Here is a 72089-nt window from a genome sequence, read left to right on the forward strand (position 1 = left end):
AATTCGCGCGAAGCCCGCAAAAATTGGCACTTTTGTGGCGCATGGCTAAAAATGGCCAAATGTGAGGATAATTGGACCCACCTCAACATTGGGGCGATGATTGTGTATATCCCCCCTATCTCCCCGGGTTTTACGCATATGCTGATAAAGGGCGCGCTGTGGAGAGGTGATGCGCACATATATTTTGTCGATCTCTGTCTGCAATCAGCTCAAGAGAGCGAACCACCAATTGCGCCATTGGATAACACAGGAAAATACGCTCGTTTGGATGTAGACCCTCCCTCGGGTCCGTGGAGAACGACTGGTAATGTAGATTACATAGCATTAAAAATCAACCCAATCGGAATCAGCGCTCAATGGACTTTCGCGTTCACTTATAATATAATCTATATTGCTGCATGGTTGACTGTGGTGGGTGTAATTAGTGGCGTCGATTTGTGGATGAAGAGGAATGGGTTTTTGGCATTGAAGAAAATAAGGGGGGGGGGGTTGGCATTTTTTTTCATAGGGCATTACGTAATTATTTATTGTTACATTATCCAGAGATGGAACCGAACCGAGACTGGGGCCAGTCTAGTTTGGATGGCGTTTTGTCACTGCAAAAACGTAATATAGATCAAAAGTTTGGTATCAAATTAAAGCTTATCACGTGTAGAATATTATTCTTTTAACAGAATATATTGGTGACCATCTACTTTTTTTGCTATTTGGCCGCAAAGAAAAAAGGTGCAAATTTAACCCTAAAAAATCACTTAATTTTTGAAACCGGACGTTGTTCAAATTCGCGCCAAAACTTCACCTCTGAAATAAAATATTGGGATTTTTTCTCAGATTCTTTCGGAAGCAAATGAGCTGAAAACGAGCGAATTTTGACAATATCTATAGAAAATAAAGCCGCAACAAGCTGAAATAAGCGGTGGACTATTTTAACCGAATTTCACGCGCGCTCAACATCATTGTAAGTCAAAATCTGTCCAATCACATGAGATCCTGGATATGTGGTCCGATATACCGCCCCAATTGCCAATGAGTGGCTATATTACGAACTTATTGTAGTTTTTAGCCCTCTCTCTAATATCTCTCCCATTCCACCCCCCCTCTCCCTCCCTCTCTCTTCCCCTTCTATCAGTTCCTTTTCCTCTTCCATTCTCTCTCTTTTCACTTTTTTAGGGATCGCCAGGGGTTGTCACCCCCCCATGGCGACGGCCCTGCTCCCTCCCTCCCTCCAATTTAACCCTCCCCAGGGCTCATAATTATATAGGCAAAAAAAAAGAAGATGTTTGTTTGCCCTCAACCGACGTACCGACCCTAGTATTTTGGAATTCAGAAAAAAACGTATTTTAACGTATTTAGGCCTACTGTACAAAAGAATAAGACTAGAATACAGACCTATGATTTTTGGAAAGTCCTGAAAAAGCTTCTTTTTTTTTTTGTTCTTTGTAAATTTTTGCATTCTGAAGATGTAAAATGTATTTTAGAGCTTGTGTTCAACATTGTTTTGTAATAACATTAGGCTACATGATTCATTTTGACACCAAAATTGTCTGATTTTTTAATATTTTGAGCCTTATTTACAAACAGTATTGCAAGTAATTTAAAAATTAATTAATTAATTAATTAATTAATTAATTAATTAAATAATTAATTCATTAATTCATTCATTCATTCATTCTTTCATTCATTCATTCATTCATTCATTCATTCATTCATTCATTCATTCATGTTTTTCCACGAGACTCTTCTGCTTGGTTTTCACTTTTATTCAGTTCTCTGTTTTTATTCACCCGGTATTCACTGCCCTGCACTGTGCCTGCTTTTATTGTTTATGCTGCCATCACCAAATATAGAGAAGGTTTGATTATTTTAATATCGAGGGCGCTATTGCTACCTCGGTTTTATCTGGGCTAGTATCATCAGGCTCACCGTCACTAATCCGGCCTTGGCTTTAATCAAACTTCATCATGTTGGTCAAAATCATACACAAAATAATACACATGAATAATTTTTTTTGGAGGGGAGGGGGGTCGGAACTTCCAAAATGTGGACCGTTTCCCCAAAAAGTCGCTTGTATGCAAAAAAAAAAAAAAAAAAAAAAAAAAATCTCACTCCCAGACCCCACAGTTTTGTCTGTTTTATTGTATTTTTGTTCTCATTCAGACTAGTATAGACAGTACCACCGACTATACAACCCACCATGCATGACAGGCTTGACCAACCATTAACCCGACCCACCATGACACCCAGTAGGCTACCCCAATATTATACAATCCCCCTGAATATGGTTTCTGACTAAATTAACCTCATATTTGCCCATTGAATCCAAACACGATTGTTTGATGGGATCATTTATTAGTTTTTCAAACAAAACATCATGTATAACCAAATTTTAGATTTTTAAAAAATCTGATATCAGCAGATTTTGGAGTGCATTAGCCATTTAGTTTAGATTCGGTCTGTATTTTAAGCTTTTTAAAAATTTATTGATAGCTTTCGTTTTCATGAAAATATGGTTTAAAAAGGAAGTTTTTTCAGCATTTCTCAACTTATCTGTAAAAACATTAATCCAGAACCAACTATCCTCCTGAAACACTAATATAACCCTAACCCTAAACCTAATCGAACCTTTAACCTAAACCTCAACCCCAACCCAACATCTCAATTTTGCTATTTAGTAGTAGGCCTACTCATGGAAATTATTCTCCATTTTATTTGTAGGCCTACGTAACTCGAGGGAGGGAAGGGGGTAAAAAGTTACGTACGCTTTGTACGTAAGTGAAAATGGCGAAAATTATGGACGGTCCCTTAGCCCGGGTCCCTTAGTGAAAAAATACACCACATTTCGCCATAATATATTCTAGAAACGCTTGCTGTTAGAATAAGAAAAATTTTAATTGTAATTATTGCACAGGTCACGGCGACCCTGTGACCTTCCGGAAAAAGCCGAGTAGCAGGTTTTTCAAATAAATATTTTCTGTGTAAAAACTGTACCATCAGATAGGTAATGGAATATATGAATATTAACTGTACATCTATCACAACAATTTTTGATAACAACTTGCGTCACAATTGATCTAGTATAGAAGGTAGATAATTTATTTCAATCTTTATATACGCCATTTTTTTTTTTGGAACTAAGTGAAAATTAATTCTGTAAAAACTGTATTTTTTTAATGTAATTTTCACATTAGACCCGACAAAAGATTACCTGTTTTGTTGTTATGATAATCCAATCTTTTGATTTTGTAAATAAAATTAGGGGTCTAATGTGGATTTAGGATGCAAACTGGTACAATCCAATGCCTTGTCAAAATCATTTGCTTCAAAATGGAGTTCGGATGCACTTCGTAATACAACTTCCCGGGACAACTTCCGCCACTGCGGGAAACCACATGCACAGCAGAGCACATGGCCGATATCAAAATCGATTTTATGTATTGTGTATGTAGGCCTATTCATAGGACCCTCGTATTAATTGTCTCTATGCGCTTGAGAATTCAACAATATAAATAATGGTAGCTTTATTATAATACACATTAATGTTTTAAGCAGATAAAATTCCAAAATATGATGCAGTAATGAAGTTGCGATTTATTAATATTATATGTAGGCCTATAAATTTTCACGATGACCCGGATGACCCTATCAAGTTCTTCGTGGTTGAGCGGTCTAAGGCGCTGGACGTATGGTATACGTGATACTAGCCAAAGCGGTGAGCCGTGAGTTCGAACCCCGCCTCTGCCAAACTTTAAAAGAATTAAAAATAAAATTTTACTTTTTAAAAATTTCATATTGGGGAAATGTGACTGGGAGAATTTATGTATGGCGTGGAGTGGTGTGGTGAAAAAAGGAAAAATCCGGTTTTTCCTTTTTAAAATTTTACTTTTTAAAAATTTCATATTGGGGAAATGTGACTGGGAGAATTTATGTATGGCGTGGAGTGGTGTGGTGAAAAAAGGAAAAATCCGGTTAAATTTCCCGATGGTGCTCCTGTAGAAAAGAGGGATTTACAGCTATACTAATGGCGACGTCCATGGAATTATTTTCGTGATAAATTAAATGCATCAAAATTACACCCGCATGCCCGTAAGTACATCATCAAGCAAGAATTTGGTGAAATTCTACCATAATTAGGCAATAGAATGGATGGAAGTGAGTTATATCAGGTTTTGTCTATGCAATTTAGAAGAAGGTGCGGGATTGGACCTTTAGAAATATTAGCGCAATTTTGGTAGCCTAAATCACAATCACGCTACAATAACACTAATTATCATTACCTATATAATCAAATTAGGCAATTCTTGGCCAAACTGAAACATGCGAGTTGCGTCCATGTAGTGTACTAAGCGTGTACGCAGTGTAAGGCGCGTGTATACTTTCTTCTGTACCGCGCTATATTCGCATGTGTTTATCGCGGACTGACGCGGAGCCACTAGCGTTCAAAGTGTTCCAGTTTGGCCAAGAATTACTTAATTTGATTATAGTACGCTGACGCTAATTTGAAGGTGAAGTCCCAGTGAGAGGGGCGCTAATAGCGCTATTATAGTGTTTTAGCGCTAATAACGCTAATTATCATGATTATCATTACCTAGTACGGTAAACGCTAGTTCCAGTAAGTTAAGTAACTGTAACTCTTCGCACCTAGAGTTACAGTGCACTCTACTCTTATCTTTTCCACAAATAAGAAACATCACAATATGTGGGCTCAGGATGTAGCTGAGGAACTCTCTCAACAGTCTCAAGGACAGTTTGGGCATGCACTGATGATTTTAATCAGTGTCCGGAATAATGCACATATCAAATGCAATCCCGGCCCCTGGGGACCCGGGGATGGCCGGGTCGTGGGCCGTGGATTTTGGGTTTTAAAGTTCAAGTCCCGGGTAAACACCTGGCCAGTCCCGGACCCATCCGGGCAAAACTCTCAGCCACTCCCGGCCCCCGGGCAAATATCCGATGCAAACCGATGCAAACCCCGGTATTCCTCGCCCAAGTTCCCGCCCTGAGCATCGGATATAGTCCTGGATCTTAATATGGTTTTAATATCGCGGCAATCTTGTCATCACACTGGTCATGCGGGCTCAAAATTTGGCAGGTATGTCTTCAATGGACTGCCGAGCTCTGGATATGATGCTGGTGGATTCACACGCTTCAAATATAGGCCTACATGTGTGTTCCATTGCAAATACGTCAGTTACTCACCTTGTTGCGGAACATCTAAAAATAAAAGATATAATATATTAGGTGTAGGCCTACTTGCTTTACTGTTTGAGTATCAATGCACGGCTTCAACGCAACAGTTTACCCATATGCCGATTATGAACACACGTATAGTTAGTTAGAAGGAAACTAGATCCATGTTTCAGATTCGGACTCTAATTATTGAAGTTAAGAGTGTGTCTAACATTCAGAAGTGAAATTTCCACTTTCGGACTGACTAACCGTCTATTATGCCTAGCGACCCTTTTTTCGGACGAGCACACCGTCGAAGGAATTTTACTTTGCATATATCAATGTCGGACCCCAGTCACCCGACTTTCCAACTTAGTCATTTCGTGTATTTTTAATGCTTTACAGTGACAGGGGGAACGGGACAAGAGGGGGATCCCTGTGTGCTATCACTATATTTGATAATTATGCATGCTTGTTTTGAATATTTTATTTATTTATTTATTAAAACTTCTTTTGCCTGGGTTACAAAACTCAGTGTAAACACCGTTTTTCAGTTTGGCCCAGGGGTCAAACTTAAAACATCAACAAATGACCAATACATTAAAATACACTGCATTAAGTAGACCCTACATATCAAATTGCACTATTTAACAAAATTAGGAATACATGAATGGCGGGTCGGAAAATGCAGGGAATAAACCAGGAATACCGTATTGATATAGGGCCGACATGTAGGTCTATACGATTAAAACATCAAAGATATGAAAGAAACAGATCACTACATTTACAGTCTGTCCAGGATACGGGAGTGGCGAATGTTCGATCTTTGCATAAACATTTTAAGCACATAATATTATAGGCCTATATATGAATTTTTTTGATATCAATCCAAAATGCAACATTACTTCAATTATAATTAGGCTATTCTGTAAAGGCCCATACCCCATCCAAATATAGGCATACCCTGTATCTTGTTTAAAATCAATGATGACCATCTATCAAACTTTTGGCGAACAAGTTATTAATATTTTGTTTCACGAGGTTGCGATTTTGGATATTGTTTAAAACACCCTTTCAAAGATTTATGATTTTAATATTGTTAAACGCTCCATCATGAAAATATAATGTAGTTTTGAAAATCTGTATATTAACACAAGACATTGAATTCAATTTTTATATCATACACCAATAAATATTTTTTTTAAAGAAGAAAAATACAGCTCGAGAATTAATAAAGGACATGTGTATACACTACCTATAGTATAGTCCTCTATTAAGTAGTATGGCCATGTGGCATTTGATCGCAGATGTCACAAAAGTATCATGGATTCTTTTATTATCACGGTCAGTTTTGTTTTTAGGGTAGGCCTAATAATTTAAAACTTTCCTCTCGACGGGTGGTTAAAACTTTTAAAAATAACATAAAAAGCAGGCTCTCGTTTGCACATGCATGTCAAGAAGCCAGTGTGGTCTGGTTAAACGTGCTAACTTTAGAGCCCCGCTAAATAGCAGATACATGGCCTACTGCAAAATTTGGAAAGAACAGCCAAGATTTGTTTTTGGAATGGATTTAAATGAACAGTAACATTAATGTGGATTATTAATATACATCCACGGCTCAAGTACGGCCAAGTGATAGGATTCCCCGGCCCGTAAATGCGGGCATCCTTACTAGCAACCCACGGGCATGTTCACGGCCCATTTTACTGGTTGGAAAACCCCGGGTAAGTTACGACATAATCCCGCCCTCGCCCTGGTAAAGTCCCGCCCAATTTCCCGGGGTTTGGCCAACGTCAAGTCCCGCCAACACCCGACTCACCCCGGACACATTTTGAGTCAATCCCGGGTCACATGATGTCAAGTCCCGGACCATCCCCGGGTCCCCAGGGGCCGGGGTTGCATTTGATATGTGCATAAGGAAAATATGGAGGTTTTCCCGAGGACAACTAAAGCAATGACTTCTCCTTGTCCTCAAAACATTTTGGTTGTCCTCAAAATATATATATGTCATGTTTTTGAGTGCAAAGAATCCAAATAGTGGTTGTCCAGGGGATACGTATGGATATAGCTCAATATGGTTGTCCCCAGTGATTTTTGGACAAGAGGACAAGAGGATAAGTGGTTATTTCGAACACTGATTTTAATCCCATTGTACCAGGGTTTGGGCGTGCCTGGATGATTTTAATCCAACTGTACTAGTCTATACTCACAAAGTTGAGGTGATTGATCTACATTGATCTCATCTTTTGGGTGAATTCAAAATTCCCAGGGTTGGCAAAACCTGCAATCTTCATGGGAGTAATTTACTTAGTGCAAAAGTGGTCAAAATATTACTCTGAAAAATGTCTTGATTTCCATGATTTGGATTTATCATATTGAGCAGCATTCTACTTGTGATGTTTCTACACTGTGTAGAGAGGGTCTACAGCATCTCTGAGGTAAAACTGACAAATACAAGGTATATTTCTTGATGCTTGAAGTTTGGATTTCTTAAACGTACAGTGCATTCCTATGTACCACTGCAAGACTTCAGGTCCGGAGATGTCATTATATTTATGATAAAGACTGAAGTCTTGCTGGCAGGACTACGGTAAACGCTACATATGACACTAATAAGCGTGTATTTGCACTAAAACGCTAATGCACATGATTAGCATCAATAGGTACCGCTAGTTGCGCTATTAGCGGAATAAGCACTAAAACGCAACATGACACTAATTAGCGCTAAAACACTACTTAGCGCTAATAGTGGCCAACTGACTGGTACATCTTAAATTTTCTAGCACCAATGAAAAAAGCAATGGTGTAGCGCTAAATGTAAGCATTATAGTAATTATAATTTTGCTTGGTTTTGAACAACGCTAATTAAAAGCGGATAACCACCGGGTAACTCTGCAAAGAATGTATGTTTCTGGGAACCTTTTGGGTAACTCATTTGAAATATTTGAGTTTTTGGGAGATTTCCGGATGTCTACCCGAAAACTTTTGGATAACTTAATTAGGTATCCGCAAGGTATCCGCTAGCGGGCACTTTCAGATAACTCTGGAAAAGGTACCCGAAAGGTTTCTGATGACCACCGAATGGTCATCGGGTGGTCACCAGGAAAGTTTTCTTTTTGCTATGGGAACCACTTGGCAAAAACAGTTTTTGCCGCCAAAATGGCAAAAACTAAAAAAGTGATGAAAAGTTCACTTTTTCATTTCAAACCAAATTAAGTTGCAAAAAATAATTTCCTGAGTATCAAGGCCAGATTTGGTAATTACCGTAACCACTCGGGTATAAGCCCACCCCTCTAGATGGCAGATTTCACTTCAAAAATGGGGTGGGCTTATAACCGAGGAAAAGCTAGTGCTTGAATTTAAAAATAAGAACAATCACCCCCATTTATATATGCTCAATGACTTAATTTCTATTTTCTACAAATGTATGTCAATTTAAAAAAATTATAAGTGTGGAATGTTAATTATCAACTGATATTTTTTATATTTTTTCTTAAATATGAGAGCAAAGCATTGATTTGATTTTGGCACACATCCATGTCGAAAAATTAATTTCCTCATATATATATACATGTGCTATTTATCCCAATTGTTTGAATTTTTAATATACGGTGTGTGAAACCTTTCTTTGACTACCATCAGGTCTTTTAAAAATAAATTTTGCTTAGTTTAAGAGCTAGGCCTACTACCTGTTTTTATGGATTAATTGTTGAAGATCCCACATAAATCAATAATATAGACCTTCTGAAATAAAAAAAAACAACCTACCACCATTTAGCTGAAATACTAATCTTTCTTAGCATGTAAATTACTTCCTTTGACAACGAATGGCACACTTGAGGAAAACGAGCTGAAACATACTATTATGGAAGTGAATTTAGAGGAGTAATATTACAAACCACAATAGCTCTAAGCCATTGTGTGTGTGTCCAAGGCCACACCATTTTTGTATATATATATATACACGGTATAGTGTAATTACGGTTCCTTTTACCATTTGCCCTCCCATGTTAATCCAGATAACAAAATGTTAATTTAAAGTCTCATTGCAAATGAATTTTTACATTTACTTTTCGGATTTGGCTTAGAGGAATGGTGACACATACCATGTTTACAGAAAAAATAAATTAAAATTCTATTCCAGACACCGTCAAAATGTCAAACTTTGCATTTTTGTATTTATATATTAAAGTAATTAACTGCAGTTTCTTTATTCAACATCATAAAAGGTTCATACTTGACAAATCTATGATGAATGAAAAGACTTTCATTAAATATTGAAAAAAAACACCCCAAAATTACTCATGCCTAATTTACATAATAATATCATGAATACATAATTATTAAGTATTTTTTGTTATCAATTGAAAGAACTTTGTATACATTATGTGTGAAAAAAAACCGCACCCTGATATCATGTACGGTTTTCTATTAGCATCAATTTTGCATATTAATTAGCTGAACTTTTCAGCTTTAATTTGTCTGCAGATTGGCCGAAATGGCTAAAATAGTATATTTGGTTAATTAATTATAATTATTTAATGATAGATTTTTAAATTTTGTTTTCTTCGACTAAGTCAGAAAAGATAGGCATTTAACCTGTGATACTTAAATGAACGCTGCTTTTTCAAGCAAGCATCCAAAGAAACCTTCAAAATCTCGAAATGTGCCAATTTTGTGATTATAGCCATTTGTGGCAGATTTGCATTCCATTTATGAGCATCCTAAAATTGACACTACATCACAATGCATTGACCGATTTCAATTCCGTTTTTTGATTTTTGATGCTTTAATAAAGCTTATTCACGTAGAAACATTAAATAACATGTTTTTGCTGCGCTTATTTTTGAGGTGATATGCCTAGTAATATTTATAACGTTTGTTTGTTTGTAATATTAACGTTTCAGAAATTCAGATCCAGCGATATATTATCTGCAGATCTATGGAAATTAAAGTAAAACCAGACTTAATACAGAAGCCACTGAGGATAGTCATCTTGCATTGCTTGATGCTCCACTGAAGGACATCTTTACCTAGTGTTGACACTGGTTCGACTTCGAGATACAACGGTAACTACATGCATCTTTGAATGTGTTTGGGTTATTTTTTTGACAATCTATATTTTGGCCCGTATTTTGGTTCATCTTAAGTTCTCTTTGTAAATACATGCTGCAATAATCTTCAGTTGAAAATGAAACTGTTGCAACCATTTTCTTGTACATTTTGTAAAGCCAAACATTATTCTTTGGACAAGTTGAAAACCCATGTAAACAGACATATGTTGAAATATATACGACCTTATCGATGCAAGGACTCTGTGTTTTGTCAGAAAAGCTTATCTACAAATGGTGAGCTACAAAGACAGTTGAATAACCACAGTAAGCTGTGGTACCATGTGGTTCAAAACTGCTTGAACATCAAAGAGAACACCTTTCAGTGTGAGTATTGCGAGAAATGCTTTGCATGTAGGTACCATCTCAAAGGACACATCAGAACTCACACCAAAGAGAAACCCCATCAGTGTGACTACTGTCAGAAATGTTTTGTACTGAATAGTAATCTTAAAAGACACATCAGAACTCACACCAAAAAGAAACGACATCAGTGTAAGATTTGTCAGAAATGTTTTGCCCTGAATGGAGATCTTAAGAGACATATCAGAACTCACACCAAAGAGAAACCTTATCAATGTGAGCATTGTCAGAAATGTTTTGCCCTGAATGGAGATCTTAAGAGACACATCAGAACTCATACCAAAGAGAAACGCCATCAGTGTAAGATTTGTCAGAAATGTTTTGCACTGAATAGTGATCTTAAAAGACACATTAGAATTCACCCCAAAGAGAAACTTTTTCAGTGTGATCATTGTCAGAAAGGGTTTGCTGACCAAAGTAATTTAAAAGGTCACACCCCGGATCCACTCCAAAGAAAAAACACTATCAGTGTGGACATTGTCAGAAATGTTTTGCATATAATGGTGATCTTATAAACCACATCAGAATTCACACCAAAGAAAAATCGTTTCAATGTGAGTATTGTCAGAAATGCTTTGCACATAGGTGCCATCTCACTAAACACATCAGGACCCACACCAAAGAGAAACCATATCAGTGTGAGTATTGTAAGAAATGTTTTACACAGAATGCAAGTCTTAAATTACACATCAGAATCCACACCAATGAGAAACCCTATAAGTGTGAGATTTGCCAGACATGTTTTGCACAAAAGTTTGACCTCACAAAGCATATCAGAGCTCACACCAAAGAGAAACCCTATCAGTGTGAGATTTGCCAGACATGTTTTTCTCAAAAAGGGGACCTCACAAGGCATATCAGAACTCACACCAAAGAAAAACCCTTTCAGTGTGAGATTTGCCAGAAATGTTTTGCACAGAATAGCATTCTCAAAAGACACATCAGAACTCACACAAAAAAGAAACCCTATCAGTGTGAGTATTGTCAGAGATGCTTTGCACATACGTACAATCTCACCGTACACATCAGAACTCATACCAAAGAGAAATCCTATCAGTGTGAGTATTGTCAGAAATGTTTTGTACAAAAAAGTGAGCTTACAAAACACTTTAAGAATTCACACCAAAGAGAAACCCTATCAGTGTGAGTACTGTAGGAAATGTTTTGTAGTTTCCCCTAGTATCAACAGCAATGGTTGACAGCTTCTTCATCACCCAGTTTGATACGGTGACAAGGAGCCATATACATATGTGATGCGATCAAGCAAAATCAGTCGGAACTCGGAAATATAAAATTTTCAGTTTCTTATAGAATAGTAAGAAAAATTACAAAGCTGCATTTTGCAGAAAACCCCACTGGAAGTGAACAACCAGTTCCAAAGATATGAGCAACTAAAGAGTTGTCAAAACAACAGAAAATAAAAGGAAATATTTCCTTTGTTTGGCTATATCTCAAAATCAATATTTTCGAGTTCGACTGATTTTGCTTGATCGCATCACATATATGCTATCTGCAATCAAGACTTTATGGAAAAATGTTTGACTTTGTGTGTTTGTTATGCACAGTTTACACGAGGACTCTATTGCTGGAAATTTATTTCCAGCAAGGGAAAGTCCTCGTGTATATTGGTAATTTTGCCAGGCAATACCCTTGGACCTCTGACCTTTCATAGTTTCCTCAAAATAGAACCGGGCTATTTTTTCAAGACAGTACTACACTCTCCTGAGAGTTTCTCTGGAATGTTGATGACTTTTGCACACTTTTGTTATGTATTTACCTGGTTATGGTTTTATAGGTCACATAGGGGGACCAGATATAGTTGATTCAGATCATATTGCTGGAAACAAATGTCCCCATGTAAATTGCATCGCCAGGGCAAGTCATCTATCAAAATCAAATTTATGGTTATTATGTAGGCAAGGGTAAAGTCCTCATGTAAATAGGCTTTTAATAACATTTTCAATTTTCATTGTAACACATGTTCAAGAAAATAAAGTATCAATACCATATATGAATAATTATTAAATTTCACATAATCCCCCTATCAGGAAAATAATTATAGGGGGGCAAAGATTTTTGGCAGGCCAGAAGGGGGGGGTCAAGCGATTTTTGGCAGGTCGAAAGGGGGGCAAGCAATTTTTGGCACAGATATTTTGGGTACCGTTTCTACATTACGCCCTAAAAAGGCATAGGAAAACGTTAGGAACACATTCAAATATGCAAAATTTCCTGCTCGCTGCGCTCGCATTATATGATAAAACAATTTAAGGTTTTAAATTCGGGTTCCCCCAAATCTTGCATGTGTAAGGGGGGGCAAAGATTTTTGGCACGTCAAAAGGGGGGAAGGTTTTTGGCACGTCGAAAGGGGGGGCAAAGATTTTTGGAATGGCCAAAGGGGGGAGCAAGCATTTTTGGCAGACCATTTTGAGAATTCACCCCAGGGTACACATAATTATGGCACCACCCTTATAATGAACGGACCCTTAAGTGTATTTTACAAAATGAAACAAATCTACCCCTTGAGCACTACCTGCTGATCTAACATTGCCTCTGATTGGTCAATTACATGATATCTTCACTTTAATCACCTGAATTGTAATCAGAATGGAGCAGGGGGGGGGGGGTACAGGGGTGCAACACACTCCCCCCAAACTTGGAAAAGTATGAAAAAAGTCCCAAAATTTCAGAATTTACGAGCATAGCAAGCAAAAAAATGACAAAAAAGGTCTAAAAAGGCCTGGCTTTTCCTTTGTTCCATTTCAGATATTTTGATCCACCTATATATATCTCCAGTTGGAAACTAAATAACATGTTAGATACAGCTAGATCTAAAGAGATTTCCCCCCAGGGGGGTCTTCGAAAAAATTTTGTACGGGGGTGTGCCACGCAGACTTTCAGATGCTGACTTTCTCTATACCTACTTTTTGTTGTTTTTGCTACCCATCAGTATACCAATTTTCAAGAAAAAGCACCCAAATGTGCCATTATTGGGTGCATTATGTGCACTTTTTCCAAAACCGTGGCACATCCCTGTATACCTTCAACCAGGAAGAACCCCCGGATTCCCTCCAAATGACTAAAAGAGATTGGTGAATTGCCCATTTTTTCTAGACCTGACTATCTGCGTGTTTCTACTGAGGAACGTTTGGCGGGTAATGCGGTTTAGTTTATAGAGTGTTCCCGGTTAATGTGCCCAGTGGAAACAGATAGGTTCAGAGGGATACGGTGTGGACACCCGGCAACCGTGATCCACCTCATGAGGTATACCAATATCAGCAGTACTACTATCAGCAGTAGATAGCTACCGGTACTTCATCAATTATATCTGCAGTAAATAGCTACTTCATCAATACTGATATCATCAGTAGATAGCTACTTCACCAATACTACTACCGTATAATATCAGCAGTAGATAGCTACTAGCTATATGTGACTGGACGCGGCGAATCAGCCGTAAAGTCAGCCCGGTCAATTTTGTTTTATTTCGTGTTTAGAAAATATATACCATAAGCTTTAAAATGGTATATCATTTGACTTCAAACAATATCCAAAAGCGGGGTTATGATTTGTTGAACTCTGTTCTTTCGACAAAATTGTATTTTTTTATCGGTTCTACATGTGTCTCTTTTCCTACATTTCTGGTAATAAATATCCAACAGTCATAATTGGCGGTCATTTCAAATCATCCCCAAGTCAACGAGGTTCAGAAATATCCTCTCATTGTTCATTGTTGATTATACATACCTAGACAAAATACAATGCTTTGTTATCTACCACTTGAACAGGATTTATCCAAAGTAAACAAAGACAAGAACTATTCTATAGAAATAAGTAGAAGCTTATTATCCTCTTCAGCAGTAGTATTATTGATTGATTTAAACAGCGTTTGATAAGATACTTGTCGCAATCTAATTGATACTCCTATGAATACTAACTTCACATACATTTTACACATTAACTCAGAATACAATTTGCCGAGTTTACGGCTGATTCGCCGCGTCCACTCACATATACTTCATCAATATCAATATCGGCAATACTACATATCATCAGATAGCTACTTTGTCAAAACTGATATCATCAGTAGATAACTACTTCGTCAATCCCAATATCAGCAATAGATAGCTACTTCATCAATACTGCTATTATCAGTAGATAGCTACTTCACCATCAGATAATATCAGCAGTATTATCTACTTCAGTAATACCAATATGAGCAGTAGATAGCTACATCACCAACACTATATGAGCAGTAAATACTTGAGCTACTTCACCAATACCAATATGAGCACTGAGCAGTAGATAGCTACTTCATCAATATTGATATCATTAGTAGATAGTCACTTCATCAATACTAATATCATCAGTAGATAGCTACTTCATCAATATTGATATCATCAGTAGATAGCTACTTCACCAATACTAATATCAGCAGTAGATAGCTACTTCATCAATACCAATATCATCAGTAGATAGCTACTTCACCAATACTAATATCAGCAGTAGATAGCTACTTCATCAATACCAATATCAGCAGTAGATAGCTACTTCATCACCCGGCTTCATCAATACCAATATGAGCAGTAGATACAATGTAGCTACTTCATCAATATTGATATCATTAGTAGATAGTCACTTCATCAATACTAATATCATCAGTAGATAGCTACTTCACCAATACTAATATCAGCAGTAGATAGCTACTTCATCAATACCAATATCAGCAGTAGATAGCTACTTCATCACCCGGCTTCATCAATACCAATATGAGCAGTAGATAGCTAGTTCATCAATATTGATATCATTAGTAGATAGCTTCTTCACCGATACTAATATCAGCAGTAGATAGCTACTTCCTCAATACCAATATCAGCAGTAGATAGCTACTTCATCACCCGGCTTCATCAATACCAATATGAGCAGTAGATAGCTACTTCATCAATATTGATATCATTAGTAGATAGTCGCTTCATCAATACTAATATCAGCAGTAGATAGCTACTTCATCAATACCAATATAAGCAGTAGATAGCTACTTCATCAATATTGATATCAGTAGTAGATAGCTACTTCATCAATACTAATATCAGCAGTAGATAGCTACTTCATCAATACCAATATGAGCAGTAGATAGCTACTTCATCAATATTGATATCATTAGTAGATAGCTACTTCACCGATACTAATATCAGCAGTAGATAGCTACTTCATCAATACTGATGTCATCAGTAGATAGTCACTTCATCAATACCAATATCAGCAGTAAATAGCTACTTCATCAATATCAATATCGGCAGTAGATATATCTACTTCATCAATACTGATATCGTCAGTAGATAGGCACTTCGTCAATACCTATATCAGCATTATTATCTACTTCATTAATACCAATATGAGCAATAGATATCTACTCCATCAATACTGGTATCAGCAGTAGATAGGTACTTCACCAATACTATATCAGCCGCGGCAGTAGATAGCTACTTCATCAATACTAATATCATCAGTAGATAGCTACTTCACCAATGCCAATATCAGCAGTAGATAGCTACCGGTACTTCATCAATACTAATAGGTCATATCACCAGATAGCTACTCAATACTGATATCATCAGTAAATAACTACTTCGTCAATACTGATGTCAGCAGTATTATCTACTTCATTATTACCAGTATCAGCAGGAGGCCTAGATAGCTACTTCACAGTGATATCATCAGAGAGCTACTTTGTTACATCAGCAGTATTATCTACTTCACCAATACAGCAGTAGACAGCTTATTTGTCAATACCAATATCAGCAGTAGATACCTACTTCGTCAATACCAATAGGCCCTATCAGTAGTATTAGCTACTTCATTAATATCAATATCAGCAGTGAATATAGCTACTTCATCAGAAGAATATTAAAATTTTGTTACATGGGGCACTAGAAAAACAACCTTCTTGTATTTTCACGTGAATTTGAATGGGATGTTTATTTAGTGGTATGCGCCTATGAGCAAAGGGCCGCTTTTTTTCGTACCACAGGCTGTCCCATAGAGCCACAGAGCCCTGCCACAGAGTACCAAGAGGAGCCCGAAATTGTAATCAATCATTTTGACTACAATTTTCCGCCAATGACGTATCATTTCAACGGCACCAAATCAAATCAAGCGTATTTTGTGCAATTTCAGGTAACGTTTTCAATAACCGTTTGGTTAAACCGAAAGCATGCAATCTTCAAGACAATGAACTAATAAAGAATGTAACATGCAGCATGGCCTTCCCGGTTCCCGTCACACACACACCCTTTCAAATTTCGGACCCGTGCACTTTCTTCCCCCCCCCCCACCCACCCCTAGTTTTGAGGCAAAACTATTTCGCACCCGGCGGTATACGGTCGGTACACACCGACATCGCCCGGTTAATAATTACATTAGTACAGCCAGAGACAATGAAATTAATACACGGGATCGATACACGTAAAGGTGCTATGCACGATTGATATTCAGACGATAAATCTTCTGATACCGGGGTGGAAAATGATGAATATCTCCCGTAAATGATTTCGTATAAAGAAACCAGATCTGGTTCCTTGCACTTGAACATATATGTTCAACATGTATTATCGTCGTTAGGTTGCGCTTTGAAAAACTAGCGTCCGTCTTGAGCTGAAAAAGTGACCAAAATCATCAGATTTTATATTGCGCAGCGTAGACCCTCGTGGAGGTAGTCTCGGGCCAGACTGTATGTGGCTATCACGAACATACAGGATCGATGAGTGTCGGACCGACTGCCCGGACCGACTGACACAAACTGACTGTGTAGGAGACTATTGTAAAGGCAGTTAAAAGCATATGACAATGGCGTATGTATGCTCGCTGACCGTACAGAGGTCAGTCACAGGCTAATGTCATTAGCCTTAGTCGGATGTCCTTCAGCCTATTAATACATGTGTGCAAAACAGGTGGGAACACAATGGCCATTCGTGGCTGTGGATTCACCCTACTATGGCATTTTCTGCCATGAAGATATCGGGGCGATGACACTGTGCGGTAGTTGGTACCCGTGCACTTTCGCCCCCTTTTAAAACCACGGGTGTACCTAGACTCGCTTGCCAGTCATACGCCGTGCCTATATATTTAGGACTGGTTTACGCCATTTTGGATGTCAATGGGAAATACAATCGAAAACGATTTGCACAGGTCAGAAATTTGAAAAAATTCTTTAAAATTTTATCAATGTATATAAGTGATACCCACCTTATTGTGCTGGCTAATTTAAGACTTGGTTGAAACAAAATTAAGGATCGGATGCATTTTAAAAATCATTTTAGTGTCCAAAAATTATCGTCAAAGTTCTGCAGAATTCTGCACCCTTGCGAAGGGTTCAGAATTAAAACCGGGAATAAAAATATCCGATCTTTGCGATCCAAAGGCGGAAATGTACATAATTTTAAGGGTTTCGCCTCAAAACTGGGGGAGAAAATAATGGGGGTGGGGCAAATGCGCTGCCACTGAGTCAGTGCGGCTTATATAGCACCCTTTGAAGAAGAGAAACACACAACGAGAGAGAAAAAGCCTGACTCGGCCGTTGGTGAGTGATACCAATCGACAAATCATTCACAGTCAAGGACAAACATTGTTTACTCCCTATTCCTTATGTTAGTTCATTCATGGAAATCTCAATGGACAGTCTCATGGATTGACTGAGTGTTATCAATAGACACCGCCGTCCTATTACTCATGATCGCATTGATGGGATTATTCATTCATTCGTTCATTCTATTTTTAAAGTTATTAAGTTAAAGTTTAGAAAATCTAAAAAATTATTGTCAATGTGGTAAGGGACTGTGCAACTTGAAGTAATTTTTGGCAAGTCGAAGGGGGGGTAAATCATAAAAGAAATATTTATCATCACAAATTAATTATCCGTAATCAATATTATGTCCATTAATTAAAAAAATTAATACATGGACATTTTCTCTGACAGCATTGTAGGATTTGACAAGAATCAATCTTTCTTGTAGGTTTGATTCCCGGTTTGATTCTTATAACATAATTACTTTTGACGAAAAAAGCATTAATTAATTTTTTTCGTGCTTTTTTTTTTATCATGCTAATTATATGCAAATGAACGAAAACGTGTCAAATTTTGCAACCTTATTAAAGATCAGAGTTTGATCATAAAATGTTGTAAGTGACATCTTTCACTTTAATCTAGATTTTAAATTACCGGTATGTGTAAATCTGTCCGAAATTCAGTTTTGGGCATTTATGCTCTGTTGCACTGTACACAAACCAAAACACTCAATGACATTTTTTTACCCAGTTAACCGACCGGATTGTAGTCCATTTAAACAGAAAAATAACCGTTAATTTACATCTTTACTATAATATTTCAGATACTTTGGTCCCTTATATCGGCAGTTGGAAACTAACAAAATAACCAGGCCTAATACAGAATCAGTGAGGATCGTGGTCTTGTATTTTATGCTGCTCCACTGAAGGACAACAACGGTAACTAGATCTACATCTTTGGGTTCATCTTTAAAGTGTACTTTATAAATACATGTTGCAAGCATCTTCAAATGAAAATGAAACTTTTGCAACCATTTTCTTGTACATTTTGCAGAGCCCAACATTATTCTTTGGACAAATTGAAAACCCATGAAAACAGACATATGTTGAAATATGTACGGAGTTATCGATGTAACAGTGTGTTTAACCAGAAAAGCTTATCAACAAACGGAGGGCTACAAGGATATTTGAGTAGCCACAGTAAGCTATGGTACCATAAAAGCGGCTTGAACATCAAAGAAAAACCACATCAATGTGAATACTGCCAGAAATACTTTGCGCTTAGGTGGTATCTCAAAGTACACATGAGAACCCACACCAAAGAGAAACCTTATCAGTGCGAGTATTGTCAGAAATGTTTTGCACATAGTAACTCTCTTAAAGAACACATCAGAACTCACACCAAAGAGAAACCTTATCAGTGCGAGTATTGTCTGAAATGTTTTGCACATAGTAACTCTCTTAAAGAACACATCAGAACTCACACCAAAGAGAAACCCTATCAGTGCGAGTATTGTCAGAAATGTTTTGCACAGAATAGCAATCTCAAACGACACATCATAACTCACACCAAAGAGAAACCTTATCAGTGTGAGTATTGTCAGAAATGTTTTGCACATAGTAACTCTCTTAAAGAACACACCAGAACCCACACCAAAGAGAAACCTTATCAGTGCGAGTATTGTCAGAAATGTTTTGCACATAGTAACTCTCTTAAAGAACACATCAGAACTCACACCAAAGAGAAACCATATCAGTGCGAGTATTGTCAGAAATGTTTTGCGTATAGTAACAATCTCAAAAGACACATCAGAACTCACACCAAAGAGAAACCCTATCAGTGTGAGTATTGTCAGAAATGTTTTACACGGAATGGATTTTTGAAACGGCATATCAAAACTCACACCAAAGAGAAACCCTATCAGTGTGAGTATTGTCAGAAATGCTTTGCAAGTAGTAGCAATCTCAAAACCCACATCAAAACCCACACCAAAGAGAAACCCTATCAGTGTGAGTATTGTCAGAAATGTTTTGCACAAAGCAACAATCTCCAAGGACACATCAGAACTCACACCAAGGAGAAACCCTGTCAGTGTGAGTATTGTCAGAAATGGTTTACACATAGTAACAATCTGAAAAAACACATCAAAACTCACACCAAAGAGAAACCCCTTTGCACAAAGCAACAATCTCCAAGGACACATCAGAGCTCACACCAATGAAAAACCCTATCAGTGTGAGTATTGTCAAAAATGTTTTACAAATAATAGCAACCTCAAAGAACACATCAAAACTCACACCAAAGAGAAACCCTATCAGTGTGAGTATTGTCAGAAATGTTTTACAAATAATAGCAACCTCGAAGAACACATCAGAACTCACACCAAAGAGAAACCATATCAGTGTGAGTATTGTCAGAAATGTTTTACACGGCATGGATGTCTGAAAAGGCACATCAAAACCCACACCAAAGAGAAACCTTATGAGTGTGAGTAATCTCAAAAGGCAAATTAAAAGTCACTCCAAAGATTGTAAAACCTTTTAGTGTAAGTAGTGTCAGAAATGTTTTGCACATAGGTCCAATCTCAAAAAACACATCGGTACTCAAACCAAAGAGAAGCCTTATCAGTGTGAGTACTGCCAGAAATGTTTTACAACTAGAGGCAATCTCAAAGAACACATCATAATTCACACCAAAGAGAAACCATACCAGTGTGAGTACTATAAGAGATGTTTTACAACTAGCAGCAATTTCAAAAGGCACATTAAAACTCACACCAAAGAGAAACCGTATCAGTGTGAATACTGTAAGAAGTGGAATTTGAATCAAGAACTCATATCACTAGGAAACATTGGTCTGTGAAAAATATGTGTTCGGTTAAAAAATCTGAAAAATCTACAAATTTTTCAACCAACCACGATTTTTTGTGTCCTATACACCCCCCAGCTAGGTATTGTAATCGTTCGGGTTTGTTCTTCCGTTGGAAACAAACAATTGTAATCTACTGGTGTTGGTCTTCCTCTGCCAACAAAGTGAAATTGCACATGTTCTTTTTTTTTACCCTTTGAGTATGAAACCCTGACTTGATGCTATGTAAGAATTATTTGACTGGTGTAGATATGGTTTGGCCTTGCTGAAGCATTGTTTTTCCTAAGGAATGAATGTGTTTGTGAGTTTGTTCCTGGAATTTCTTATTTAACCTGGGACATTCAATCAGTTATAAACGCAGTTAATCACCTGTTCTTCCTCCAAGCCCAGGGAATGTGTGTATGGGAGGATTGATGGCTAATATTATTTTTGATGGGGTCAGTGGGAAGTGAAAGGTTGTTGCAGAAAACTTGGATAATAGTGACAGTGGTTGGTGTAGTAAGCAATAGTTGAAATAATGGCATTTGGACACATCATCAAAGTGAATAACTTTGGCTGAAATCAAAGTCAAAGGTTTCCTTCAAGGTTAAATGTCAATGCAGTGGAAATTATGAGAGTATCGAGATGGGACACCGATGTTAACTATTTTGCTGATGATGAAAGGTGATTACTACAGTATTATTGAGGCATTGACATGTTGACAAGAGTTTTGCCAGCTATTATGATTTGTGTTTCAATTATAGCATTGTTGTAGCCTCATTTATGTGACATGGTTTGATCTCAGTGTGGTAGATCATAGGTAGGTTTAGTGGAAATTTAGTTAATGGGGTTTGAAATCTCATCCCTGGTGAGTGAGGGGGAAGGTATGGGTACACATGGTTTGTTTAATATGTCCTGAAACTGTGGCAGAATATGAGGAACAGTAATGGTATAACTGATATATTGAGCTTTTTAATAGGAATTAGATTTTTTGATATGAACCAGGTGTGTTACAGGCACTCCTTAACAGTAATTGTAGTATAAATCCTGGGTTTAATAACATGTTTGAAAGAATGAACAGTTTACCAACCCGAGGTGTTACAAATTAAACATGACAACAAATAAATACAAATCCCAACCGGCACACAACCCAACTTGAAAAAAAGGTAATGTGCCGGCATGGGAATCCAACCCACGACCTTCCGATCTCTAGACAGACGCCTTATCCATTATGCTACCAGCTCCCACTAATGATCGGTGGTTAAAGCTGGGTCTAATGTTATAGCAGTCATTGTATACAATACACACAAACAGATATTATGCAAGTACACAAGTGAAGGAGATCATTACTTATGCTTAATTGCTTCCCCAGTATATAAGTAAAGTAGGTAATGGGGATACGCATCCTGCACAAGAATAAATAAACACAATGGGGAACGAGAGGAAACTGAATATATTAAATAAGAAAGAATGAACAGTTTACCAACCCAAGGTGTTACAATTAAACATGACAACATTATGTTTACTATTTGAAGTATTTAGGCTCTGGCTTATCTTCTGATTTTGATTTTGCACCCGTTTTTTACAGACTTTGGTGGTATGTTTGGAAACAGGCGATTAATGAGCCAAGCTTTAAAATGTTTAGCATATATTTCACTATGGTTATCTCCGACCTCTTTCTTTGAATTGAGTGTTCTCCAGCCTCTTTCTTTGTAATGAAAGTATCTTTCCGGGGTGTCTTTGGCCCCATTAATAATATTAACTACCAGAGTGCCCTATTTTACATCTCTGTTCAGAAAATATGTCCGTTTACAACCATTATTATAATAACTTAAATACCAGATATAGTACACTCTTTGACTTAAGAAATAAAGAAAGCAATACGCCGTAGAAGTGACGTCATAATCGGATTAACTACCATAGCAATAGATGAATATAATTTTTGAATAGACCGCCCTGCACTACAAGCAGATTGCACTAATCACCTGTGTATTTCATGCCACTCTTTTCAAAGATACTTATCTTACAGGTGCAAGTGAACAGCATTTCATTGACATCTATGATACAATGCATCGGTACCGCATGAACGTTGTTGAGGAAGAAAAAAAAAAAAATTGTATTCATCTATTGCTATGGTAGTTAATCCGATTAACTACGCCACTTCTACAGCGTATAGGGCATGACACCAGTTCATCGACCCATTATGCCTTTAGTGGGTCACTACTGCTCTGATCGAAGACAGTAAATTAAAAAAAGGAACATTTTTGACCAGATTTATGGTCCCCAAGAATTGTCTGGTCAATTTTCCTGTTTATGATTGAAAGAAAAACACCACATTTTATAAACTCCTGTGATATGAAGAACGGGGTCACCAGTGAAATTGGTAGATAGCCACTTCATCAATACCAATATCAGCAGATCAATACCAATATCAGCAGTAGATAGCTACTTCATCAATACCAATATCAGCAGTAGATAGCTACTTCATTAATACCAATATCAGCAGTAGATAGCTACTTCATTAATACCAATATCAGCAGTAGATAGCTACTTCATTAATACCAATATCAGCAGTAGATAGCTACTTCATCAACACCAATATCAGCAGTAGATAGCTACTTCATTAATACCAATATTAGCAGTAGATAGCTACTTCATGAACACCAATATCAGCAGTAGATATAGCTACTTCATCAATACCAATATCAGCAGTAGATATAGCTACTTCATCAATATATATCAGCAGTAGATAGTTGCATCATCAATATCTGCAGTAGATAGCTACTTCATCAATACCAATATCAGCAGTTTAGCTCATATAACAGTAGACTTCAATCAATTTTAATGATGGGTTGTCTTAATTTTAGCTCTTGCTACAATAATACAAAACACTTGGAAATTGAGCAAATGATGTTCCATCTCCACATACCAAGCCTATGACAAGTCCTTACCTTATATCCAGCGGCGGCGCCACAGGGGGGGGCAAGGGTGGCGGCCGCCCCCCCTATTATTTGCAAAAAAAGAGGTAAAAGGGAGGCAAAAGAGAAGAGGGAGGAGAGAGGAAAGGGAAGGGAGAGAAAGAGAGGGGGAAAGAAGAAGAAAAGGAGCCATTGCCATGGTTAGCGAAGGGGGAAGCCCCACCCCTTGCCCCCTGTGGAATGCTGACCGACTCGGTTTTAAAGTTGTTGGTTTTTGTATTTTGGGCCGATTTTCCGCACATTTTCCCCATGAAAGTCACCTGGCCTCTCCTGCCTTTTCTCCCAACTTCTTTGGAAAAATCCTGGCTACGTCACTGTCCTGGCGCGGCAACATAGGCAAGTCTGTGTCATGCCAGCAATTTAATCATTATAAAGTTTACTTTCAGTCTGATATCTGTAACACACAATTTTTACTTTTATCACATTGTATATATATGCTACCTCTCTCAGAAATAGTATCAAAATTATTTAGCAATAATAAGCAATATTGGTTTTATTTAATACGGTATGGGGCATAGCCAGGATTTATGGGGGCTGATTTTGAAAAAGTGGACATGTTTTGGACCTTTTCCTAAAATTGTGGACTCTTTTGACCAAGAAAGCATAAAGAACCTAATTTTTTCGCTCGCTAATGGGCAAAATTTTTGACTTTTTTGACCGAAAAAGCATAAAAAACTGGTTTTTTCCCGCTCGCTACGCTCGCAAATTGAACCGTTTTGGCTTTCGATGATTGGGGAGCGACCACCCCGCCTACGCCCCTGATAATGGCTTTCATTTAAAAATATTTTCCGACTTCCAAACACCCCTATTCATATCATTTTTATCGTGCCTAGGCCTATTCATTGCGTAATGAGGCATCTCATATACAATGCAACTTTAAAACATACACCGCGTTGCGACTTAAACTTTGCATATTAATTAACCGGGACTTTGCAAATACGCTCAAAGAATTGTACTTAATGCCCGATCATTTGTATATATAGGCCTAAGGTCCTTACTCTCATGTCATCCTTAGCCTAAGGATGACATGAGAGAAGAAAAATTTGAAAGGAATAGGGGTAAACATGGTCAAAAGAAAGAAATTTTATTTCAACAAAGGTGAAATTGGACTGGGAAAGCATGGGAAAAAAGTAAGACTCCAAAATTGAACGTATAGGCGTAATTGAGTAGGTCCATGCCTAAAACCTGCGGTCCGCAAGTCGGGCCCGTTAATGAAACCCATAAAAATATGCGGTTGGAAAATAAATCAATAACCAATAAAAGGGTGAAAATGGTGCATCAAATGGCTTCATTTGTACTTCCATTTTGAAAATTTTTCCAAACACCCCCCTGCTCGCGCAAGCGCGAGGGGCGGCGCTGTCGCGCCGCATGAATATTATTCAACATTTTGAAATATCATCGCCCCCCCTATCAAAATACCCTGGCGCCGCCCCTGCTTATATCCTGCATGTTACAGGAGCGGGGCACAGTGTCTTCGACCCTATATCTTCATGGCAGGAATCGCCATGGTAGGTTAAATCCACAGCCACGATTAGCCATTTGGTTCAAACCTTTAAAGCTCTTTTAAACTAATAATTAGTCGAGGGACATAACTAAGGCTACTCACAATAGCCGGGTAATCGATCTTGGTTGTGCGTGATTAAGCTTGTATACCCCATTGAGGTCAATGGTCATCGACTTTATACTGCCTACAGTGAGTGCAGCTGTACTACACGCTGCACGCTGTAGTCCATAACAGGACCAACGCAATATAAAATGGTCAAATTTTGAGTTCAAAGCGCACGGCCAATTTTCAAAGCGCATTCTAGCGACTATCATATCTGTTCAACACGTATTTCCAAGTTTATGAGACCTTAATCTGGTTTCTTGAGAAAAAAATCATGACGGGAGATATTCATCATTTTCTAACCCGGTATCAGAAGATTTTCGTCTGATATCAAAATCGTGCATAGCAATTCACGTGTATCGATCCCGTGTATTCATTTTAGTGTCCTTCTGCACCAAATAATTATTAGCCAGGCGGTGTCGGTGTGCGGGGGTGGGGGTGGGGCAGGGTTAGCGGTGACCTGCTGAGTCCAGGGGTCCAAATTGGCAAATAGGGGTGGGGGTGGTGGTGAAATGCTCACCTCTCGCTTGTCGGTCATGTTAGATTTGTTATTGTGCATTGTAAGAAATAATGGGAATAAACACGTGAATATAAAAGAAGATTGTTTTTCTAGTACCCCATGTAACAATATTTTAATATGTTGATCTCACCAATGTCTTGAATAAAGATAACATTATTCTTTAAACTTGATTTTTGAAGACAGACTTGGGAGATACGAACACCATGAACAGCGCCACCGATTTCAGCCGGCTTTTTTTTACTTTTGGTTTTCTTTATCTTTGGAATCAGCGGCCAACATCTTAAACAGTGTCATTTCTTTTTTTATCGCTAGTAAAATAGGGATCCAAAGAAGTTCGAACTGCATGGGTGAAAAATAAGATACTTTTTGCACTTCATTCAACAGGAGGCGATAAACGGTATCAGGACGACTCGACCTCCGGACTACTCGACCACGGACTACTCGACCACGGACAACTCGACCTCCCTGACAAGTCGACCTCCCTGACAAGTCGACCTCCAGAATCGCCGTGCACTTGGTGCATTCATGAAAAGTGATAAATGCATGCACGAAGTTGTTGTTGTTATTTATCATTATTACTTTGTTGAGTAGCTAACATAATTAGTAGGCCTACATTTAAATGTTTTGTGTGAAATAATATCGTAATATGAATTAATATTCCATATAACAAGACATGATTATCAAGATCATAAGAACTCTGCATAGAGAGATACGGTATGGCAATATTTTTGTATTGACCACTTGATAAGGTGATTAACGCATTGTCACTTACCTACAATAGCAGAATGGTATTATATAAAATCAATGAATGTCAGGTATTTGTTATCAATGAACATGATCAATGGAATCTATAATTTAATAAAGAGTCAGATAAAAAGGAAACTAGTAGTTTTCGTGGAGAGTAAATATCATTAGAAAATTCAGATACAGAATCATGATCAGACCGCGTATTTCTACAGAAAAGTCATGAAATTATGTGAATGTTCTTGTTCTTGTGTACGAATTAAATACAGCTCTTACCACCATGCGGAGCATTTATTAAAACACAATTAATTAAAACTTCTTTATATTGGAATGGATGGATAAATTGTCTTAGGACTATACAAATTTTGACATGAAATAAAAATGATTTCAGTACCAAGAAATAATATTTTAGCAATGTACCAGTATTTTCCATTGGGTTTGATTTAAGCTTCGCTATTAATATTGACTTGCTTATATTATTTATTTATTTATTTATTTATTTATTTATTTATTATAATTTATGCTCTGAAATTGAGCATAACATTTACGGCGCGGCGCGCGGGTCTATAAAATACAGAAGTTCATTAATACATTAGTATTATGTACGTGTTTATTGTCATCATGTATGAGACTTGTGTTAATTTCAATTCGCCTCATCACATGTTTAACATAGGTAAGCATGTGCTTAACATATGTACCTTGGTGGGCAACGGAGTATGTGGGGACTTGAGTTAATTTCACAGGCTTCAACACGTTTAACAGCACGTTGGTGGGCAACGGAGCACTGCACTTGTGTTAATTTTGACACGTTTAACATAATGCACGTTGGTGGGCAATGGAACCCATGCATGCACGCATAGTCTGGGGTACGTTGGTGGGCAACGGAGTATAAGACTTAATTTCTATCGCTTCAACATCAGGCACGTTGGTGGGCAACGTAACCCATGCATAGCATGGCGCGTTGGCATGGGGGGGGGAGGGGACGGAGTACGAGATTTGTGTTTTATTTGACATCGCTTCAATACGTTTAAGATATGAACGGGGATTGTTGATGTTTTATGTTATTACGCTGTTCTACTAAAAATTAATGCACACATTTGGCAGAATGTAGGCCTATTAGGAAAAACGTTTAGTATTTTGATATTTCGTGTTTGTTTTGTTTGTTTATTTCACTATCTACTGAAATAGCATTTTGCGGCGCGACGGCCCTATAAACTTGATATAGAACATTTGAAAAAAGTTGAAAAGGCCTACTTTTAATATTTGATAAATTTGAAAATTTCACAAAAGTTGAAAAAGTTGAATTTCGGATTGAAAAAGACTTCCAATGATTGAAAAAGTGTATAAAGTTGAAAAACTCCCGAATTTTGGCCCCCACTGGTTATGCCACTTCTTTCGGGGAAAATGTTAACAAAATGGGGGCCTTTTGTGGGCAGATGCTAAAACATTCGGTTCCTTTAAGATCCTAAAAAGTTGCGGTCTTTCAGTGGCAGATTCTTAAAAATGGGACCCGTTTCGAGGGAAAATCTAAAAATGAGTTCTTTTGAGGGCAGAATCTAAAACTTAGGTCTTTTGGTTGCATATGTTGAAACATGTTGAAACTTTCAGTTTTTAATGAAATAAAGATATGATATAGGCTACATCATGCCTGCAGGATAAACACGTGAACCCAAAGAGAGAAGAACGAATTCGATGGTGTTGCATGCATTATCCACAACAGTGCGTTAGGTGCTCCGCTGGTACTCCTTTGCTAGAAGGGAAATCCCTGATTGGGGAACTTCTGAAAAATATCATTTGAACGAATGTGACAAAGCATGCCTGTAACAACTTATTTGAATTTGCAAATGGGTGAAACAATTCATTATCAGTTAAGTGTCGATACCTGTGTGCGACATACATGAATAAAGTACTGAAGTAGGGCCTAAACACATGTCTTCCAAATCTAGGTACATTAAACACCCAGATTTGGAAGTTATAGGTTAGGCCTATAGGAAGTGGTCATTTTGTTATAAAAATAGATATGACAAGACAGATTCTTTATAAATTTATTTCAGTTTATTACACAAATTTTACTGATGTATTATAGGGAACACTTGTTTAGCCTGACCCTTTTAAGATTTATCCCATAGGATTAGGATATATCTATCATTAAACTTACTATCAATCAAGTTTATCTACGTTGTTGGCATTTATAGTTATACGTCCGATGATGTTGAACCATCCTTTTAACCAAAAGACTCACTTCCCTTTATTTCTATTTGAATACTTAACGGTAACCATTCCCCTGGGGAGTTGGAAAATGAGGTTCTATCCAAATGAAGTCCCAATCGAAGTCATTTAAACAATGTCAGACAAGGGATACAAATTAATGTTTACCACCTTATTTTGCAACAGATTGATAATGATTTTTTTTTAAATTTCCATGATAATCTATTGACATTTTCATGAACATAATAAAAAGTTTTGGCCAGTGATAAGGGCGGGTGACGGGACATTTTCAATCACCTTTCATTACTCTCATCATGGAAATACAAGAATTTTGAATAGCCTAACTATAATAATATTGAAGAGTTTGTTTCCAAAACTGATTATATCGAATGGCTAGTGTAAAATGTGGTTAATTAATTCCTGTACAGCAGTTGACAAGTTCGAACAACAGATATAAAATAGGGGAATGTTGTATCTATCTATCTATCTGGGTATGCGTATATAAAGGCTCCGTCAGTTTCGATCCAAATGTCGCCAAATTCATACGGGAGATCGATGAATATACGGGAACGTGTTTAAACTTTATTTGGTTGAAAACGGTCAAGAATTGGCTGCAAAAACAGTGAAAATATGGGTAAAAACGGGTTTTTTGTTATGAAAATCGGTTGTCGGCCTACGCGTCACTGCAGCTGGCCGGCATCGCGTCGGCGCCTCGTGCGTAACGCGCACTACGCCAATGGGCGCGTAAACGGCGCAGAGCCACGCGACTGCGAGCCAGACACCAGTGGACATGATAATACGGAAAGAAGGAAAAATAAAGGACAAAAAGGTACATATGGACGGGTCACGGGATTATGGTAACGGGTAAACATAGTGAACACGTCCGCAGACATAGACACGCTATGAGAGGACGTAATAAATACGGGAAAAAGATGTGTGTTGTATAAACAACATGAAGCGGTACTATAAAGAAAAATTAAATTAAAATGAGGACAAAAAAGGTATGAGTAGGCCTAATAGGCCAACGGGTTAAAGTAACTAAATGAAACGGGAACGAAACAAAGAGGGAAAGAAACTAATCAGGAAATGTAAGAAAAAAAGCTAAAATAATGAGAACAGAATCAAATAAATAAATAAATAATATGGAAACGGAAAATCACAAGCTAAGCAGAAGAAACTAAAAAAGAAAATGTAAGAAGAGACAGATTTAGATAAATAAAATGTACCTTTTCAATGATTCTACCTGTTCAGTAATTCTTCCTGTTATAGTGATCGCTCCCATTTACTCATCTAGCGGGGACCCGCGCGAAGCGCGGGTATCCCGCTAGTATTTATAACAATGATTTGAGTAGGAAAGCCGGGAAGGAAAGCCGTCTATTTCTTTTTACAATCATCCAAAGCAGATGATATGGCATAGTAAAATGCAACGTGCTAAATCAATTAGAGAATTCAGTAGGCTGATTAAACTTAAGAAAATTTAAAATTATACAAGAAAAAGTAACAGAAAGCAGCTGTTCAAAGTTGATTTAACCTTTTTTTTTGGAAACAAAATGTCAAGTTCAACTGTCTTCCCTACATAGTCCGGATACGTCGCAAGCACAAGACACGGGTAAACGGCCCGTAATAGACTTGTAATTCCCCAGGCGGTTATATAGTGATGAGAACATACCAGGTTATGCAGTCACGCATCCGAGGGGTCCGGGGACTCAAGCAATCGATCTTACGTCCGGGTCCGTTCTGTCACCTCTGCGTGCTCGGTTGCAGTGCCGTTGATTCAACCCCTGTCTCACCCGGCGCCTTCGGCAGCACTGAAATACCCGCGGTGCCGCCGTGGGTGCCGAATGTACCCCAAAAATCCCGGAGCAAAAATAGTAATATCTCCAAGCTGCTGCTCGCGTTTGTTTCGCTGTGCGCTTGGAGAAATTAGTTAATTATGTTATCATAACTTTATTAAGTACAGAAGGAATTTAACATAATGATAAATACATACTGTAATCAATGTAACTGAAACGTAGATTTCTACATTTACAACTATTATAATCATAAATATCAAGGCCTAAATTTCAGAAATGTAAATTAATTATTGCCCTGTTTCCCTGTTTTGCATTTTTTATGATATGCCTATCATGCGCTATCGTGTCTGTGAGTTTTTAAAATTAATATTAATTTGCTTATTGTGCTCTGATCTGAAGCTGGAAATAATCTGAAATCCAAACTATTCTTGTTATAACTTTTCTTCAACTTGGTATCGATGATTAGAATCTGATTATATTTATAGATTCCATTGATAAATAATAGCACACTAGTTAATGTTTAATACCAAAGAATTCAATATCCTAACCATTCGGCTATTGTTCCTAGTATTATACAATGTGACATTGCGCTAATCACCTTATCAAGTTGACAATACCAAAATATTTCCAAGATATCCCATCCCTTTCCTACGCAGAGCTATTTCAAGCTATTATCTTTTATAATAATTTTATTATTTTAACCTATCGTCAATATAATTCCTCACGCAATGTTGAAATATACCAAATGTTAGATAAACAAGTAAGTAAATAATAATAAAATTAATTAATTAATTGCTAATTAAATAAATGAAATAAATAAATAAATTGCAATAATAGGCCCTAAATTAAACAAACATATCTGGATACGTCGCAAGCACAAAGACACGGCACAAGACACGGGCAAACGGCCCGTAATAGACTCGTAATTCCCCAGGCTGTTATAGTGATGAGAACATACCAGTTTATGCAGACACGCAGCCGAGGGGCCCGGGGACTCAAGTAATCGATCGTACGTCCGGGTACGTTCTGTCAGCGTACTCGGTTGCAGTGCCGTTGATTCAACCCCTGTCTCACCCGGCGCTTTCGGCAGCACTGAAATACCCGCGGTGCAAAACGTGGGTGCCGAATGTACCCCAAAAATCCCGGAGCAAAAATAGTATAATATCTCCAAGCTGCTGCTCGCGTTTGTTTCGCTGTGTGCGCATTTGTCTTGGAGAAATTAGTTAATTATTTTTAACATAACTTTAAGTATAGAAGGAATTTAACATAATAATAAATACATACTGTAATCAATGTATCTGAAACGTAGATTTCTACATTTACAACTATTATAATCATAAATATCAAGGCCTAAATTTCAGAAATATAAATTAATTATTGTCCTGTTTCCCTCTGTTTTTGACTTTTTTATGATATGCCTATCATGCTTGTGAGTTTTTTTAATTAATATTAATTTGCTTATTGTGCTCTGAAGCTGGAAATAATCTGAAATCCAAACTATTCTTCATACTGTTATAACTTTTCAACTTGGTATCGATGATTAGAATCTGATTATACTTAAAGATTCCATTGATAAATAATAGCACACTAGGCCTAGTCAATGATTAATACCAAAGAATTCAATATCCTAGCCATTCGGCTATTGTTCTATTGTACAATGTGACATTGCGCTAATCACCTTATCAAGTTGACAATACCAAAATATTTCCAAGATATCCCATCCCTTTCCTACGCAGAGCTATTTCAAGCTATTATCTTTTATAATAATTTATTATTATAACCTATCGTCAATATACCATAAATAATTCCTCACGCAATGTTGAAATATACTAAATGTTAGATAAACAACTAAGTAAATAATAATAAAAATAATTAATTGCTAATTAACTAAATGAAATAAATAAAATTGCAATAATAAATAAACAAACATAATAATAATAAAACATGACATAATAAATACATAATGCATTAAATACATAAGGGTAACAGCAAGAAAGAGAAAAATAAGCAAAGAAACTAATAAAGTTCTTCATTGTGACTTCTTAACCATTCTAATTATAGTCCCGGCTAATATCACTGTAGTAAAATAATTAACAATAAAACCACAATAATAGTGACATGTATTGAAGTACATTCCATGATCATAATAATAATATTCACTTGATATGCGCAAACAGAACATCAGCCCCATTAGCCAAAAAACAAACAAACAAGACTTCACACATAGGAATAAATAAATAAATAAATAAATAAATAAATAAATAAATAAATAAATAAATAAATAAATAAATAAATAAATAAATAAATAAATAAATAAATCAATCAATCAATCAATCAGATAACATACCAGTTTATAATAACCCGGGAGAGATAAGAAAGAAACAACTTCAAAAATTGAGTGTTTTCACATGTTTTTGTAGGCCCATATACGACTACGTTGGAATTTTGTACCGGGATATATTGTAATAAAAGTCTGGATATAGGCCTAATACTAGTATCACTAAAATAATTGACAATAAAACCATAGGAAATAAACCCATAGTAGGTCTAATCATCACATCATAAATATTAATGACATGGAGCAAGCAAATCTTTAAACATGATGTAATTTAAAATGAAATGCACGATCAGCAAGTCATCCATCGGCGATGAATGCATCAAGTGCACGGTGAATATAAAGCTCGAGTTCTCGGGAAGGTCGACTTGTCCGTGGTCGAGCTGTCACGGAGGTCGAGTTGTCAGAAGTCGAGTAGTCCGGAGGTCGAGTCGTCTGACATTCCGATAAACTGTATTGTATTTCAATAGGACATTTATTTAGTGGTGTGCGTCCATGAGCAAAGGGGCGCTTTTTTTTGTACCACAGGCTGTCCCATAGAGCTACGGACATCAGGCGGACATGAGCAATCCAAAATTGTCAATCATTTTAACATCTCGTAACTACAATTTTCCGCTAGTGATGTATCATTTCAACGGCACCAAGTCAAACCAAGCATATTTTGTGTAATTCCAGGTAACATTTTCAATAACCGTGATGATTAACACGGGAATGCGTGCAATCTTCAAGATCATGAAGAATGAAAATTGCATGTCTTCCCGTGTCAGGAAAAATACTACTGTCTGTTCAATTGGAAACAGGACACCTCGCCCACACGCAACTTCGCCTACACGGCATCTCGCCTACGTGCCATCTCGCCCCCTATGCAATGCAATGCATTGCAATGGCGGTTGTGGATGTATCATGACGATCGATGTGACCGGAGGGGTCGTGTGTTCCTTTGTTGGTAGCAGACTATACGATCAAGGATTCGTTCCAATGAATGCACGGGAATATTCAACAAATTTGTGTGTGTGTGTGTGTGTTTTATAAATTGAGGCCCCTACCGTCCTGTCCCGGTCCCGGGTCCCGTGTAGATTATGTTCGGTTTTAACACACCGTGCTGATGTGATTATAACAATATTTTTTAAATATTTTAATATGTGTATGCATTTTTTCAACATGCATTTTAATCATTTGATAACTTCGTGTTAAAGTGTGTTATACGTGAATTTTATGAAGATAATTAAAAAAAAATATGGCAGTCTTAATTCTTTTAATACCATTGATTGTTAAAACTTTCAGCCTACTTTTAATAACTTGATAACGTGATAAAGTGTTTAAAATAAATTTTGGCCATTTTCAGCGAGCAGGGCCTGTGCTGTGCGTTTCGCCCCTTTTTACACCGCGGGTATTTGCTGCCGACGATTGCTTGACAAGTCCCCTGCGTGACTGCCAGCCAAACCACGGAATGGCCCGGAAATGGAATATAACTGGATACGTTGCGTGCTGCGGTGACAGTGCCATTGATTTACCCATGTCATACCCGGCGATTTCGCGGAAGTCTTTACTTGCCAGCGTGTTGGAGGACGGGTAGTGTGCGCAACAAAGAAATTGTAATTGCGGGCCGTGTTAAAACATGTTTTGTGCTTGTAAGTCCGTACCATGCACACGAAGACGAAGGAAAGCCATTGAATTATGATACAAAATCATAAGGGTAATGAAAGTTGATTCCAAGTTTCCCATCATCGTCATCACTTTTTTACATTATATTAGATTATATTTTCACGAACAATAATTAATTTAATATGTCCGAAATTTAGGCCTTATAAATGTATTTTTATGTTAAATCCTTATGTATTTTACTTTTACAGATATGTTTTCATGAACAAAAGAATCAATTAGGCCCTATTATATGTGTTATTTTATTTTACAAATTATGTTTACTTCATATAAGTTCATACTTTTTAGTGTTAAATTAATTATGGCCAGTATGGCCTAATAATTTATATAATATGGCCAAAAAAGCGCTTGCGAGTTTTGTGTATTTTTATTTAATTAACCGAATCATTCATTTTACCGGCTCAAACTCACTTAAAATAAAGTTAGATATGTTCAAAACTTTTAAAACTTGCAGTCCTATAAAAGATATTAAATCAGAGAAGATCTTCTTTGACATAGCCTAATGAAACAATTAAGGGAAAAATAAATTTTTCAAAGACAAATGCGCACAACTAGCAAAACAAACGCCAGCAGCATGCAGCTTTGAGATATTTTGTGGGAGGCTGTGCAGTGACTTATGCCCCATTTTGCACCGCGTGTTAACGGCGGATATTCATTAGCTACCATACACGAAAACGCCGGGTGTGATTATGTTCAATCAATGGTACCATGATCCAAGCACGCAAAAATGCCAGAATACACCGATGTACCTTCCTTGACAAGGCCGGGCCCATGCGCGCCGCATGGCATACACACAGCATACACACTGATGTACGATCGATTGCTTGACAAGTCCCGGGTCAAGTATGCTCTCAGTTTGATTAAGACCCCGAGAATTATACGGGCCATGTTTTGTGCTTGCGACGTAGGCCTATCGGAGGCACGCGAAGAAGAAAAAGTTGCAAATGTTTGCAAAACTGGTTAATACTAAATACGATTTCGGTAAAATTTTAATTTTGGGTTATTCTTTGTCAAATATTATTAGTATTAACGTGCTCCCTTATAGGCCTACACATCCAAAGACCCATCATTTTCTTATTGTTCTCACGCAAAAGACTAGCTCCCAAGGAATATTTCCTCCCAAGACCATCAAGTTTTAGAATATGGCCCAGAAAGAACTCTTTTTTTTTTTTCTTTTTCTTTTTTTTTTTTTGGGGTCTTCCTCGAAAGGCCTCATTTGTTAGCAACTGCCCTCGAAAGACCTCTTTTTTGGATCCTACACCTATTTATTGCACCTTATGAGCGCGAAAATGGAAAATGTTACTTTTGCGCGCATAAAACTGAATCTGGAATCTGTGTTTTGTTTTCTTTCTCCTATAATTCTATAATGACTTTGGTTTGTTTATTTGTTCTCTCTACGTCCACTCCCGCATACACACCCCACCTAACACTCCCGCTAACACTCCATACACATCCCTTCATGAACACATCTCGAAGAATCAAGCGCGGAAATTGAAAATGTTACTTTTGCGCGCATAAATCCGAATTTGAATTTTTTGTTTTTGTTTGACGGTTGTGTTTGTTAGAAATCAGTAAAGAAATATGATGTGCATTATGTATAATATACAAGAAGGTATACACATGATAAATAAAAGAAAGATAATAATTATAATAATAGAAACAAGGAAGGAATTATTTTAGACAAGTGTTAATTGTGTGTATGCCCAGCCTCAGGCCCGTACGCAGGGGGGTGGGGGGTGCGACCGCACCTCCCAAATTTGCAAAAGTATACAAAAAGTCCCAAAATTACCGAATTTGCGAGCGTAGCAAGCAAAAAAATCAGGTTTTTTAAGGTTTTTTGGTCAAGAAAGGTCCAAATTTGAGGGAAAAGTCCACTTTTCACAAAATCGCCCCCCCTTTTTGGGAAAAAAGCCCCCTTTTCAAGATCAGCACCCCCCCCAAATCCTGCGTACGGGCCTGCCCAGCCTGATCATGCAAACGACATGGATCCGAGTAATCCGAGCTTCCAAATCTGGGTGTTTGATAAGCCTAGATAGGGAAGACCCATTCGTAGACGGTGCGCACATGAACAGGCAAAATTCGGGGCAAAATAATGATTTATATGAAGTTTAAAATGAAATCATGTATGGTATTTGATAGAGAAGACGCGGTGCGCGTGTTAATAGGATGTAGGAAAAATAACGAGTTATATGAAGTTTAAAACGAATCATACCTGTATATAAAGCCAAACAACCTACATCTTCCAAATCTGGGGAAAATAACGAGTTACGTGAAGTTTCAAATTAAATCACAGCTCGTATATCAATAAACACATTTATTGCACAAAATGTTTCCATTTGTTTGAAATTTTTTCCCAGGGTAGCTCCGATGTCTTACAAACATAATGAATTTGATTGCAATGTATGGACATGTTAAAACATTACAATGCCAAAAAATCAGCATGATCAGGGTTGAAACGTATTATGTAAAACGATCGAAGGCCTACACTATATGGTTTTATCTCTTGGCCCCGGCTCTTGACAGTTCAGTTTCGGCACACTAAATTAATACTAGGAGAAACTTAAGAAATAAGGGGAAGGATTCGATTTTGAACTTGTCACCAAGAAATTTAAGAAAGAAGGACTCCGGGAAGGCCCGAATAGACTTTGATCATTGGTCATCAAAAGGCCCTTCCATCATGAGACATGGAGAATGCCAGATGACTCGCCCCAATTACAACTCGCCCCAACGGACAACTCGCCCCAACGGACAACTCGCCCCGGACAACTCGCCCCAATGATAAGTATACGTAGAGACTTTTTCTCTAGCATACGTAAAAAGAAGGTTTTATCACACTGCTACAGGGATAAAACAATGGTATGTCAACAATTATATGAATATCATATTATTGGCAATATTTTGTTATGATTATTGCTGAAAATTCCGGCCAAATTTGACAACTTAGTACATGATAGTGCACGAACGGAAATTCGCAAAACCATGTCAATCGGCATTCAGAAACATCAGCAGAATAGGCCTACACGCACTCAGTAGTAATTAAATGTTTCATAATACTAAAGTAAAATAGAAAACAGTATACCAATTAATATTCTTGGGTACGCCAAGTCCAAAAGTTGTAAAATTAAGCAAAATTGACGCCAGAATTTTGATCACCCGGACGATCACCGTACAGCGAAACCTGTCGAATTCCACTACCATGACACTGGCCAAACTGTCGTCGATCGCGTCGTTCTTTGCATGTTTTTCACTGTTTTAATAGCGTAATTATTTTCGTTTTATAGTGAATGACATTGTGTGGATGTGGAGGATAAAGCCACGAAGGCTTACCTTATATAATTATGCCTTGCCGAGTTAAATCCACCGTAAAGTGGCCTACTCAAGTACGGGTTTAAGCTTTACCATAGTAATTGTAGAAATAAATTTTCCGAAACATCTACCCTAAGCTTTTCCGTTTTATGTACATACATGTGTTTGTTTCTCTCTCTCTCTCTCTCTTGATAGTTGTCTATTAAATGAAAGGAAATATTCTGATGAAGAATAGAGTGAATCATTGGGGTGTTTTTCTTGCAATATCTGTATTCATGATCTAAAAAGTTATCATGGTGATGATTTTCAGTATTTCTGCCTAATTTAGCATCATCAGACATGACATGAAAATTTTTGTTTTATCGTTCCTCTGTAATAGTATCTTGTTGCTTCGAGATATCTTGACTGCGTTCCCTGAAGATATGTCGTTCCCTCATGATAATATCCCCGAATCAATAATATCATGTTTCCTCGAGATGTTCCCTCAATCATAATTAAGACATTCCTTCAAGATTAAATCCGCCAGCATAAAATCTCATTCCCTCGAGATCGGGCTCGAGATATTATCTCATTTCCTCAAGATATCAAGTCATCCCCGGTGTTTCCTCTATAATCATTTAGAGCCTTTGAGATAGTTCTTTACAGGTTGCCGGTGACCACTCGTACAGTATGGCCCCCTTCAAACCCGCAACCTATCAGTCGCACGCCCTATCGATTGAGATATATTAAACAATAATGATATCTCGAGGAACAAGAATATCTTGAGGGCCCATTTGCATCAAGGGAACAAGATGTCTCGAAGGGATACGATCTTGAGGCCTGGATCTTGAGGAAATGAGAAACCAGAGAAACTGGTGGCAACGTCAAGGCGTTGTGCCTGGGACGTGCGTATAGCACCATGTACATGCTAGGGTAGGTGCAGGTAATATGGGACAGCAGGTAATATGGGACACCTGTTTTCATTTTAACAAAAAGTAGCTTAGAGAAGGTAAACACTTTAAGTTGATTTGTTAAGTGTTTAGAGACATCAATTGTGCTTCTAGAAATGCAGTTTTGGAGTCTGTGTATCAAACTCTTGGAAATCAATGCCCAAAAGAGTGAAATTGCCCAAAAAATTATGTCGTTTTTTGGGCCTGATATAAACTCAATGACGTCACATTTTATGATTGTGTATCCAAAAACTCTGGTACTGAGGGGCATTTGTCATTTTTATGATCTTTAGGTGATGGGTTAAGCTTATCAGCAGGTAAAATTCCACTGACAAGTGGCACTTTCCTTTATAAATGATTATTTTCTCTGATTTTCAACTGAATGGGTGCAGGTAATATGGGACACATAGGAAATTGTGTGCATTGTCAATGCGAAAAGCAAAACTATTTAGAAAATTGAATTTTCTTGTAGTAATTTGCATTTAACATTCAAAATCATGTAACAAAAATGTTTTTAGAACAAAAGAGTGATTTTCTGAACTTTTTGATTTTCACCATAGAGATAACACAGTGTCCCATATTACCTGCACATGCAGGTAATATGGGACACTTGACGATGACGTCATTTTGACGTCATAGCGTCCAAACAAACATAAAAACAAGGTAACATTGCCTGTTTTATTAATCTTAAAGGATAGGTTGTTCATCATAACAATCTCTTGTGGGCATATCTTCTTTAGTTTTTATGCAAATAAGCTAAACGTCCTTAATGGTCCCATATTACCTGCAGGTACCCTAGTATATAAAATCACTGCACTTTTTATTCGTAGCTCAAGATATTCTTTCCCGCAAGATATCGCGGGCAAGATATATACATGTATAAAATAATTAAAGGAATTCCAATTGAATGAATGCAGCTTTCAGCAGATGCACTCGACCCAACCGCGATCGTATATCGCGTATTTCAAATTACAACGTGAACGCATGACCTTGGATACAATGTTAACCAATCACGAGTGCGTTGGCATGGTTGATTTCACTTCCGCGTTACTCACGCACAGTCGCACACACTGACGTACATCGCGCAGTGTACGCAAAAAATCGTCACACTATTGAAAGACTCTGCGACTGCGTTCATTCAATTGGAATTCCCACAGTTTCTCATTTCCTTGATACAATTAGTTAATTGTTCCCTTTGATAAATCTCGAGATAATATCTCATTCCTTCGAGATATATCTCATTTCCTAGATAATTAAGCCCGGTAATTAAGGTGGTATAAATTAAGTCGTTCCCTCAAGATTTAATCCCCCAGGATAAAATCTTATTCCTTCAAGTAAATCTATCCCCTTGCATTCCCTCTATATAATCATTTTGTGCCCTCGAGATATCATGTGTCGTATGGTGGGACCCAAAAATAGTGGGAGCCGGGAGTGGGAGGTGTTACATTTTTCTCTCCACTTTCAGATTTAACTAGTTGGTACAGAGCTATTTGTCCAATTGCATCAAGTTTGGGCTCATTATACAGCTTGATTATTCAAATATGTTTCATAATTAGAAATTATCATTTGTTTAATTAGTGAAAAATATTAAAATGTTAACGAGGATAACCTGGAGGATAGCGGTAGAGGATCTCTATGGGAAATGTTGTCTTTTTAATTTTATCATTGCCAAATTCTGTGCTATACATGCAAATCATATCTCAAATCAAAGCTTGTTCATTCATTATTCATATTCAACTATTTAATAGTTTGATCTATTTCGTGTTTACAAGCTGAGTACTGACTGAGAACCGCAAGTAGTCACAAGATCCACAATTTTCCCCTATTCACTACACACAAATGCCAATATTTTCAGTCACAATATGCGTTTTGGCTTTAAATTGTTGTACCGGTATGAGTATTATACACTCTAAGATAGGAAAAGTATACATTTTTGGAAAGCGTTTTACCCCAGGAATCCAAATATGCAGTTAAAATAGTAGGATACACTCTAAAGAAAATGTTTTCAAAAATGTAATCAACATTTACTGCGTAAAGTTACGTACATTTTCACACCCTGCATCACCACATTGCTCAATCATAACATGTAGTAAAAGTATATATACATTTTATAAAGCTCGTAGTGTTGCCTGCCACAAAATTAGATTCAGTAGCAAATGCAATAAATTACCAATTTTCTAGTAAAATAAATTTTTTTCATGATATCACCCCTAGATATTTTTTCTTAAATGTACACACCCTGTATACCAACATCAATTTTGCATTGTTGGATTCTTTGAAACATATGCTTTCCAAAAATGTATAGTTATGTTGGTGTGAGATGTTTATGGGAACAACCCACAAGTTCGATGAAGCCCTTTAAACGAAGGCCCTTTCGTTAGGGAGGGAGGGGGGGTCAAAGAGTTCGATTATGTTTGCAAGTAGTTAAAACATCGGTCAAAGTTGATCTTTGTTTAAGATTTACCGTAATATATATAATTGTCAAATTTGAGTACCGTATTTTCTGAAGTATGATATCAATATCCCGGATTGACATTCAGCAGTTGCTTTTTATGATTTCAAATAAATATAGAGTGCAGTACTCGCAACCTGCAACTTGTAAGTTTATTTTTTTAAGCAGCTGTACTACACTTTTTTATTTGAAAAATTCTGCAAGTCCTAATTTTTTTATGAAAAAAAATATTTTAAAATAACGAAAAGCCACCATGGAACTATGTAATAATTGCACATTAATATAGCCATATAGGCCTACATTATGTTTTCCCATGCGTGAAAAAAATATTTATATTTTAGCTTATTTGTTTAACGACGAATCATGATGTTTAAACAAATGACGTTGTGTATATCATATTCAAGATAATAACATAATTATTATACGGTACCGATCATATCAAAATGTTTATTCTATATCTTACTTTATTACTTCTTATTATTTTCATATACATTTAATAAATAACAAGTATTAAAAATGTTACATGTTTAAACTTGACAAAAGGTCCCTTTACGATAACGAGAAATGGAGTATGAGTGACATCTCTCGGAGATTAAACATGCCGCCTTGTCCTTTCGGCAAGACAGACTTAATTATCCCACCTTTCCCTTTCGGTATAATAAGAGGATTTAAATATCTAATCCGAATAGTTCGCGAATAATTGTACCAAATTAGCCATTATCCCGGGCCATTATATCGATTATAATGCGCGAATTACATTACCTGTTACGCCTACTATATTAACATGGCCTAACCTTCGTCTACCTTGCTGGCAATTCTAAGGCTAATTTTACGTCAGATTTTATTCATTTTTTAAAATCAAATTTTAAGTCGAAAACCTATAAAATTATTCCTTTTTCATAACTTTCCTTTTAATCGAATACTTTTCCGTGAGCTTCATATTGATAACATAACACCCGACAGGTGTATGTAGGCACGTGGCCGCACGCGGACCTGTCAAGCAATCGATCGCCGGTACCGGCCCGGCGTCGGTCCGCAGTGCTACGCCCGCTGCTGCTACGTATGCGTGCTGGCTTGCTCGGTCACCGTGCCATTGATTGAACCTTATCATACCCGGCGCTTTCGCGTAAGTCATTAAAGCATGGCAGCGCCCTACTTGAAAGGCCTAGTGAAATTTGTTATTATATTTCATAAGAAATTATTAAAAATGAACATAAAATAGTCAGATTCAAACATTTCAATACTCTTTCTTGAATTTTACGACTGCAAAATGAGTAGAATCAGTAGAAATTCTCAATTTTTCATTACTATGGGATTAACCGTATTGCCCCGGCGTATTACTATAAGGGGCTGTGCAATATGAGCACGGGGTCGGGGGTGATGTCTATTATTGATAACATATTATACCATGTCCATGAATACTAGTCTACTATAATCAATCAATCAATCTTTATTTCATTCAAAAATACAACTTACTTACTTTTACTTTTATCCACCACTTTTGCCTTTCATAGCGTCGTGGGAAATGCAGCCTACTCAAAAGGTTTATCATGTTTATGCAGGCACGTGGCTGCGCGCGGGTATAGGCTACCTGCCAAGCAATCGATCGCCGGGACTGGCCGGCAATCCGGTCCGTTAGATCTGCTACGTTTGCGTGCTCAGTCACCGTGCCATTGATTGAACTTTGTCATACCCGGCACGGTCGCGTAAGTCATTTCCAAGTCATACAAGCCTGGCAGCATATACGCGGTGCCGAAAACCAACCGTGTAAGATCCGCCCGTATAACGACCGCCTTAGGCTATGTGTTTTATTATTATTATTCTTCTTCTTCTTATTATTATTATTAAACATCGGTAATGCATGAAGTAAACATAATAACAGGGACCTGGGGCCATCTTTATTCATAAAAACATACCCGCGCCTCACCAATTATTTACGGTTTTACTGTATACCGGTAGGCCTAATAAAAAATAAAATAAAATAAATAAATAAATAAATAAATAAATAAATAAATAAATAAATAATAATATAATGATAACAATATTAGGCGTAGGTCTATTATTTATTTATCATTGTTATAATATTATTATTTTAATTTTATCATGTCATCACTTGCACAACTATAATAATAAAACAAAATCAGAAATAATTGTTCCTGCAGTGCACAGCAACCCATCATCAACATCAAGCTACAAATAATTATCAACGCTATAGACCTAACCGGGCAGGCCCTCACGACATAGCCTCTTGTCCTCTGCATCACGGTATGTACGTAATCAATATCTTCCATTGAGTTATCACTGGGGCGAGTTGTCCGTTGGGGCGAGTTGTCCGTTGGGGCGAGTTGTCCGCGGGGCCAGTTGTCTAGCGTTGGGGCGAGTTGGAATTGGGGCGAGTTGTCTGGTTTCCCATGAGACGACCATCTACATGTATATATACATGTTGCGTAGAGAAACGTAACACTTGCAGCTGTAAATGCGTAGGTCTTTTAGTTTTAGCTTTAGTCTTTCACATATCATTTCAGTACACCCATTATAATCATTTTTTTTCTCTTTCCCGTCCAATTATGCTTGTTTTGTACTCCGTCGGTAATCAAATGGTTCAAACTATAAACGAATACCGTATTAGATTGTTAAACCCGGTTTCCTCCTTCAGGCATAAGGCCAAAGTCTTTCTTTCCTTATGTCCTTAATTTTTCTTTATTCAATCCTGTTCTTTCTTGAGGCCCTAGGCCTAATTCTTTTTTCCCTTTTGATACGTTATTGTATTGTCAATGGTCATGTCATATACATAAATAATTCAAACTTTCTGACTTTGGTTTGAGCTGAGACTAAAATACCTAAACCCTTACTTGCATTTGAATCAAATAAATATATTATATAGGATACATGCTAAATACTTGAAGCCAAAGCAATTAAGTATAACGAGTCAGATCATGCTGACGGTGTTTATGCTACATCATTTGCGCAGGTGCTCCTTTGTTAAAAGGGAAATCCCTGATGAGGAACGGTCAAAGAGTAGTTCTCGCCAGTCAAGAAAGATAAACTGTGAAAGTCCACTTCCCGAAAAGGAACTTTCACCAGTTCGTCTTCATGGTCTTTCTTACGCCATGTGAGATACTAGTAGTGATCATATATTCTGAGCTAAGCATAGTTTGGCAACTATAAAGAAAAAAAGGTCCTACTCGTCCAACTGTCAAAAAGCTGAGACGGTTAAATAATAGCATTGCATGAGTACGACATAGAGTAGGCCTACTAGCTTAAACATATAAATCATCATTATCAGTTTGTTTTATAAAGCAAAGTTTCAAATTATACGACATGCATGAATAAAGTACACATGACATAGGCCTACGTATCTTCCAAATCTAGGTTTATCAAACTCCCAGATTTGGAAGTTATACATTTGTATGAAGTGGTCCTTTTTTATTATTATTCATTTTTTGCATTTATATTAAACAGGACAAAACACAAATAACTTGAGAAAAAAAAAGATAAAAAAATAATAAAAAACAACATACACAACACAAATACAAAAGCATCTCTAACATTATAATATATGACTAGTTTATGCACATTTTAAAATTCGTTTTATACTTTGTTTGTCCGTGGGCACACGAGAAAGACAATAATATGTTATATTTATGTAATTACTAATTTTCTTGGTTGTTACATTATTTTCTTACACAAAAACATTCCCATTTCATTTGATTTGCATAAAAAATAGCTTCTTATTTAAATGCTAGTTTTCACTGATAGCTCTTATATATTAGCTCGTACTGATCGCATTATCCCCTTTTAATTTCGAGCCAAACAAATGAGGTAAATTTAAAACGAAGAAAATTGCTATTTCATTCCAGCGCCTACAATCTGTGTATTAGCTCGCCAATCATATTATTATCGGGCGGGAGCTAAAGGAAAATTATGGACCCAAACCATACCGATCAGATAGGGCCTACCGCGAGTCAGACTCAGATGCCAACAACAACCCACCAGGAACCACGGAAATCCATCCAAAAGTGGCAATATAATAAGAAGAAGTTAAGAACACATGCAGTAAAACATAAAATCAGACCAAATAAAAGAGGCGAATAAAAGTAAAACAAAATTGTGACTAAAAATATTTTTTTAAAGTAGAACCACATAACAAAACAATAACATAACACATAACAAAAAGTAGAAAAACAAACATAAAAATAGAACAAAAAGGCCTAAATCCAAAAGAAAGCAAGAAAAGCATACGCAAAAAAAATAAAATAAAGAAAGAAAGAAAGAAAACCATAAAAATGGAAAAACAAAAATAGGACAAAAAAGCCCAACCCCCAAACATGTCAGAAAACAATACCAAATAAACAAAATCAAAAGGAAACAGTACAAAATACAGACAGACATAATATTAATTGATACAGACAAAATAAAACAAACAAAAACGCATAATATACAAAAAAACACAATACGATCGTACCAAATTAGTATGTAGTAGGCTACAAAACATTACAAAATAAAGAAAAGGATAACCAAACCAAAACGAGCCAAAATATAACTAGAAACGTAACAAAAAACAAGCAAAAAGCCATAGACCTATCCCAAACAAAGAAATTATTCACCAAACAAAGAAAAGCATAAACAATACACTAATTAAAGGAAAAAACTAAATTGAAAATAACCGAAAACCCACTCAGACAAACCTCTAATAAATCCAAACGAAGAAAAACAAATAAACATTAAACAACATAACAAATTATAGCAAGAACCAAGAACAACAACAAAGCCAAACACTAAAAAAACATTACGAAATATGAAAGAAGAATATTACAAATTACCCAATAAAGAAAACATGCAAAAGTCCAAAAGACTAAATAAAAAAACGGTACCGTAGGAAACGTAGGCCTATTAAATTTTGATGCACTATACTTTCCTTATTTCGAAAACGCAATACTGAGCTACTATTCTAATTGCCGATATAGCTAAATTAGGTGAGGGGGAAATACAACTATTATACTTCTCAACTTCAAATCACCACAGCACCATCGTCAAATCATCACCTATCGACACCGGGCTATTCTCAAGACTACAACAGGACGTGGTCACTATATTCTCGTCCATTCAATGGGGGCGATTTAATGAATACATCATTGATAGTACGATCTGAATACACACACATCCTGTGCGCATCGATCGTATACATCCACAATGCCATTGCGTTGCATTGCCGCAATAGCTAATTAGGGGGCGAGATGGCACGTAGGCGAAATGGCGTGTAGGCGAAGTGCATTGTGGGCGAAGTGTCCTGTATATATTGTTCAATTAGCTTAGATTCTTGAATTTTTAAGATATTTGAAAAAATAAAAACTTGTGGCAAAAGTCATCAAAGAAAAGTGTGTTAGCACTGCCTTAGACCTATAAACGTGATTTATACTTTTCAAATTCCAAAGTTCAATTTAAAACCCCATTTCTTTTCAATTTTGCCTCATTTTGGTAGTTCGCAACACAAACTTAAATAATGGGTAAAACAGACACATTATTTTAATATCGGTATGACATTTTCATATTGGTGCTGCCCTATCTAAGTTTGCACTGAAGTGCCATCTCAGTTTTGGTGCGCCGATGTGGATCATGTGTTAATGAATTTTTTATTTATTCTGGATAAATAATGGGGTATTAATTACAAGCATAAGAGTTTAGACAAGAAGTACAAGAAGCTGTGTAAATATGACAAACATGCAACTATTTAAGCTACAGGAGCCTTGTAATTTTTAGTACGGTACAATGTTGCACTAGCTTTTTGTATACCGTATATACACTTCATCCCATACCGTTGTGCAGAGCTGCTACGGTATGGGTTCCTCGTACTATCATTTTGGGCAGTAACTTGGGTCTACCGAAAGGGTTTGTGACCTTTTTACAAATCGAGTGGGACGGTCCATTCTCAACTTAGGGCATAGATGAGTACAGATGTAGATAGACCCTATAGAATTTAGCAAAACAATCTGTACACCAATATATCCTGCCATTGCAATTGTTATACCGTTCCGGTTATTGGTTAGGTTCTATAGGTGATGATGGTCCACCGGTTTATGTTGCACCACATATCTGTGGTTGCATGAAATTATATGGCGCGATTACGTTTTATGCATAACATTATTCTGAGGATTATTTTTTCCTAAATAATGACATTAAAATTGGATTTCGTTCTTATTTCATCCGGTTTACAATGTAAATTGAGTTTTGTTTAATACCACCATTCCTTCCCAAGAATATCAGCATTCGCTTGACATTTTCAGATACAGTGACTTTACAAGAATTGCCTAGCTGTAACCTGATTGTTTAAAATAATATTTTCTTGTACAAAAGTTCTTTTGTTTCACATTTTTTTCATTTTGTATTCAACAAACAAGTATAATTTTAACGAAATAACAAATTGAAAATAAATGTGTAGTTTATGCCTATAGGCCTACATCTCAGACCCATTCGCACAATAAATAAATAAAAATAAAATAAATAAATATATAAATTAAAAAATAAATAAATAAATAAATAAATAATATGCAAGGAATGTATTTATATAAGCTGGGCCTATTTTAGAAACCTTAGTTCATAAATAATAATGTTTCAACAGTAGAGTTTCAACACAAATTAGGCATACTGGCAAATATTTTGCTGTTAAGGCCGTATAAAATTAATGTTTTGGTTCTCGTCCCCTCCCTCGTCAATTTCTGGGATTTGTCAGATTTTTTTTGATTTTTTAGATTTTTCAATTATTTTAGACTTTGGAATTATTCATGAATTTTTCATACATATAAATAAGTTTATTAGAGAACAAGGATCACTTCCAAGTCTTTTTGTGGTACTCTAGGGGCTTATCCCTCAGAATCTCACATTTGAAAAAAAAAAGCGCCTCATTGTTTCCTCAAGCACTGTTTGAAAAGACCGAAAACTACTGACAATGCTGATTTTACATTGAAAAAAAAAAAAAAAAAAAAAAAGCACCTCCCTCCCTCATCAATTCATGAAAATCGTCTGGACGAGAACCAAAATATTAATTTTATACGGCCTAACGTGTGTTTTTTTGCTGTGCTGTGACATGCATAGTGTTTGTCACTAGAGTGTGTGGGGAGTCTGTTAAAGCCTGAAACCAGTGAAAAGTTTATAGGGGAACTTAGGTCATTATGGCAGAAATAAATGATGCTTCTATGTTGGAAGATTATAATACACCAGTTAGAGAAACTGCCAGAAGAAGGAAGAGAGGTAAAAAGAGATCAACGAGGTATAAAGCCAGGGTATAAAGTTGAAAGACCTCGAGTTGCTTGCAATCACATAGTGGGACAGCATGCATACATGTTAATGTTAAGCCTTGCGCTTCTGATGTACAAGGTTAGTCTAGTCAATGTATCATATTACGAATGACGTGTTGTAAGCCAGTGCATCGACATCATGGGTAGGCCTATGATGATATGTATATTTAAGTACATGGACTGAGTGAGTTCTGCAAAAATTGTTCACTTTCGGCTACCATTTTTTTTGGCCAAAAATACTTTTTTATGTCTAAGCTTTTTAGCTGTGGGTCTTTAACTTTTGTCACTCATTAATTCAACCCAATTACAACTATAATTAAAAATAAACAAACAAACTGAGTGGACTGAGAGAGTTCCGGAAAAACGCTCTTCACACCAGCCGAAAATCATCTACACTGCAAAATCAAAAACAAAAAACAAAAAACTAAATGACATTTTTTACCTGTTTAACTGACCGGATTGTGGTCCATTTAAACAGACAAATAACCGTTAATTTACATCTTTACTATAATATTTCAGATACTTTGGTCCCTTATATCGGCAGTTGGAAACTAACAAAATAACCAGGCTTAATACAGAATCAGTGAGGATTGTGGTCTTGTATTTTATGCTGCTCCACTGAAGAACAACAACGGCCCGGAACAACGGTAACTAGATCTACATCTTTGGGTTCATCTTTAAAGAGTACTTTCTAAATACATGTTGCAAGCATCTTCAGATGAAAATGAAACTTTTGCAACCATTTTCTTGTACATTTTGCAGAGCCCAACATTATTCTTTGGACAAATTAAAAACCCATGTAAACAGACATATGTTGAAATATGTACGGAGTTATCGATGTAACAGTGTGTTTAATCAGACAAGCCTATCAACAAACGGAGGGCTACAAGGATATTTGAGTAGCCACAGTAAGCTATGGTACCATAAACGTGGCTTGAACATCAAAGAAAAACCATGTCAGTGTGAATACTGCCAGAAACGCTTTGCACGTAGGTTGTTTCTCAAAATAAACATTAGAACTCACACCAAAGAGAAACCTTATCAGTGTGAATATTGTCAAAAATGTTTTGCACAAAATAGCAACCTCAGAAAACACATCATAACCCACACCAAAGAGAATCCTTATCAGTGTGAGTATTGTCAGAAATGTTTAGCACATACGGGGAATCTCAAAGTACACATTAGAACTCACACCAAGGAGAAACCTTACCAGTGTGAGTATTGTCAGGAATGTTTTACGAACTCTAATAATCTTAAAAATCACATCAGAACTCACACCAAAGAGAAACCATATCAGTGTGAGTATTGTCAGAAATGTTTTACACAAAGCACCCATCTCAAAAGACACGTCAGAACTCACACCAAAGAGAAACCCTATCAGTGTGAGTATTGTCAGAAATGCTTTGCGAACTCTGGTAGTCTTAAAGACCACATCAGAACTCACACCAAAGAGAAACCATATCAGTGTGAGTATTGTCAGAAATGTTTTACACGAAGCACCCATCTCAAAAGGCACATATCAGAACCCACACCAAAGAGAAACCTTATCAGTGTGAGTATTGTCAGAAATGTTTTACACAGAGTGGGACTCTTAACAAACACATCAGAACTCACACCAAAGAGAAACCCTATCAGTGTATGTACTGTAAGAAATGCTTTACGCAGAGTGGGACTCTTAACAAACACATCAAAAGTCACCATGGAGAACTCATTTCAGTGTGAAAATTTTTTGAGAAACTAGGAACCGTCTCAACTTCTATAGTTGACCAAATTTGAAAATTATGGGATCCCAAATGATTGTTTTGGGTCTTTGGACACAAAGGCTGATGTGGTTTTAATGTTTAGTCAAATTATGTGCACCAGTTGGACCGTCATAAGACCATATAAAAATCAATTTGATTTATGTCCACCTCAATTTCTGGGATCAGTTGATATATTTTCAATTTTAATATTAAATTTAGGGTTTTAATACTTCATTAAAATGTTATTGTTTATAGTCAAGTGTTTTTGTGGCACGCCAAAGGGGTGTTTTTTGCTCTTCATTTTACGTGAAAAACACTTAATTTTATAAAAATGTGGGGACGGGGTGAAACAAATTTTTATATGGCATAATCTTCAAAATTTGTAAATTATTTAAAAGGGTCCTTCACGATTTTACTGTGCAGTAAGATGCCAGAACTCTGTCATGGGGTATAAACCCTGCTCAGCATTCACAAAGAGAACCATATCAATGTAGCTATAGTCATAATAATGTTTACACAAAAATAATAGTGGAAATAAAAATAATTTTTTTATCCGAAATTGAGAGATAGTGTTTATGTTTGTTTGTTTGTTTGTTTTCTGTCATATTTTAAAATTATCTTTGTAAAGGGGTATGGTAGTTCCTATCATCTAGATCATGTAGATATTTGAAAATAGTCTAAGTTAATGTTAACACATATAAATATCCTTTTCATGACATAAGCCATGTACCCTCTACTTGTACCCCTGTGAATGTCAAGTTCACAACCTGCGTACTTAGTCCGCATTCCAGGCATTCCTAACCAAGCTCTTTACGTGACATAATGCAACACGAGGTTCATTATACCACCGTCACAGCCACCGTGCATTTGGCGGGGCACTTGATTAGGCCCAGCTAGCATGGTAGATGCAGTATTTTATATTTTTATTCTGATAAACAAAGAATAAAACTAAATAAAGTTTTATTTTAAGAGTTTTGAATTAGAAATGTAAAAACAAACAGCAGCCATTTCAAGTCAACAAAATCCAAATGAGGCCTAAATGCAAAAGATTGTTCATTTCACTATGTTGATGACAGAAGATACAGCTTAGTCCACATTCCAGGCATTGCTAACCAAGTTCTTTACGTGACATAATGCAACACGAGGTTCATTATACCACCGTCACAGCCGGGGTCACAGCCACTTGCCATTTGGCGGGGCACTTGAGTAGGCAGGGCACTTGAGTAGGCCCAGCCATTCGCTACTTGCATTGTTCCGCCATTATGCACTATGTGCGGGAGAGCCTCGAACTGGCAGCATACATGAATGGGAATTGAACTAGTCATAACGTTCTGTGTAAGGTTACATAATTCTTCCTTTCATGTATACTGCCAGTTCGAGGCTCTCCCCGCACATAGTGCATAATGGCGGAACCGTGCAAGTAGCGAATAGCATGGTAGATGCAGTATTTTATTCTGATAAACAAAGAATAAAACTGGCTAAGTTTTATTTCAAGAGTTTTGAGTCAGAAATGTAAAAACAAACAGCAGCGATGTCAACAAAATCCAAATAAGTCCATGCTATTTTTAAAACAAATTAATTCATTAAAAAAAATCAAAAGTCTCTAGATTTTAACTTAACATGTTTTTATGGTCCTATATATGTCACCTTCACTACACTGTAATTTTATAGAAATCGAACTTTATTTCATTGCCATTTATAAAGAAAATTCCTGATTTTCTCCAAAGTGAATCTTGTGGACACGGTTTGGAAATAAGCTCTTCATTTGTTACCACCAAAAGTCAAGAAGCTCTAAAACTGATTTATTTTCAGTTACAATATTTAATGTTTCTTTTGTGCAATAAGTTCAACAATGAAAAATAAGAGAAACATAAAAAGTAATAACAAAAAATGTGAAAACAAATGTGTGTTTGTGTTCAACTTTGGTTGTGTGATATTTTGATGGTTAGCCACGCTTGACACCCCTGCCACCTGTCGTCTTGTGCTCATAAGTTAAGTTGATTTTAAGATACGGATTTTAACTTGGCAATTACAAGAAGGATGAATAAATATTATCTGAAAAAATGCAGTTCATTTTGTACATGTAACCTTTTTATGCCTCCACCGCGAGGCATACTGTGTTTGCAATGTGCGTCCTTCCTTCCGTCCGGATGCTGTATCTCGGGCATGGATGGGCCGATTGACTTCAGATTTTCAGGAAAGGTGGGTCATGGTCAAAAACTCTGGCTACTTTTTTTGGTGGGGTTCAGGGTCATATACTGAGGTCAAAGGTCATTTAAGGTCAAATTACTAAAAACTGTCGTGTGGGCATGAAACTTGGTGGGTATAGTCAACATTTAGAGCCAAATTTGTGAGAGGTCATTTTGGGGTCATCAGAGGTCAAATTAATAAAATTAATAAAATTGGTCGTATAGGCATGAAACTTGGTATGTACAGTCAACATTTAGAGCCAAATTTTTGGAAGGTCATTTCAGGGTCATCAGAGGTCACCCAGGGGTCATCTGAGGTCAAATTACTAAATATTGTTGTATGAGCATGAAATTTGGTGGGTACAGTCAACATTTAGAGCCAAATTTTTAAGGTCATTTTGGGGTCATCCAGGGTCATCTAAGGTCAAATTAATAAAATTGGTCGTATGGGCATGAAACTTGGTATGTACAGTCAACATTTAGAGCCAAAATTTTGGAAGGTCATTTCAGGGTCATCAGAGGTCACCCAGGGGTCATATGAGGTCAAATTACTAAATATTGTCTTATGGACATGAAATTTGGTGGGTACAGTCAACATTTAGAGACTAATTTTTGGAAGGTCATTTGGGGTCATCCAGGGTCACCCAGGGGTCATCCGGGGTCACCCAGGGGTCATCTCAGGTCAAATTAATGAATTTGGTCGTATCGGCATGAAACTTGGTGGGTACAATCAACATTTAGAGTCAGGTCAAATTCAGTCTGCCCTAGCGGCTCGAAACTTTGTATCAAACTTTGTGCTAAATCGCTCCCTTAGGTGGAGGCATCTCGGTCGACGCTGCGCGTCGAAAACCGTGACATCCGAGAACCGCCGTCCATCTAGTTATGGGATACCTTGTACATGCACTTTGTATTTAATACCCCAATAAAATGAGTACATTTATGTTAAATTACAGAGATGTAAAAATGTGTTTCCTGTAATTATTACAGTTAACAAATTAATTTGGTGACATTTGTTTTTGAGTGATCTGTCAATTGGGGAATAAAACAATGGGTATTCCTGTCATATGGCAGAGGATAGTTAAAACAAAAATTAATGTCGTTTATATTCTCATTTTTATTCAGATAAATATGAAAACAACTATTAACTATTTTAAGGACCATTCACAAACACTTGTAAGGGGGACCTGATGCAAAAACATTTCATCGCAAAAATTGTTCGCCCCCCCCCCCTTTACAGACCTCAAAAATTTCAGGGCCCCTCTTTTTTTTGAAAATTATAGGAAAGCATAATTGAATACATGAATACAAAAGCCACCTAAGTCCATGCGAAGTTATTTTGAGAGAAAAACCTGTGTATCGTTTTAATTCCTTCAGTTAGATTTACCTGGTCAATATGGTAAGTTTTACGTGCAAATGAGTGGATTAACCTGTATTAGGTATGACGATTAGCATTTCAGGGACTTCGTGGGGTTCATTTTAAATTTTGGACTTTGTGGTTTTTTGAATCATATACAAAGACAACAATGTTAGAATGAGATTACCACTAGTAATAGGCATGTCCACTAAAAATTGAAGTACTTTTAAATTGATTCAGACCTAACTTATTGGCTGGGAATTGATGAAAGAAACATTTTGGCGTTTAAATAATCTTAATCGGACGTTTCATTCCAGAGATATGGCCTTTTGAGTGTTACGGTTTTATATAGGGCTGCTAGAACATGTTAAAAAGTTAAAGTCCAAAAAGGATTACTAACAGAAAGTGCAATTTTAAGGTACTTTTTCTTAATGTATTTATTAACTAGCGTTATCTGGAACATTATATTTGCTTAAAACAACATGAAAATAAGATCATCCTGAAAATTTAATCGATTTTGTGACATACAACAAAAAATATAAGACCTCAAAACCCATGGTTTGTTTGGTGAAACTGCAAGCATGATCATAGATGGCCGCCATGGAAAATATCTCCATAGAGGAGATGAACAATAAGTGCATTATTTCAAATGAATGGCGGTAGTCTTAAACATTGTTCAATCTTTTACGGTCAGCACATTTTATCTTCAAAAATTATTATATTTCATCATGGCATAAGTTTGGTAATATTAATCACTACCAATTTTGAGAAATTTGCTCCAACTCAAAGGTTATCTTTAATACATTGAGCAATACACTGTGTGTGCATGGAAGCCATGATGGATAGCATATGAAATGGACATGGTAGTGAGAAGTGCATGATTTGAGATGGGCCGCGGTAGGCTTAAACATTCTTAAATATCTTAACATCCTGTACATTTTGTCTTCAAAAATAGTTACATTTTATGAGTATGTAAGTTTGCTTGTCTGATTCACTCCAAATTCGGAAATAATTGCGTTTGAACACCTGATGCACGGAATGGTGTCACTTCAACCTGTTGTAGTTCTCATCTCATTAAATTTTTCATTAAAAAGTTGATCTCTGCATGGAGGAAGGTCCTCTCTATTTACTGACCAATCAGGAAAAAGTTTGGTTAATGTTTTCCGGTGGAATCAGGCGTGGGATCTTTGCTCAGTTTTTCATAGGTGTTTTGATCACTGAGCATCTCATTAACCTTCTGTTCATAATTATCTTTGGTCTGAACTACAGTGCACTTCCCTTTGTCAGCACCCATTATTAACAAATCATTTGATTTCTTAAGCTCACCTAACGCCACTCTCTCCTCCTTGGTAATGTTGGCGAAAGCTCAAGTCAGTGAGTATATTTTATTGGATTTGTCACACAAAAATCTAAATAATTTGATCTACAATCCTACCGATGCATCTGTTTACGGAAGTCTTTACATATCATTGGTTGAAGTTTGTATCGCGTGAGATGATTGGTTGCTTGTGATTTCTTACTCTGTGATTCGTCAATTTTAAAATCCCGCTTCATTCTTACACGTATAAGATGCAATCTTACGCGTATAAGATGCAACCTTACACGTGTAACCTTACACGTTTATCTTACGCGTTTTTTGGACCACTTGGCCATTCATAGATTTCTGGCTGATACGAGTGTTTGGCTTAAAGTTTCAAATTTCCCCACCTCTTTCAATATAATTAGGGACCGTTCACAAACACTTCTAAGAGGGGGCCTGATGCAAAAACATTTCATCGCGAACATTTTTCGGAGCTCCCCTTTACAGACCTCAAAAATTTCAGGGCCCCCTTTTTAACATGAAAATTATGGGTCAACCCACAGAAAAGCATATAAAATTGATTTTACCAGGAAAATTTGTGGTCATTTTTTTTCAGGACCCCACTTAGGAGGGTCAACATATTTCAGAGCCCCCCTCCCTTTTTGCATCAGCCCCCCTAACAAGTGTTTGTGAACGGTCCCTTGCCAGCCAAAAATCATCTACACTACAAAAACCAAAAAACTAAATGACATTTTTTTACCCGGTTAACCGACCGGATTGTGGTCCATTTAAACAGACAAATAACCGTTAATTTACATCCTTACTATAATATTTCAGATACTTTGATCTCTTGATATATTGGCAGTTGGAAACTAACAAAATAACCAGGCCTAATACAGGATTGTGGTCTTGTATTTTATGCTGCTCCACTGAAGAACAACAACGGCCCGGAACAACGGTAACTAGATCTACATCTTTGGGTTCATCTTTAAAGAGTACTTTCTAAATACATGTTGCAAGCATCTTCAAATAAAAATGAAACTTTTGCAACCATTTTCTTGTACATTTTGCAGAGCCCAACATTATTCTTTGGACAAATTAAAAACCCATGTAAACAGACATATGTTGAAATATGTACGGAGTTATCGATGTAACAGTGTGTTTAACCAGAAAAGCGTATCAACAAACGGAGGGCTACAAGGATATTTGAGTAGCCACAGTAAGCTATGGTACCATAAAAGCGGCCTGAACATCAAAGAAAAACTATATCAGTGTGAACACTGCAAGAAATGCTTTGCGCTTAGGTGGTATCTTAAAGTACACATGAGAACTCACACCAAAGAGAAACCTTATCAGTGTGAGTATTGTCAGAAATGTTTTGCACATAGTAACTCTCTTAAAGAACACATCAGAACTCACACCAAAGAGAAACCTTATCAGTGCGAGTATTGTCAGAAATGTTTTACAAGCAGCACCCATCTCAAAAGACACATCAGAACTCACACCAAAGAGAAACCCTATCAGTGTGAGTATTGTCAGAAATGTTTTACACGGAATGGATGTGTGAAACGGCACATCAAAACTCACACCAAAGAAAAACCCTATCAGTGTGAGTATTGTCAGAAATGTTTTACAAATAGTAGCCACCTCAAAGAACACATCAGAACTCACACCAAAGAGAAGCCCTATCAGTGTGAGTTTTGTCAGAAATGTTTTACAAGTAGTAGCCACCTCAAAGAACACATCAGAACTCACACCAAAGAGAAACCCTATCAGTGTGAGATTTGCCAGAAATGTTTTGCACAGAATAGCATTCTTAAAAGACACATCAAAACTCACACAAAAAAGGAAACACAGTCAGTGTGAGTATTGTCAGAAATGTTTTACAACTAGCAGCCGTCTCAAAGAACACATCAGATCTCGCACCAAAGAGAAACCGTATTAGTGTGCGTACTGGGCTCCAGATGGACCTTCATAAGGCACATAAAATAAATTTGTTTCATGTCCACATCCCTCCTCACGTTCTGGGATTGGTATATATTTTCTTCTCAATTTTCATATTAAATATAAGTTTTTCATACTTAATTAAAATGTTGATAAACAAAGTTTATTAGTCGGTATGAACTACTTTCAAGTGTTTTTGGGGCACGCGAAAGGAGTCTTTTTTATTATATATTTGATTGAAAAACCACATCTTCCTCCCGCAGTTTTCTAAAAACTTGGGGACGTGAAACGAATTTGATTTCCAAGTGGCCTATAAATCGTCAAAATTTGAAAAATAAGTAAAGGGTCCTTCCCGATTTTACTGTGCAGTAAGACCCGAAAACTCCATCTAGGGGGAACACTGCTCAGCATTTACAACAAAGAGTGAGAAGGGTGTTAATCAATTGAAAACAAAACCCTTTCCTGGTGTTTTTCAAGTAATTTGTATTACCCCAATACCCCAACAAAATAGTACTTCTTTAATGTCAAATTACAGAGATGTAAAAATGTGTTTCCTGTAATTGAGATTATAGACATCAAATAAATTGAGTTTGTGACATTTGAAAATATTGTCTTTGAGTGTTTCAGAGATGCGTAAATTAGAGAATAAACAATATGAATTTCTGTTATGATCCTCTACCTTGAGATAGACGACATACAGGTCTAAGCTAAGTCGGCATCCACTATGATAAAATATTGGATCTGCCTGTTGTTTACCACATGGTAGAAGATAATAAAAACTAGACATAGCTGTGGTCTAAGACCATGAACACAGCCGTGTTGTGACCCCTTAATGACCTTTGACCCCAAAATATATGAAAACCCGAAAGACATTGGCTAAAAAAACGTGTTCACGTGGCATCAAAGGTTTTCCGTCTAACTGGCTAACCACAATTCATGTGTGAACAAACCGTTAGGCGACGAAAAAAAGAAAACCTGTTCTACGGGCGGACGGACCTTTGAAGTAGGGTCGGTCGGGCTTTGGGGGGGGGGATGACCCCAACAGTCACCCAAATCTGTAAATATTTGTAATTTGGGAAAATGCAAAAAAATAATAATTTTGTTCCTGAAATTGTCGAGTTGGTTCGGTATTGATTTGTACAGGAAATTTTTTTCCCCAATCTATTCAAAATCTGGGTCGGTCGGTTTTCTTTTTTCGTCGCCTTACCGTGTTTTTTTTTACTTAGCTAATACACATTTTTGAAGGTATTTCGTTTTATACCAGAAGAGTAAAAAAATTGTCTTTCGGTAGATTTTTAGTTGTGCCCCCTTCCTAAAACCTTGATACGCCACTGGTGTCCTGCAAGCGTAGGCGAATAGGCTTATTATGCACTAGTAATCCATAACAGTAGTAGATACTAAATAATCACTTCAACAATACTAATATCATCAGTAGATAGTCACTTCATCAATATCAGCAGTAGATAACTACTTCATCAATTCTAATATCAGCAGTAGATAGTCACTTCATCAATACTAATATCAGCAGTAGATCGTCATTTCATTAATACTAATAGTATCTAACATCAATACTAACATCAGCAGTATACAACTGCTTCATTAATACTAACATCAGCAGTTAGATAACTACTTCATCAATATCTATATATCAGCAATTTATAGCCACGTTTTCAATACTGATATCATCAGTACTCTTACCAAAATTTAAGCCATATTTAAGCAATATACGTCGTACCTAGCAATATAAGAAGGCTTCAAAGCCTTAAATTTCCATATGCCTTATAAGCAATATTTAAGGCATATCTAAAGGCATACCTTAGGCATATTTAAGCAATATTTTAGGCTTCGTTTCTGATATTTTAGGCATATATTGCTTACACAAAAAGCTATATATTGCTTACGCAAATAGGCAATTGCTTACACTAAGAATATACATGTATTGCTTTTGTGATCCAACACATGCTTTAGATCTAGTCGAGAGGATATAGTGTTTTAGTTACCTTCTGACTTTGCGCACACATCAGATGATATATTATACTTTTTTGTATGTTAATTAAATTGCATCGCCATCTGCTTGAACATAAAATATAATCATGATGCAGTCATGTCTACAGTAGAATTCATCTCGACCTTTGCAGGACTTAAACCCCATTAAAAGCTATTAAACCAAGATAACACTCATTGAAACAGCTCAACTGATTAAATCGGATCTTCTCTGGTTGTGCACAAGTGTCTGTTTTACATGTGCGATATCGCAATAAAGCTGGTATTATAGCTTCAGTTGGGTAACCGATTATAAAGGAAACGAAAGGAAACAATGGTATGTGTACCTTTGTTCACGAAATGAGACAATGGCCTGCTTTTTCTAAACCAGCATTCTTGAAAATGAGCAACATAATGATTGTTGACTTAACACGGTTTGGAAATAATTTCTTCATATTTTTGGTGTTATCTGTCGTTTACATATCCTTCCTAAAACACAAAAGTGCGACCCTCTCCAAACACCTGAATTAGCTAAAAATGTAGGACATGTTACAAAACTATATTTTCTAGAATTTCATAGAATAGTTTAAATGTAGCTTGTACCGTTTTTTTGTGGCATCCTTCAGAACGGAGCGGTCCGTTACCAGTATATACAGGGTGTCCCAGAATGATTTGTACCGTGTTTGCAAAAATAACTAAAAATAGAAGACGGGCAGTGTATCTATTTTTGATACCAGCATTATAATGTTGGACATGTCTCCTATTTATTCTGTTAATTGCAGCAGGCTACCTTTATTTGTTTTGGCGTGGCATGCAATAATGTAAAATCGATGAAAAACGACTCGCATACCTTTGAAAAATGGCACGATACGATTAAATGAAGAACGTGGGATGTTTGGTACAGCATTTCGACGACAACTAATGTTGGGGTTGCTCCTTAAAGCTTGCCGGACAGCTGCAATGTTCGCTCTAGTTCTTATAGTCTTACGAGCACCCGAAGCTTCGCTCTGCCGATTCCTGACAGTTCCGTGCTCGTCAAACTTCTTTACGTTATACACTATCGTCTAATGAATCTTCTTTGCGTCTCAACATAGCTGCCGGTTTGCCAGTAAGTCTTTGAAAGAAATCCATGCTGCTGTAGGGCCTACAGTAAATAATTGAGGAGCCGTCTTTTCTGTACCACAACCAGTTCGATCTCTGCAAGCATTTCAAATGACATGGACCTCACACCACAATAACTATATTTAAAACTACCGCCAAAGAGAGAATGAGATTAGGCCACAAATCCTTAATTCCATATAATGATTGCTTCGTAACGTCATAAATAATAGATCGATATCGGCTATTTCGTGGAAATATGAACAGGGCACAACTAAAATACCTGCATAACTTTTTCCAAATAACTTTGTGCTGAACGGTTAGTAATGTTACAGATTTTCAAAATAGGTTGCGTTGTCAAAACTTAGAATTCACCATTTTTACGCAATCTTCTCTAACTTCTACTAGAAAGGTCCAATTTTTAAAATCTAAAAAATCTGAGAAAGCTAAATATATGTAAAACTTAAAATGCAAAACAATATGACCATTCAACATGCCCTTCATACCTAAAAAATTCCATCTTTCCCGGTATAGATCATTCTGGGACACCCTGTAGCTCAATATTTTCGGTCAAATCTCCATTCAATTAACACGGGGAGTGTCAAATTTTGAGTTCAAAGCGCACGGCCAATTTTCAAAGCGCATTCTAGCGACTATCATATCTGTTCAACACGTATTTCCAAGTTTATGAGACCAAATCTGGTTTCTTGAGAAAAAAATCATGACGGGAGATATTCATCATTTTCTAACCCGGTATCAGTGTATATATTTTAGTATATATATCAGTATATATATTTTAGTGTCCCTTCTGCACCAAATAATTATTAGCCAGGCGGTGTCGGTGTGTGGTGTGAGCAAAGGGGCGCTTTTTTTCGAGTTAGGTGCGGGATTGTAACTTTTATTTTTATTTTTAGATAATTTGGATAATTTGTGTGTTGTAGTATAGGGTGAAAAATCTGCTATTTTAGATAGTTACAAGGTTGTTTTTGGCTATTTGGCTATTTTTGTGGATCATAATATCTCATGTTATCTAAAATATCTGATATTTGTATATTAGGGACTTAGCAAATTTTTTTTGAAATTTTTTACTTAGTAAGTGATGGATATTAAGATATTAGCAGCTATTTAGCTATTATCTAAATTAGCCAAAATATCTGCTAATTTGGATATTAGCTACAATATCCGCTATATCAGATATTTGTATATTAGGAACTTATAAAATTTTAATTGAATTTTTGTACTTAGTGATGGATATTAAGATATTAGCAGCTATTTAGCTATTATCCAAATTAGCCAAAATATCTGCTAATTTGGATATTAGCTACAATATCCGCTATATCAGATATTTGTATATTAGGAACTTATAACATTTTAATTGAAATTTTTTTACTTAGTAAGTGATGGATATTAAGATATTATCAGCTATTTAGCTATTATCTAAATTAGCCAAAATATCTGCTAATTTGGATATTAGCTAAAATATCCGCTATATCAGATATTTGTATATTAGGAACTTATAAAATTTTAATTGAAATTTGTTTACTTAGTAAGTGATGGATATTAAGATATTAGCAGCTATTTAGCTATTATCTAAATTAGCCAAAATATCTGCTAATTTGGATATTATAGCTAGAATATCCGCTATATCAGATATTTGTATAATTAGGAACTTAAAAATTTTTATTGAAATTTTTTTACTTAGTAAGTGATGGATATTAAGATATTAGCAGCTATTTAGCTATTATCTAAATTAGCTAAAATATCTGCTAATTTGGATATTAGCTACAATATCCGCTATATCAGATATTTGTATATTAGGAACTTTAAAAAAAAATTTATTGAATTTTTTCTACGTAGTAAGTGATGGATATTAAGATATTATCAGCTATTTAGCTATTATCTAAATTAGCCAAAATATCTGCTAATTTGAATATTAGCTACAATATCCGCTATATCAGATATTTGTATATTAGGAACTTATAAAATTTTTATTGAATTTTTTTTACTTAGTAAGTGATGGATATTAAGATATTAGCAGCTATTTAGCTATTATCTAAATTAGCCAAAATATCTGCTAATTTGGATATTAGCTAAAATATCCGCTATATCAGATATTTGGATATTGGGAACTTATAAAATTTGTATTGAAATTTTTGTACTTAGTAAGTGATGGATATTAAGATATTAGCAGCTATTTAGCTATTATCTAAATTAGCCAAAATATCTGGTAATTTATATATTATAAAAAATATCCGCTATATGAGATATTTGGATATTAGGAACTTTAGGTATTATCTAAATTAGCCAAAATATCTGCTAATTTAGATATTATCTAAAATATCCGCTATATCAGATATTTGGATATTAGGGACTTAGCAAATTGTTATTAAATTTTTTTACTTAGTAAGTGATGGATATTAAGATATCAGATATTTAGCTATTATCTAAAATATCAAAAATATCTGCTAATTTAGATATTATCTAAAATATCGGCTATATCACATATCACATATATCACATGTTTTATTCAGTGATGGATATTAAGATATTATCATATATTTAGTTATTATCTAAATTACAAAGAGAAGAACAATTTTTGTGGATTTTCACAATAGGTGAGAGGGCAAAGTGTCCCAGAACTGCAAAAACTGTCCCACAATGCATTGCAAACTTGCAATGGCGATGTGGCTTTTGTCCACAATGCATTTGAGACGTCCAATACCGATTTGGCTTTGCATAATCCAAAACGATATGGATATAGTTTGAAAAGACTTTTAAAGAACGACGCATACATCATGCATGTTGTGTTAGTTCATAAAAGATGTGAAATTAATATGCCTGAGAACCATTTAATGAACAGCCTACAATGAATCATGCATGTTGTCTTCTACTGTCTGTTCAATTAGCTTAGATTCTTGAATTTTTAAGATATTTGAAAAAATAACAAATTCTGGCCATAGTCATCAAAGAAAAGTGTTAGCACAGCCTTAGACCTAACGTGATTTATACTTCTCAAATTCCAAAGTTCAATTTAAACCCCCATTTGTTTTGAAATTTGCCTCATTTTAGGCAGTTACTTGGGTCCACCGAAAGGGTTCGCGACCTTTTTACAAATCGAGTGGGACAGTCCATTCTCAACTTAGGGCATATACCCTATCCAATTTAGCAAAAGAATCTGTCCACCAATCTGTCCTGCCATTTCAATTGTTATACCGTTCTGGTTATTGGATAGGTTCTATATAGGTACGTGATGATGGTCCACCGGTTTTTGTTACACGAAATTATATGGCGCATATAATTTTATGCATAACATTATTCTGAGCATTATTTTTTTCCTAAACAATGACATTAAAATTATGGATTTCGTTTTTATTTCAACTGGTTTACAATGTAAATTGAGTTTTGTTTAATACCGTGCACCATTCCTTCCCAAGAATATCAGCATTCGCTTGAGATTTTCAGATACAGTGACTTTACAAAAATTGTTTTCTGTAACCTGATTATTTTAAATAATATTTTCTTGTACAAAAGTTCTTTTGTTTCACAGTTTTTTCAGTTTGTATTCAACAAACAAAACGAAATAACAAATTGAAAATAAATGTGTAGTTTTATAATCGGCCTATAGGCCTACACCTTCTCAGACCCATTCTCACAATAAATAAATATATAAATAAATAAATAAGTAAATAAATAGGCAAGGAATGTATTTATATAAGCTGGGCCTATTTTAGAAAACATTAGTTCATAAATAATAACGTAATGTTTCAACAGGCGCGTTTCAACACAAATAGAGGCCTTGCATGTGACGTATCATCCCGTAAATATGTCGGACTACTCAAATGCATTCAACACTTTGAAAAGCATGATTGCAATCTACCGTGACAGTTTAGTCTCACACACATAACCCTGCACTACGATCAAATAGGTTGATGACAACATTTGATTGAATGGACTGCACTCCGCCATAACTACGGTGAAGGACACCGGTTCAAATCCTTTGTTTGGAGCCAAATCGATAAAAGAATGCAGGGCCTCTATACGCTGGCGAAGTTACGTAATAATCGGATTAACTACCATAGCAATAGGTGAAAACAATTTTTGAATATACCGCGCTGCACTGATACGTTCATGCGGTACCTCTTCATTGAACCATATCATGCTGATTACTTGCACCTGTAAGATTAGTATCTTTGAAAAGACCAGTATTGTATTCAATCTATGATTGCAGACATACACAAGTGATGAGTGTAACTTGCTTGTAGTGAAGCGCGATATGTTCAAAATTGTTTTCACCTATTGCTATGGTAATTAATCCGATTAATTACGTAACTTCGCCAGCGTATAGGCATACTGGCAAATATTTTGCTGGACAATACTTCCTGATGGGGATGGTTAAATAAATACTATCTCTGCGCATTGTGACATTCGTCCCCATTGCTCTAAATGGATTGATTCAAAAAAGTTTATGGTACCCGACGTCCTACGGCTTTTTATAAAAATATCGCGGGAAAAGACCAAAATTGAAAAGAAATGGGGTTTTAAATTGAACTTTAGAATTTGAAAAGTATAAATCACATTAGGTCTAAGGCTGTGCTAACACTTTTCTTTGTTGACTTTGACCACAAAATTTAATTTTTTCAAATATCCTAAAAATTCAAGAATCTAAGCTAATTGAACAGACAGTAGTTCATAATAGTGTAATCCTAAACGATGGATATAGTTGGAAAATACTTAGAAAGAACGACGCATACTATATTGTACATTAAAGTTGCATATGCATAAAGTTTCCTAAAGCATGTATAGTTGGAAAAGACTTTTAAAGAACGACGCATATTGTATTTTACATGTCAGTGTATTTATGGTGATGATGATAATTAAAGTTGCATATGCATAAAGTTTCCTAAAGCATGTATAGTTGGAAAAGACTTTTAAAGAACGACGCATATTGTATTTTACATGTCAGTGTATTTATGGTGATGATGATAATTAAAGTTGCATATGTATAAAGTTTCCTAAAGCATGTATACTTGGAAAAGACTTTTAAAGAACGACGCATATTGTATTGTACATGTCAGTGTATTTATGGTGATGATGATAATATTGTACATTAAAGTTGAACAAAATATGAGAGAAAGATGTATCATTTGAAGACTCATATTTGTAAACGTTGTGAAATAGGTAGGCATGGCCATAATAATATGTGAAAAATATCCTAATTAGCCCATATAATATGAGAATGATGTAAAATATCCAAATATCTGAAATATCCAAGTTATCCAAAATAGCCCTAATAATATCCAAATTATCTAAAATATCCAAATATCTGAAATATCCAAATTATCCTAAAGACCCATAATAATATGAAAAGTATCAGAAATATCCAAATTATCCTAATTAGGCATAATAATATCCAAAATATCTAAAATAATCCAAAATAGCCCTAATAATATCCAAATTATCTAAAATATCCAAATATCAGAAATATCCAAATTATCGTAAAGACCCATAATAATAAGAAAAATATCAGAAATATCCAAATTATCCTAAATAGCCATAATAATATCCAAAATATCTAAATTATCCTAAATAGCCCTAATAATATCCAAATTATCTAAAATATCCAAATATCTGAAATATCCAAATTATCCTAAACACCCATAATAATATGAAAAATATCAGAAATATCCAAATTATCCTAATTAGCCATAATAATATAAAAAATATCCAAATTATCCAAAATAGCCCTAATAATATCCAAATTATCTAAAATATCGAAATATCCAAATTATCCTAATGACCCATAATAAGATGAAAAATATCCAAATTATCCTAATTAGCCATAATAATATTCAAAATATCTAAAATATCCAAATTATCCAAAATAGCCCTAATAATATCCAAATTATCTAAAATATCCAAATATCTGAAATATCCAAATTATCCTAAAGACCCATAATAATATGAAAAGTATCAAAAATATCCAAATTATCCTAATTAGCCATAATAATATCCAAAATATCTAAAATATCCAAATTATCCAAAATAGCCGTAATAATATCCAAATTATCTAAAATAGCTGAAATATCCAAATTATACTAAAGACCCATAATAATATGAAAAATATCAGAAATATCCAAATTATCCTAAATAGCCATAATAATATCCAAAATAGCCAAATTATCCAAAATAGCCCTAATAATATCCAAATTATCCAAAATAGCCCTAATAATATATCCAAATTATCTAAAATATCCAAATATCTGAAATATCCAAATTATCCTAAAGACCTATAATAATATGAAAAATATCACAAATATCCAAATTATCCTAATTAGCCATAATAATATCAAAAATATCCAAATTATCCAAAATAGCCCTAATAATATCCAAATTATCTAAAATATCCAAATAGCTGAAATATCCAAATTATCCTAATGACCCATAATGATATTAAAAATATCCAAATTATCCTAATTAGCCATAATAATATCCAAAATATCTAAAATATCCAAATTATCCAAAATAGCCCTAATAATATCCAAATTATCTAAAATATCCAAATATCTGAAATATCCAAACATCTGAAATATCCAAATTATCCTAATTAGCCATAATAATCTGCAAAATATCCAAATTATCCTAAATAGCCGTAATAATATCAAAATTATCGTAATTAGCCATAATAATATCCAAAATATCTAAAATATCAAAAATAGCCCTAATAATATCCCAATTATCCTAAATAGCCCTAATAATATCCAAAATATCCAAATTATCTGAAATATCCTAATTATCCTAATTAGCCACAATAATATCCAAAATATCCAAAATAGCCCTAATAATATCCAAATTATCTAAAATATCCAAATATCTTAAATATCCAAATTATCCTAAAGACCCATAATAATATGAAAAATATCCAAATTATCCTAATTAGCCATAATAATATCAAAAATATCCAAATTATCCAAAATAGCCCTAATAATATCCAAATTATCTAAAATATCCAAATAGCTGAAATATCCAAATTATCCTAATGACCCATAATAATATTAAAAATATCCAAATTATCCTAATTAGCCATAATAATATCCAAAATATCTAAAATATCCAAATTATCCAAAATAGCCCTAATAATATCCAAATTATCTAAAATATCCAAATATCTGAAATATCCAAATTATCCTAATTAGCCATAATAATCTGCAAAATATCCAAATTATCCTAAATAGCCGTAATAATATCAAAATTATCGTAATTAGCCATAATAATATCCAAAATATCTAAAATATCAAAAATAGCCCTAATAATATCCCAATTATCCTAAATAGCCCTAATAATATCCAAAATATCCAAATTATCCTAAATAGCCCTAATAATATGCAAAATATCTAAAATATCAAAATTATCCAAAATAGCCATAATAATATCCAAAATATCTAAAATATACTAATATCTGAAATATCCAAATTATCTAAATTAGCCACAATAATATCCAAAATATCCAAATTATCTAAAATAGCCCTAATAATAGCCAAATTATCTAAAATATCCAAATATCTGAAATATCCAAATTATCCAAATTATCCATTAACCCATAATAATATGAACAATATAACAAATATCCAAATTATCCTAATTAGCCATAATAATATCCAAAATATCTAAAATATCTTAATTAGCCATAATATCTAAAATATCCAAATATCCGAAATATATAAATATCCATAATATCCTTGATAATATCCAAATTATCTAAAATATCCAAATATCCAAAATATCAGTAGGTGCAACTATTATCCAAATTATCCATAATATCCTTTAATAATATCCAAATATCTTAAATATCTAAATAGCCTAATAGCTGAAGCTAATTGGATATTTGTCAGGATATTTTAGATAGTTACAATCCCGCACCTTAATGTTTTTTTCGTACCACAAGCTGTCCCATAGAGCCACGGACATGAGCAACGCCACACAGTGTCTTCGACCCTATATCTTCATGGCAGGAATCGCCATGGTAGGTTAAATCCACAGCCACAATTAGCCATTTGGTTCAAACCTTTAAAGCTCTTTTAAACTAATAATTAGTCGAGGGACATAACTAAGGCTACTCACAATAGCCGGGTAATCGATCTTGGTTGTGCGTGATTAAGCTTGTATACCCCATTGAGGTCAATGGTCATCGACTTTTATACTGCCTACAGTGAGTGCAGCTGTACTACACGCTGCACGCTGTAGTCCATAACAGGACCAACGCAATATAAAATGGTCAAATTTTGAGTTCAAAGCGCACGGCCAATTTTCAAAGCGCATTCTAGCGACTATCATATCTGTTCAACACGTATTTCCAAGTTTATGAGACCAAATCTGGTTTCTTGAGAAAAAATCATGACGGGAGATATTCATCATTTTCTAACCCGGTATCAGAAGATTTTCGTCTGATATCAAAATCGTGCATAGCAATTCACGTGTATCGATCCCGTGTATTCATTTTAGTGTCCCTTCTGCACCAAATAATTATTAGCCAGGCGGTGTCGGTGTGCGCCAGTGATGTATGGCATCAAGTCAAACCAAGTCCAATTTCAGGTAACGTTTTCAATAACCGTGATGATTAACACGGGAAGGCATGCAATCTTCAAGATCACGATGAATGAAGATTGCATGGCCTTCCCGTGTCGGAAACAGGACACTTCAATTTCGGACCCGTGCACTTTCGCCCCCTTTCTATTTCGCAAGCGTGCATTTTCGCCCCCGGGTGCTGCTGTTGATCGAGGCACGATCGCTTCAACTCCCGTGGTGCGGCGGCGGTGCAGTCCCGCGATGTAGTATGTATATATAATTTATCGCGTCTGACGTCATCTGTCAATCAAACTCGAGCACCGTTTACAAGTGTCGTGATGATGACTTGCTGAACGCGGATTTATAACCGGGCGCCTTATTGTTAATTTTGCACCTTTCGACATGCAAACCATCTCAAAAGTTAGGTCTTTTATAGTAGGAAACTTTCTTAGAAAAGCTTATTTTTGCCTTTTAAAAGTACGGTATGTAATTTTTCGCCATTTGCTGCTATTCCTTTTCTCCGATCAGCACCAGATAGATCGGTCTTCCTTTTACGCGCTGATTAACCTGTGTAAACCAATCAAGGATCGTAATTGACAGTGACATCAGACGCGATAAATTGTTTTTATCTCTGTCTTTAATTATAGCATTGGTATAATTGGTTGAATGTTGAGTGTTGACTGTCTGTGTTTGCAGTGACGGGCCCACAGCGTGTACTATAAATAGGGGCCTATACAAAAATAATACTATATAAATAAGCAATCTTAAAGCAAATAATATGTGTTTTTTTCCAACCCCACAGGAAAAAAAAAAAATTAAAATAAAATTATTTTAACACCAAATTTGACATACACAAAAAGTAACTCATTAAGCTGCAGCTTATTGGAGCTGCCGAAAGTCAGTGCGGCTTTATATAGCAACCTTTGAAGTTAAGAAAAACACACAACGAGAAAAAGAGAGAGAGAGAGAGAGGGGGTGGGGGGGGGGGGGCTGGCTCGGCCGCTGTTGAGTGAACCAATCGACAAATCATTCAAAGCCAAGGGAAAACATCGTTTACACTAAGGCTAGCTTCAGACTCCGTATTGTACGTACAATATTGTATGTACAATACTTTTCGTGACGTCAAAAAGTATTACACGTGCAATAAATATACGTGCCACGACGAGTTGAATCAGATTAAATAACGCGCTATAACCCTGACGGTTCATTGTTTGCTAAATCCAAGCGAGGTCACCAGAAAATCTATGCAAGAGAAATTTCTACTGCTGCTGATGAAAAATCCTAGAGTGCGTTTGGAGGTTTTTCTGCACTTTTTTTAGTAGCCCTAATAAATTCATAAAACAATAAAAATCAAATAAAGATTTAGGGCAAATGTTTTTACTCACTGCTCATCTGATCCACTTTCCCAGGAAACTAAATACCGATACTCCTTAGTTTTTCCCTGACTTTCCAGACATAATTATGAGTAAACATCAAATTTAATGTTTACAAAACAATCAAATATATATACATTCTTTTTGCATTTTGTACATAAATATTGATATCAATAATGTAGGCCTACAAACATTAAAAAAGGGGCCTAAGAGTATGTCTATTTTAATCATATACTAATTCCGCCATGACCAAACATATCTTATTATGAAATCGTGTAATGGAACCCAAATTCCAATCAAAAATAAAAACAAATTTGTTATCAAATACACTAGGCCTATACATTGTATTTATATAGGAATTTAATAGATGGTTCATTTTAATAAATAAATAGATTAACACGGGTAATGGACAAGACATATTTGGCAATACCGGATTTACCAGAGAGCCAGTGGATAAAGAAATTAATTAAAATTAAAACAAATTAAATGAGAAAATGAAAGCAAGGACATTTGGCGAAGTATTGTTTTAGAATTCGAAGGAGTCCTAAATGTTATCCTGGCCCCAGGACACTGATTAATGTAAATTCGACCCATAGTTATTTTATCTACTTTTGCAAGCATTCAACCTGTTCAATGTGATTTATGCCTATTTTTAATAAAATTCCGAAATCTGACGTATCAACGTTGTATCGTGCACAAATTATGATTCGAGACTATTTCATTTGACACGGTTGTATGGATTTCAGTGCTATAATAGATATCGATTAGAGAATTACAGCAAGAGGCTTTGAGGATGCCGTAATCCTCTTGACCATCAACCAATCAGAGAGACATATTTCAGAAATATATTCGTAGGGTTGAAACTCTTCCATCTCTGAAATATATATTTCAAGTAATCTCGTTTCACACTTTGGCTTGCAATAAAGCCACGAAGGGGCGGTAATGTTAATATACGATTTCAGTCAAATATTGGTGCAAATATACGATTTCGTTCAACTATTTGGCTATCCTTTGCCCAAAATTATGAAATGTTTATTAGTAACAACAACTCTTAGCACTCTTAGAGTAATTTTAGCGAAATAATGAGGTTAAATAAAAGAAAACCCACTTACAATTTTGGACGCTTAACTGTGGTGTTCTAGTGGAATTAAAATATCACAATTAACATGTTTAATTCAAAATCGTTGTCCTACAAGCACATGTTCAGATTGTGTGAACATTACAAATACAAACAATAAGGTTGAAAAATAAATAGCCATTTAAAAATGATTTTAAAAGATCGTCTATTTTGTAGCTTTATGACACTGAATAGGCCAAATATCTGCCTCTGACGAAAAAAAAATGTTTTTCATGCTGATTTGTTTTTGTAAGAAGTACCGTATGTCATTTCAAAAAGAAAGAAAAAAAGGCGGATATTACTTTTTTAAAACTCAACGCATTACTATTAATACGCCTATAATCAATGAATGAAAAAGTATAGAAGGCGTTGCATCCGGTTCTGATGAGGGGGGAGGGGCACAAGCCGTTTTCGTCAGTTTTCCTATGGGATTTTCTAATATTTCAGATCAATTGGGGGGGGGGGGCTTCCGTGCCCCTAACGCTACGGTTACTGCATTAACACGTTTATGGATGTATTGTGATGATCATAAGTACGCCTATCATAACATG

The 72089-nt window shown here is 35.9% G+C and overlaps 1 protein-coding gene across 5 annotated transcripts; it reads left to right on the forward strand.

Moving 5' to 3' along the window:
- The first annotated feature begins 4002 nt into the window (after positions 1-4002).
- LOC140162483 (uncharacterized) lies at positions 4003-56921 on the forward strand. 5 transcript variants are annotated; one of them, XR_011860302.1, is made up of 5 exons: positions 4003-4083; positions 10074-10235; positions 19025-19139; positions 49396-49523; positions 56299-56921. XR_011860302.1 is itself a non-coding variant. In XM_072185723.1 (4 exons), exon 4 carries the CDS (start codon positions 19304-19306, stop codon positions 20420-20422), a length of 1119 nt encoding a protein of 372 aa, XP_072041824.1. In that variant the 5' UTR covers positions 4003-4083; positions 10074-10235; positions 19025-19139; positions 19255-19303; the 3' UTR covers positions 20423-20988. The 5 variants fall into 5 exon arrangements, 4 of the variants coding, with proteins under 4 accessions (XP_072041824.1, XP_072041822.1, XP_072041823.1 ...); XM_072185723.1 differs by lacking the exons at positions 49396-49523; positions 56299-56921 and adding an exon at positions 19255-20988; XM_072185721.1 differs by lacking the exons at positions 49396-49523; positions 56299-56921 and having other exon boundaries at positions 19025-20988.
- Positions 56922-72089: the final 15168 nt, after the last annotated feature.

The sequence above is a fragment of the Amphiura filiformis genome, chromosome 10 (assembly GCF_039555335.1).
Source record: "Amphiura filiformis chromosome 10, Afil_fr2py, whole genome shotgun sequence".
NCBI lineage: Eukaryota > Metazoa > Echinodermata > Ophiuroidea > Amphilepidida > Amphiuridae > Amphiura > Amphiura filiformis.

Excerpts from the sequence above, each read along its gene's own strand:
- LOC140162483 (XM_072185721.1), top strand. The coding sequence starts at position 19,211 with ATGAAAATGAAACTTTTGCAACCATTTTCTTGTACATTTTGCAGAGCC.